The sequence below is a fragment of the Macaca nemestrina genome, chromosome 16 (assembly GCF_043159975.1).
Source record: "Macaca nemestrina isolate mMacNem1 chromosome 16, mMacNem.hap1, whole genome shotgun sequence".
Taxonomy (NCBI): Eukaryota; Metazoa; Chordata; class Mammalia; order Primates; family Cercopithecidae; genus Macaca; species Macaca nemestrina.
In genome coordinates this window covers 30914061-30986149 of record NC_092140.1, presented here as the reverse complement: position 1 = coordinate 30986149, position 72089 = coordinate 30914061, and the positions used below count along the sequence as shown (strand labels likewise).

Genomic DNA, 72089 nt, shown 5'->3' with positions numbered 1-72089 from the left:
TTTTTTTTTTAAAATATGACTGCTATAAAGAAAATAGTTTTCTCTTTTTTTACATTTTTAGGTATTTTTGTTGTAACATCTAAGACTCAATATCTACTCAGTAAGTATCTCTTGATGGATAAACAGATGAGGTAATAAATAAATACATAAGTGAAATTTAATGTCCTTTCAGGTACATATAAGATAAGCTTGCCTAATATTTTAAAAAGATTAGCTCTTTTTTATCAAATTAAAATGTAAGAATGTATAGCATTATGAACAACTCTAGCAAATTATTTTATAAGAATTCAAAACGTGGTCTCCCAACTTATCAGACTATTCTATTTCATCAAAATTCAAATAAATTGAAGGGACATCAACAAATTATTATATTTCACAAAGTTTAGTTTTATAAGATGTCATTGCTTAGAAGAGAGCCATAAGATTTTTCATTTCCTAAGTTTATCTGCAATTGGAAATCAACCTTAGAAAGTTGGACATACTTTCATGAACCTGGTAATTGATTGCTGATAAAACCTTTTCAATCTCAGAATAGCTGTATGCATGCACTCATGGACATATGTACACACCCAGCGCACATACATTAGACATATTTTATGTAGGAGTATATTTGTGACTGAATTAGAGTCTTCTATTAAAAGTTAAAGTACCCATCACATTTACATATGACTCTTTATGTCACCCTGTATCCTTGTTAATGTCAAGCAGTATTACTCATCTTTGTATAGGATACATCTTGTCACATTAAATAAAGCAGAATCTTTCAAAGAAAGTAGTAAAATTTCCTTCAAAGTAGGAAACTAACAAAATTGAAGTTGTGTGAAATGCTTAAGAGTTTTTTTAAAAAAAAACACTGATTTCAATTAATACATTTTGATAACAATTACCAAACAATACATTTTTGCTAAGTGACAATAATTATGTAAAACTGTGAATAATAATATTTTATAACTGTATGAGTATATATAATTATCTTGTATGTGACATATTATGATATAATAATTTTTACAATAGCCCTGTAAACTATATGGGCTGTTGTAACAAATTATTATAAAGACAGCAGCTTAAGCAACAGAAATTTGTTCCGTTCCAGTTCCAGAAGCCGGAAGTGTGAAGTCGAAGTGTTGGGAGGGCCACACTCCCCATGGAGGCTCTTGGGGAGAATAATTGCCTTGCATCTCCCAGCTTCTGGTAGATTCGGTCATTCCTTGGGGTTTGGGGTTGTGTTATTCCAGTCTCTGCCTCCATCTTCACATGACCTTCTCCACTTCTGTGCGTCTAATTTCTCCGCCTCCCTTATGAGGACATTTGTGATGGCATTTAGGTCCCACCTGAGTTATTGAAAATAATCTCCTCATTTCAAAATCCTTAACTTAATCATGTCTGCAAAATTGAATGACCCTTTTTCCAAGTACGGTAGCAATCACAAGTAGAAGGAATTTGAAATTGACAGCTTTGGTGAGGGGAATACATGTGTCAGCTTATTACTACATACACAACACACACACACACACATACACTATATGGAAAATTTGGAGAGAAAAAAAATAAATGTGTTTAGCCAAGATTGTGCAAAACCATATCTATCCAGAGCTACATTCTAAGCAAATATAAAGTTATTCCCACCACATTCTCTTTCTTCCCTCTTCTCTCGACCTCTTTCTCTTTTTCCTTCCCTTTTTCCCATTTTTTCTTCCTTTTTCTTATTCATTCTTTATCTGATTCCCTTCACTTTTTACCATGTTTCCCTCACAAATCCCCTTTGTTACTCTTTATATTGAAATATCAATCCCAATATCACGAAGTGGGGCAGAGCAAAGTAAGCATGTTTGTGAAAAGATGAATTAGCATGGAAAGGGGTCAGAGGCCAAATTAGGTGAAAAAGACACTCAAATGAAAGCAAGGCCGGCCCACCATAGAGTGTCAGAGCCTGGGCAGAATCAGGAGAGTGTACATACAGCGTAAGGCCTGGTATGGAGTTTCAGAACCCAAGCATGTTAAGGTGATTGCTGGCAGAGGTCATCTGCCTTGGGCCCTGAGCATGATGGCACATTCTTTCTGAGCACTCCAGACTGCAATCCTTATCCATTTCCTGATAATCAGTAGTTTCTGTAATGATTGAGATTGGACTACACAAGTCAGGGAAGTCAGAGCCTAACTACCTTCTAAATGCTCACTCCTCAGACGAGGTCTTGCTTATTTGCTGCTCTCTACAGGGTTTGATGCTTATGCAATTAGGGCTGTTCTCTCAACCCTTGTTCCTCTGCTATAAGGTCATCTATCACATGTGCATTTTTAAAATCCCTCCCGCCCCACCAAGTTACCTGTGAGAATTAGGGCTTAGAAAACTAGAGTGTATAATCCTGGCACTCTGGCTATTGGTCTAGCTATGTTTTTTTAAAGTTTTTTATCTCAGATCCAGTTTCCATACATGAGTTGCCCTGTCATAAGGTATCAAACTCCACACTTGGTGAGGAGGAATCTACACAGAAGTGGTGTCTGATAGGGCATGAGAGAATGATAAGGATGTCCATGAGGGCAAAGGTCGTAGTACAGAGTCTTGATGTACTCACTGTTCAGACTGTATCCAAGTGGCAGGGAGGCAGAAAACAGATAATTCATTGCATGCATTAGACCATTCTTGCATTGCCATAGAGAATTACCTGAAGCTGGATAATTTATAAAGAAAAGAGGTTTAATTGGCTCAGAGTCCTGCAGGCTCCACAGGAAGCACAGTGCTGGCATCTGCTCTAAGGAAGCCTCAGGAATCTTCTAATCATGGCAGAAAACAAAGGGGGAGCAGGCATGTCACATGGTGAAAATAGAAGTTAGAGAGAGAGAATGGGGTGGGAGGCGCCACACAATTTTAAATGACCAGATCTAATGAGAAATCACTATCAGGAAGACAGCACAAAGCCATCAGGGATCCGTCCCCATCATCCAAACACCTCTTGCCAGGCCCCGCCTTCAACATTGGGGATTACATTTTACATGAGATTTGGGAGGACAAATATCCAAACTATATCAATGGGGGTGTTGGTAGTGGCCCAAGTGTGTATCAGAGTCCTAGTAAAATCTAAAGTGTATTTGGTGGGGTGCCGTGGCTCACACCTGTAATCCCACACTTTGAGAGGACAAGGCAGGTAGATCACGAGGTCAGGAATTCAAGACCAGCCTGGCCAACATAGTGAAACCGCATCTCTACTAAAAATACAAAAATTACCTGGGCATGGTGGTGCGCGCCTTTAGTCCCAGCTACTCCAGAGGTTGAGGCAGAAGAATCCCTTGAATCTGGGAGGCAGAGGTTGTGGTGAGCCGAGATTATGCCGTCGCACTCCAGCCTGGGCAACAGAGCAAGACTCTATCTCAAATAAATAAATAAATATATATATATATATATATATATATATATATATATATATATATATATATAGTGTATTCACATGGGGAAGAGGGTAACAGCAGTAATGGGAGACTGGGTAACTTTGCAAAAATTTCTCAAATAATTCAATAAACTAAATATAAATGGAGCCAGGCTAGTCACAGTTAGAAAAGGTGAAAATGAGAATAAATAAACCTTGAAATTAAAGGTATTAAATTGGAATGGGAAATGTCATTGTTAAATTATGACGTATTAATATGTATAGATAAATAGAGAAATGAAAATAAATCTGTGTGTGTGTTAATATATGAATATATGTTTCTGCATGTTTACTCATACTTTTCTTATCTATGCAAGAGAGAGCTTAAGATAAGAGCTGTGATCCCCAAATTAATAAACATAAACAAACCTAAGACACAAACGCTGGGTTGTACATATAATTTTCCATTAACACAAACTATTACTTCTTAGAAAAGTGACTTATCTAAAGTTGGGATAGCAGCAATACGAAGTGAACCTGTCACTTGGTGCAGTTTCAGAAAAACAAAGAATTACTCAAGGCCGGGCGCGGTGGCTCAAGCCTGTAATCCCAGCACTCTGGGAGGCCGAGGCGGGCGGATCACGAGATCAGGAGATCGAGACCATCCTGGCTAACACGGTGAAACCCCGTCTCTACTAAAAAAAAATACAAAAAACTAGCCGGGCGAGGTGGCGGGCGCCTGTAGTCCCAGCTATTCGGGAGGCTGAGGCAGGAGAATGGCGTAAACCCGGGAGGCGGAGCTTGCAGTGAGCTGAGATCCCGCCACTGCACTCCAGCCCGGGCGACAGAGCGAGACTCCGTCTCAAAAAAAAAAAAAAAAAAAAAAAAGAATTACTCAAATGATGAGGTGACACAGCAGAAGCTTGAAGGACTCTCACTGTCCAAGTTTGTACATTTTGAGCAACAGAGTAAATGGTTACATTAGTTATAAACAGTTGAACCCATAGAAAATCATGGCACATACTGATGTAAATAAATAATAAATACCACAAAAGTGAGAACAGGATATTAATAAAGTAACAAATTACCTTGCACAAAGTAATTAATGTGGAGATAAAAAGTAACTTTTTATTGTGGAAGCATCACAGACATTACTTTAATCAAGCATTCAAAGTGTTTGACATTAATAATTGAATAAATTGAAATTGTGTCTTTTGTAGTAGTATGTAGGCATAGAAACACTGCACCATGCCTGTCATATTCCAAAGATGTATAATTTATATTAATAATGAACTGAACAGCCATCTGACAAGCATTATGTTTAGTTCAAGCTGCTAAATAATTGTTCTGTACAATACAAATGTGACAAGATTGAAACTTCAAGAAAGTCAGAAGAACTGGTCCAGACTAAAGTGAACTAAGAGGCATGACAACAAAATGCAACATACAATTTTGAACAATATTATTTTTCTATTAAGAACATCCTTAGGATGATCAGTGAAATCTTAAGGGTAACTTTGGATTAACAGGTAATAATGCATCAATGTTAATTTCCAAAATGTATTACAGTTTTACAGGACTGTATAATTTAGGAGGTTTTATAGGAGGATATTAGTCAGGGTAGCTTCCACATGCCAGAGATGGTATGGTGCACTGAGTTAGTGATGAAACAATCAACATACTTCCTCAAATAATTAAATAATATGTTTTTGAAATATTTTTGGAAAATGCTCATACTTTAAAGAGATATTTAAAATATATTTTTAAAAAACATAGGGAATCCAGGAGAAGATGTTGCATACTAAAGCACAATAAGCAAAAAACATTAGGTAGCAAGACTTTTTAAACAATAAAATTGTAAGATGGAAAAGAAAGAAATTGAAAAAATAAGATTCCTTCCATATTTATAAATATTTGTTATAAAATATTGTGTTATGCCGTATTATGTTTCAAGAGAAATGCTAATTCTGTCTGGGATATGACTGAACATATCCAGTGGGAGTCATTCTAGGTCTCTATTTTGAGCTTTGCCATCTTACTATGCACTGAGTCACAAATGACTCTCTGGCTTCTTGTTCTTATTGTTTCCTCCTACATTTTTCTCTTTATTTATCAGTTGAAACCTTTCTCTTACGTGTTATTTTGAATGATATCAACCTACTAGTAACTTAGCTCACATGCCTTACTGCTTAGCTAGAATAATCTGCATCACATGAAATTGTTTTAAATTGCCAGCTTTTGTTTTCTCTCTTTGATGAAGAAATTAATTTAATTATTATAGTTTATTATTTTACTCATATTAATTTGTACCTTCCTCTAAAGAATATGTTGGTGCGAAAATCCATCTAAAGCAATATATTCTAGTTGAGAAATTGTGTAAATTGAACCCATTCAAATTTATTTATACCTATGGAAAAAAGTGAAAATTGATTCTATAGTTGCTAACTAAAAATGTCTTATTACTTAACTAATTCATAACATCTGCTGAGGACAAAGAGAATATTAAGCAGTGTCTGTATAAAAGCAAGTTGGCATACAATGATGGAGGTCTCCTAAATGAAAAGCATTAAGTAAAATTCAACAAAATAATTAAAATTTATATGTTTTTCGATCTACCTTGTTCTACAAGTTTTAGCTTATCTAATATTTTAAGCTTTTAAAGATGTATTTTCTTGATTTAAGGGATTAAATAAGTATCAATATGATTTTCATAGTGAATACTCATATATAACCCCCAAGGTATAGTCAGTACAATACAATACCATGTTGATTTTAAATATAATTTTTTACCCTCTGGAAACCATCTCTCTAAATGAAGCAAAATATCACTCATATTAAAATTATCTGATCTCGACATCCAATCTTGAATATACTTTACAAAATCACACATCTATGACTCCACAGGTAGACTCTTTAATAAATATATTTTGATGCTTATTGCAATTAGTTAAAAGAATCTAAGATAGCAATGAGAAAACATTCTGCAGTGAAAGATTTGTTTATTTCTGTTTGTTCAGAAATCCAGAAGATATTCAAATAGCAGTGGGTGACATTGCTAAACATTTCATTGGAAATTGCAATAAATAAATTTCATAAATACATTACAGATTTGACATATGATGGTATAAATTTGTGTCTGTGTATCCATTTTCCCCAATTGCTAATTTTATGAAATTTTAATGGATTATATAAAATAAAAAGATAAAGTGTAAATTATTTTTATATATTAAAATTTTCAGAACTTGGCCTAGCCAAAACTTATTTTCCATGCACAATGTTGTAATGTAGAAAAACTTATAGGATTCCTATACATATATTCAATACTCACACTATACTATGTTTCAGACTAATGGAGATCTCCAATTCCTTGACTCTTTTATTTTATTTTATTTTATTTCACTTCATTTTATTTTATTTTATTTTTGAAACAGGTTCTCACTGTGTCACCCAGGCTGGAATAGAGTAGCACAATCTTGGCTCACTGCAGCCTGGACTTCCCCATCTTAAGCGATCCTCCCACCGCAGCTGGAGGATGACCTGAGTAGCTGGGACAGCAAGCACGTGCCACCATGCTTGGTCATTCTTAAAGCATTTAATCTGTCTCCTTTCTCTTTGTTTAGCCTTTCTTTACTGTAAATCTTAAGTTCTGTACTACATCATTTCAACCTTTTTACTTCCACTTTCTCCCAGGTTTTCCATCCCTCAAAAGCACATTACAGATTGAATGAAATGAAGTTACTTTAGGAAATTTTCATTTTCTCTTGATTCAATAAAGCAAAAATTCAATATGTTTTCTTTTAAGACTAGCTGCTAACACACACACTGTTCCCTGTCTTGAAGAATCTAAAGTAATCACAATATTTTTGTGTGCGTGTGTGTGTGTGTGTGTGTCTGTGTTGCAGGAGGGGATGGAGTGCAAATCTCATTAACTGTTAGTCAAAAATTAAGGAACATCACAGTACAATCTTTAAAATTGTTCATTTATGTTTTATAAATGTATATTGTACTCTTTTATTTACTTAAAATTTACTTCTATAAGGTTTGGAAACAAAACAGGAACAATATGTACCATATTGGTGAGAATTCACACATCTAAGGAATGTATATAGTGGAAGGAAGATGTGTCAATGGATATGAAAGCATTATTATTTTATATTTTTCTTGATATAAGCTGTATTTATCAAGTACTTTAAATCCAGTATATATTCATATAGCTAGTTGATAATTAATTTACATAATAGAGGAGTTTTTTTTTTCCAAGTCAGGTTTTTTTAGAACATCTTAATATTTAAGAAATATGGATGAGGTACAGTGGTACAGCTCACACCTGTAATCCCAGAACTTTGAGAGGTCAAGGCAGGCAGATCACTTGAGGCCAAGAATTCCAGACCAGACTGGCCAACACAGTGAAGCCCCATCTCTACTAAAAATACACAACATTAGCTGGGCGTGGTGGTGCACGCCTGTAATCCTAGCTACTTGGAAGGCTAAGGCATGAGAATCACTTGCACCCAGGAGACGAAGGTTGCAGTGAGCTGAGATTGCACCACTGTACTCCAGCCCGCGTGACAGAGTGAGACTCTGTCTCAAAAAAAAAAAAAAAAAAAAAAATCAGCTGGGCAAGGTGGCTCATACTTGTAATCCTAGCACTTTGGGAGGCCAAGGAAGATGGATCACTTGAGATTAGGAGTTTGAGACCAGCCTGGCCAACATGGCAAAATCCTGTCCCTACTAAAAATACAAACAATTAGCTGAGTGTCATGGTGCACGCCTATAATCCCAGACACTTGGGAAGCCGAGGCAGTGAGCCAAGATCGTACTGCTGCACTCCAGCCTGGGTGACAAAGTGAGACTCCATCTCAAAATAAATAAATAAATATACAAAATATAAAATAAATAACTAAAAAGAATTGTGATAGCTAGTATAATCAACATCAAAAAATAAGGCAATATCATATTTAAAATTAGAGAACATATATTTTTCAATTAGAGAGACATTAGGGAAATCTATTAAGATATACATGATTCATTGAAATATAAAACTATTAAATGCCCACACTAGTAGTAATGCTATAATAATGATAGAAGTTTAAAGCACAGGTAAGATTAATATAAATACTGCGTGAAGTGAAGGCTGAACTTCACAATAAAAACCTATATCAATAGATAAAAACCTTATATCAATTGATCTGTGTCAAATTATATTTGACACACAACCTGTACTTATAAGGTTACATCCACAATCAGAACAAAGGGCATAGAGACAGTGGACAATGCTGTTGGTATCTACTGAATCTTTTCCTGCTTCAACTTTTCATACCAACTCCAAATACAAAAGAAACAAAATCATCCGTAGATAAAATGTTGTTTTTCAAAATGTTAAGAGGAAATACCTTATTGAAGCTTGGGGTACTACAATTTAGTAGGTTTAAAAGTTAACAACTGTATTCATGCTTAAGAAAAGCATAGGATGGGAGGGTAGCAAAGGTTGAACATTTACCTATGGGTATAATGTTTACTATTCAAGCGATGAGTTTACTAGAAGCCCAAATCTCACTGTTTTGCAATATATTTATGTAACAAACCTGCATATGTACCTCCTGAGTCTATAAATATTAAAAAAAAGCATGTCAGTTCTTCTCTAGTCTAAAAAAATCCACAAGCATAATTTGTATTTGTTGAGTAAAATTTGATAATTCAGAAATTATGGGATTAGTCATTTAGAATAAATATAACTTTTAGATAGACTTCTATAGTAATATCCAAGTTTAGTTGTCTAATTTAAATTTTATTGATATTAGGAAGTAATTAGAAATTTGTAGTGGAAGGTAATTGGGCTATGGGTATATGGTGTAAGTTACCATTGGAGGATCTTGACTATAAGTCATCCAGGTTCTTAGCATTTTGAACAAATAATTGAACAAAATGCACAAACATAGCAATGAATGAATAAAGCAATGAAAACATACACTTATTGAAATGAAAGTACACTCCACAGAGTGGGGTGGGGCTTGAGCAAGTGGCTCAAGAGCACTTGGTTACAGAATTTTCTGGGGTTTAAATACTCTCTAGAGGTTTCCCATTGGTTACTTGGTTTACACCCTATGTAAACGAAGGAGTAGTCTGTGACCAGTCTGATTGGTGGCAGAAGGTAACCAATCAGGGGCCAAAGTGAAGTTACAAAGTTACACCTGTATGGTGATAAAGATTAGCCCCATAACCAGTCTGATTGGCTGCAGGAGGGGACTAATCAGCGGTACTTTCCATTTCTCATCTGAAATGCAGAAAGGAGGGCAGATGCAAAGGGAATAGCCTCTGTTCTTTTGTTATTTGGGAGTGGAAAGTTGGGGTTTTCTTTTTGATCTATTTGTAAGAAGTCAGTGTGAATCAGCCTTAGGTTCCCTGCCTCCAGGCCCTGTTCTCCTGCCTCATATATACTTAAGGTGCTTTACCTCTTTCAGGAAATGCATGTTTTTAAAAAGATAATTTTACATTTCTAAGATGCTTTTAATTTATGTATTTTCCTTTTTTTGTAATTGATTTGACTGACATCAGCTTATTTTTTTAAATTCACATATTTTATTAGTTACCTTTAAAAGTATATTTATCATGCAGCTATAATAAAAATGATACAAAAGAAATGAGATAACACTTGGGAAAAAGTGCAAGCAAGGAAAAGGATTAAATATTTGGAAAATGTATAGATTCATAGAATATTTTCACATTATACTTTTTTTGAGCATGTGAGCAAATTACTCTAACTTTTACTATTAATAATACACATAATTTTTCCTAATATAAACTGTCAAGAATACATTCCATACTGCTTTACCCACTAGTGAGTAAACTTCTGCTCCCCTTTTAATCAGTAAACTAGTGAAAACTAGCTAATTGAATGGGAAATTACAAAAAAAAAAATTCTGAACAGTTAATCTGCTGCAAAACTATCTTGTAGTGACTAGATTTAAAATCAAAATATATATCTCCTAGCTTACCACTTAAAATACACTCCCCAAATCTTTTCCCTCCAATGATACAGATATATGAGCTGACTATTCATGTAAGTAAATAGATGAATAAACTCTTTGTACTATTAAAATCATGATGACATAGTGAATGGGAGCTTTGATTTACATTCATCTTTTTTATATGGATGCTAAGAACCCTAATTATAAATTTTATGGAAATGTCTGTAATACAATTCATTAGTAATATTTTATTTTCAATGCAAAATTATATTTTAAAAGATAGCTCATCAAAAAATATAAAATGACTGAGTCATAGAAAATTTTGCTTTTTATGTTTAGTAAACTCACTGAAAATTTGAGATCCTTATAGAGAGGCCTCATATAAGAAAAAAATCTGATCAAATAAGAAAAATACATTTTACATTCAGATACATATTTAAGTTTATTTTTAGTTTAGATACAAGGATACTCAAGGACTCAAATACAACCTGCCTCATGTGAAAAAGGTATTGAGGATATTTTAAAAGGCAATGAGCTGCAAGAAAGATATGTAATAAATCCAAATGTATAATTTATTTTTAATATACTGCAAATTGTTTTTATTCTATGTGTCATTTCAGTTGGATGTGATGTAGAAGATATTCAGTGAATAACATTGAGTAGATATGTCAATTAATGAATAAATATAGTTATTATCTGACAAATTTATTTCTATGTGAGTTATTTTGATAGCTTAGAATCTGAGTAAATTATCTGAGGATCTAAAAATACTTCCTAAATTTTGTTACCAGAAGTTAAAACTATGAATTAAAAGTGTGTTAATAGGTGATTTTTGAAATTATGCCTAAGTGTTTATATTATGATTGTCTGTAAGAAATTTGCAAATTATTTTAGTAAGATTGTGAGACTAATCCCAGGTTTGTTTAAAGTATAAAAACATATGTGCTATATTAGAAAAGAATCTAAGATTAATCAACCTATGTGTGATATTGAAAAGACTCCAAATGAATTTAAAGAAAAGAGAAAGAAAATGTGAAATTGTTATTCTGTTAGATATTGCAATATTCACCTCACTTTAAATCCACTTCCCACATGAGTCATTTTCAACAATTAAAGAGATTATGACAGGAGGGAGATTGGTTTAACAACAATCTGTCTTCAATAACACAGTACTTTTTTTTACATTGAGAAAAAGATCATCGAGGGAGATGATAACTGCACTTAGGGCAGTTTGGGAAATACAAATGAGAGATTTGGGACATTGAGAAAGTAAAAAAGTTCCCCTAAAACAAATTGTCCCCCAGTGAAAAATTGAGTTACTTGTTACATTTGGTTTTGACTAGGAGAAACTGGCCTTGACATCTGCTATTTTACTGAGCTTATTATTACTCCAGATGGCAACTTCAAACTGTTCTCTAGTGCTTCACTTCTGAAGAATAACAATATTTTGCTTTTTGACTACAAGACCCTTACCTTCATGCCAATGTTTCCATTTTACTTTGTTTCTTCAAATATTTTATCAATCAAAGTTAATGACACACTTACAACAGAGACATTAATATGGCTTTTATTAAATAATATAAATAAACTTAGAAAGTAGCTATTGCTTAAAATGCTAAGAAAAAATGTTTTGCTAAAAATGGAATCACACATTTTGCCTCTTCTAATGAAATAAGTTATCACCCACCAAGCAAAACAAAATAAGACAGAATTTAGGAGGTGGCTAATAAGTGAAGTATAGTTATGAAGAATGGTTTGTAAATGCAGGAAAATTCTAATAAGGCATCAGGAAGGTGATCTCCTGTAACCAACTGCCCAGTGGGTTCACCTTGCATAGAAAGAGCTAGCTATTAATACAGGGAAATTGCAATAGACAAAGAGTAATTAGCACAGAGCCAGCTGTGCAGGAAATGTTTTATTATTACTGAAATCAGTCTCCTTGTGCATTCAGGGAGAAGAGTTTTTAAGGACAACATGATGGGTTGCGGGAAGCAGTGAGGCAGGAGTGCTGATTGGTCAGAAATGAAATCACAGGGAATGGAAACTGTCTTATTGCACTGAGTCACTTCCTGGGTAGTGGCCACAAGATCAGATGAGCCAGTTTATCAATCTGGATGGTGCCAGCAGATCAATCAAGTGCAAAATCTGCAAAATAGCTCAAGCACTGAACTTAGGAGCAGTTTAGGGAGATCAGAATCTTGTAGCCTCCAGCTGCATGACTCCCAAACCATAATTTTAATCTTCTAAGAGAAGATAAGTAAATTGGGTGAGTTCTATGAGATACCTAGATTTTTGCATAATGGTAGTTTCCAGACTGAAGCACAAGATTTGGGAACCCGAGGACAGTCCAGTGGTCTCGTTGAGCAGAGGAAAGAGGAATAAGAAATAAGAGAGGCCAAGATAATGGAAATCTGTGAATTCAAGTATCGGAGGTAAGCAGAAAAAAAAACACTGAAAGAGTTCCAAAAATGTACAAATGTAATTCACTGAAATATTTGACAGAATGCTAATCTGAACATAGATAGAGTAAACCTCTGTTAGGCCAGGCATTGAAAAAGTGCTTGGTAGTGACTTCTTTGATTATTTTAAAGAGTTCATGCAGACCTGGTGATGTAGTTTGGCTGTGTCCCCACCCAAATCTCATCTTGAATTTTTCCACAATTTCCATGTGTCATGAGAGGGACCAGGTAGGAGGTAAGTGAATCAGGGGGTGAGTCTTTCTTGTGATGGTAAATGCCTCACGAGATCTGATGGTTTTATAATGCGCGGTTCCCCTACACAAGCTCTCTTGCCTGCTGCCATGTAAAATATGACTTTACTCCTCATTCGCCTTCTGCTATGATTGTGAGGCCTCCCCACCCATGTGGAATTGTGAGTCAGTTAAGCCTCTTTCCTTTTAAATTACCCAGTCCCAGATATGTCTTTATTAACAGTGTGAGAACAGATGAATACACTTGGAAACCATTCAATTTTCTACCAGTATATGTGGAGAAATTTTATTGAATACTTGTGACATTGAGCAGAGATCCCAGAAATTATTATGCCTTAGGAGTAGGTCAAATATGAATATAAAGTCTATGTTTCATCAATAAAGCTTATAAGTAATACTTGAGTGGATCAAATTGATTCAGAAATGACTTAAGTGTCTGCCAAACAAATTTCAAAATCTCCTACAGAAAAATGATAAAATGTTAATATAGCAGCATAATATATGGTATCCTATCAAAAATTCCTTGACATGTAAAGCAGAAAAATTCCTTTGACATCTAACAAATAAGTAGGAAATAAATCATATCATAGAAACAAACCCATACATGTGAGGAATCTTAGAATTAGTCAACAAAGATTAATAAAGTTACAATAAATATTGTTAGAATAAAAATTAAAAAGAAAAATATAATTTGGCAAAAAATGAAAGATTAAAAAATGTAACTTTTTAATTTAAAAATATATCCTCAAACTTGTAGTTTTCCATTCGGTAGGAAAGAAGGTTAGAAGTTCCATTCTATGCTAAAAAAATAAAAAACTGGAAAAATGGGAAAGTGAAAAACAATCCTTAGATTGAACAGAAAAGTTAAGTCCCAGAGAAAATCAGTGCTCCTAAACTTTGAGAGAAAGACAAACAGATAATCACATTGGCTATTGCACAACATATACATATATCAAAATATTACAACATACACTTTAAATGCATATAATTTTATCTATTATATATACAAAGAAATGTTTACACAAACTAAATACATACACATTTATTAACAGATCCACTATGTAAAAATGTCTCAGCTAAAGAAAAAATCATAAAAATAAAATTTGAATTTACAGAGAGGAATAATGAGATCAAAAATGATAAATATGCAGGAAAATATTAAATGGTACTTTTTTCCCCTTAATTTCTTTGGGAGACAACTGTATGTAAATAAAAAGTGTTAAGATTGTATTGTGGCATTTATGTTTCCTGCAGAAGGGATGTATATGGCAGGAAGAGCGTAAAGTTGGAGGTGGTGAATAGAATTTATCTTTGATTACTAAAGTTCTATATGATTCCATTATTTTTGATAAAATTCTATTTACTTACTCTGCTGTTGGTTGTATGCTTGATTTTATCATCGTTTATGTGCACTCGAGAAGAGAATATTTTATCTACTTTTTGGAAGCTCACTGTGTCATTAATTGGAAGAGTAAGCTAAAATCTTCATCTCTCTCATGATTTACTTTTCAACTTCTTATACTTTTACCATCATTTTCTTACATATTTTGAGAGTAATATTTTTGGCGCGTAAAAAGTTAAGGCTTTTCAAGTATTTCTGTTGACTTGGCAGTTTTGTCATTACATAGTGGATCTTTTTCCTCCCCAAATAATCCACATTCTCTCAAAATCCCTTTTAGCTTATATATTTTTTTTATTTGGAAAATATTATTTAGCATTTGTCCTATAAAATAAAAATTGGATATCATAGAGAATGATGGGCTTTTTCTTGAAAGGGGTATTAAACAATATTATAAGGACAATGTGGTACATATTTGTATTTCTAGTCTATCATAATTTAGTTTTCAGATATTACTATTTTAGTTTAATTATCACTTCATACTCTCTTATTCCTAGATTCACTTGTATCCATGCATATACATTTACAAAAACTTTACATAAATATTACATTTGTTTTTGATTATAATGTTTTGTTTTATCCCTTTTTGAAAATCTGTATGTTTTTATTCATCTTTTTTATTGGATTAAAAATTTGTTCTTACTATGAGAAATGTAAATAAAACAAGTGATATATAATTATACTTTAAAATATTAATAATATCTTGTTAACAAATGTTAGATGAAGTTTTGAACTATGATGTTCTTTATGTCTTGTGTTCCATTCAAAAGTAGTTATTAAGAATAAGTTATATTTCTGTAGCTATATTATAGTTAAAATTTCCATGTTGCCTCTTTGATGTGAACAACATTTTGCTTTTCCCAATGTTGTCTGACATTACATGAGTTTAGGCACCTCTTTTTAGGGTGTCATCTATGTTCAGAGCATGATAATTAGAGTAAAATTACTTTAAAGCATGATTATGCACATATTTCAATTTGAGTAATACATATGAATATTATTTTATCACGTTTTGCTTTAAAAAAAAAAATGCCAAATTACCTGAAGTTTGAAGGTGAGGCTCTGAGAACCAAATGTGATATACAGACCATTTTTTGAGAAGTCCTGCTGTGTAGGTTTGCAAAAGACATTGGCAAGAAGATAATGGAATCCAGAAATTGGGCACCGTTTTGAAGTGTAGAGGAGCATATATATAAAGGAGTATAGAACACTAAAAGTTAAATTTCAGTTAAAGACTCTCTCAGTCCTCTTTCCTTGTGGTGGTAATTCTTAATTTGGTTCATTTTCCTCCTAAAATGCAACGAGATGCATATTTTTCTTTTAAATTTCTGATGTAAATATTTTGGTTTCAAACAGGAATTTAAATACCATCACTTTTGAAAATGATTTTGATTTTACCTGATTCCAGTGAAGACATTTGTGCATATTCACAGAATCTTCATCAAAATTTATGTTCTTGAATAAAATGATGAATGTAAAATAATATTTTAGATTATTAAAGACTGCCAGCAGTCAATGTTAAGGGAGTGTTATTTAACTGCTAGTTCATGATTCTTTATTATTAACAGAAACAAACCTTGTTAAGGCAACAGCACCTTGTGACTCCTGGCCATATTTCAGAAATTGTAAACAACAAGAGCAATACAAAACTAACATAAACAGGACTATATCAGAGATATTAATTGGCATGCAAGTAGGTGTCTATCAGGTATACCAAAACAATGCTCATTTGCTGGAATCTATGTGATGAGAATCAATACTGATGCTACCCATTGTATTTTAAGTATAAATTTGTAACAAATATGGGTAAGAGAGAATATAAAATAGGGTAAAATCACATTTTTATCCATTTTGAATGAGTCTCCGGAAGAGTTTACATAAGCTGATGTATTTGAAAATACTAAATAGCAGAGTAAGGCTTCACCTTTAAGGTTATTTTCCATGCAATTATTAACCTTTTCAATGCACAGCATCTGGTTTTACATGGAAGAGTCTATCCTGCCCTTCAGCTAGTTATTATTTTTATGTATTAGAAAACATTTAACAAATAAGTTAAACTGGCACAATACATAAACTGAAAAATCCTAGACTTACTCATTCTATGTTTTCTTTTTAAAAATAGTTATCTAAACTTTAGAAATTTTTTTAGCAGAAACCTATTTTAATCTTTATTTTTGTTCTATTCAGCTCAGCAGATGCTTGTTGAGACAGTAGCATGCAACATCTTAGATACCAGGATTCAAAGGTGAAAATGCTAATAAGATCTCAATCTGGTAGACAACATGCATGCAACTAAATGTATCACAAAACAAAATAAAACAGAATACTGAAAATAGGACTCGGGTAAGATGTTTTACGTGTTAGCTTAGAGAATAAGATATTAAAATGACATTAATGGGAAACAGTATTTCAGGTTGCACAGGCATGTTTTATTTCAGTCTTTCCTGAGTATATATATATTTATAGCAATATCTACATCTGATTAACTGTTTTACTGGCAAATTAGAACAAATCAACTAAAATATAAATAGAGTGAACAGTTGATGATGTACAGTCAGTTGTCTGTATCCACAGATTCCACGTCTGTGCATTCAACCAACCACGTATCCAAAATACTCAGGAAAAGATAAATAAAAATAATAGTACAATAATAATCATAATACAAATAAAAAGCAATACTGTATAACAACTATTTACATAGTATTCATGTATGTAAATTTAAATTAGATATCATAACTAATTTAGAGACAATTCAAAGTATACAAAAGGATATGATTTATATAAAAACATAAAACCATTGTATTTTATTTAACTTTTTTCAACTTTTATTAATATTTTAGAATCAGAGAGTACATGTGCAGCTTTGTTACAAAGGTATATTGCATGTTGCTGAGGTTTGAAGTATGAATGAATCTGTCACTGAGATAATGAGTGCAGTACCCAATAGGTAACTTTTCAACCCTTACTGCCGTCCCTTACTCCCTCTTCTTGTGTTCCCCAGTGTCTGTTGTTCCCTTTTTTATGACCATGTGCACCTGATATGTAGCTTCCACTTACAAGGGAATACATGCAGTATTTGGTTTTGAGATTTTGTTAGTTCACTTAGGATAACGGTTTTCAGTTGCATCCAGTTGCTGCAAAGGATGTGATGCTGTACAATGCCATTTTATGTAAGGGACTCAACTGAGCATCTGCAGATTTTTGGTACCTGTGGGCATACTGGAACCAATCCCCCATGAATACAGTGGGAAAGCAGTATATCATGTTCCTAAATCCCTACAGCAATAAATCCTGAAAATCTATCCCTGAATCACAACCCAAATGCAGTTTTGAATACTTCCATTAAAATGCTAATATTCTGAGAGAGAACAAAGATTATTTCACAATTAAGAAATGGTTAATGATGAGTTACCGGGTGTATATAGCATGAAGCTGCTCTATTTAGATATTAAGGAGAAACAGTAGTCTATATCTGTTAATACAGTCCTTGGAAAGATGTATATGGAGTAGAACCTTTGGGGGTAGTAAATACTATTTTGGTACCTGGACTTTGTAATGAGGGATGCGTAGATGGCCATTGTACTTCTACATTAAAACACTACTTAATTAACCAGGTTGCCTCTGGCGGATCATATCTTTAAACGTTATGTTTACAAATTAGAAAATATTTAACAAATAAAATGTAAAATCAAATATATTTAATGTAAATCAGAATACAACAAGATCATAAGTTAATATTTTTTCTTTCAATTTCTTGATTCCATATCTACGATGCCTAGATATAACCTTTTTAAAATGCTATAAGGCTGATACAATTATTGGTTCTCTCCACTGAATTCTTTCTTCCCAGTTTCTGGTAACTACAATTGCATCTCCCCGTTCAGGCTAAGAGAATGTGTTATTAGTAGCTCTAGTGTACTGTGATATATCTTCTAGAGAATTTTAATTTCAAAGTAGTCCTTTTATTAACCCCTTCTTAAGTTATACTAATTCTAGTTCACAGTGGGAACCAATCTGATACATTTATCATAGAAATTGATCTAATACACTGAGACTTACATGAGAGTTTTGAAAAAAGATGATTTTATCCACATCCTGGCTAAACTTTAGGGAAAAAAGGCACAATCAAATGTCAGTGACTTAACGTGATAGTGTCTCATTTGGGTTATATGTCCATTATAGGTTGGCAAGTGGACTTTATCAGTATATCTAAGGAACACTATAAGTTCCACAGAAATACAACTCTAGTATTTCAGAGTCAAGGAAAAAAAAAGATTTTAAAAAATAAGTGTCAGTGGTTTAAATTCTGACCAGAAGGTCATTTTTCTTATGTTTTTCTGGCTGATATGTCACATAGTTTAGCCTGACCTTATCATATGACATTTTTCAAGATGGGACCCATATATGGTTGAACACCAATGCATTCTGTCATTCTGGCCATCAAATATTTGGTTTCCTCCTCATCCATGTATGAAACATTTTTACCCAATCCCAAAAATCCCACCTAATCAGCATATCTATCATTAGGCTCGAGATCCCATTGTATTTTGTGATTTCTTCTATGTCAGTTGTACATGGCTTCCTTTGCTCTGGACACCTGAAAACTAAAAGAAAAAAAAAGTTATCGTCCCTCATCACACAAATGTGCAATATAAAATATAAAAATGAGAGAACTGAGCAGAAACATTACACATATATACATACACACACACACACACGATATTTAAGAGACAAAAAAGGAGGGAGGCTTATGCGTCTTTGTTATACGAGATTCTAAAACCTCACTGAATACATATTAAAAGGAATATAGTTCTTAGAGGAGCAAATCTTCTTTGTCAGACTCTTATTTCACTCTCTTTGTCACCGTTTATCATTGTTCTTCTTGATCTTTGGTTCTGTCTTCTGTAAGATCGTTTTTTATTTCTATTACACTTGGTTACATCAGATGGAAGTTACTTTGAATGTAGATTCCACTGACACTTATTCTAGAAATTCAAAAGATAACTTTTTTAATAGTAAAATTCTTTTAAATTTTTTGCTCAGCATGCTTCACTTAAAAATGAAATGGTGTTAAAAATGTGTGTGTGTGTGTATATATATATATACACACAGAGATATACACACACATTTTATATGTGCACATATATAAGAAAAGTAGTTAAGGAAAAGTCTATGTAAATGCATAATGCTTCCTTACTATTTTCATACCATAAAAGACATTTCAGTAGAGAAATAGAATAGTCACAAAGTATAGGACAGAACAGATTATAAGAATACAAAAGAGTCAAAATTAAATGTAGTATAAATTAGTTTATTAGTTTAAAATGAATCTCATCAATTAAACTATTATCTTAGTGATTAAGAGTTTTGCATACCATATAGCCAATAAAACTAGATATATGGTTCTGCTGGGAATTAAGCAATTGGGTATGTTTTTATGCCTCATTATTAATGACCTCATATGATATTTTAGGCCAGTGGATACTTACTAATTTGAATAATTCTGTTTTTATGATAGCCTCAGAACTATATACTTTATACATAAAGCCTCTGGAATTATTTCCCTCTGGAATAATTTAAATTTATAGACAATTATTAAAGATTTAAAATTATTAGCATGCCAATGAAAATGTTAAATAGGGGTAGTCTCACCAAAAGTAATAAGTACCTTTAGACAGTCAACAATTTAAACTTAAAATTAAAAGTGTAATCACTGTTTTTCAAACCTACTTTCCATTTTATTATCTAAACAAAAGACATCCAGAGATTGAAGATAATGTATTTTAAGAATTTCATAGAAGAAATTAAAATTTAATGTCACATGTGATAAGATTTGGTGTCATAAATACTAAATATAGATAATTATGTTTAAGGAATACAACTACGAAATAAACAAATTAAATATGTAATCAGAAGAATGATTATTTGTATCAAATTTTATTTTATTTTTATTTATTTATTTATTTTTTTGAGACAGGCTGTCACTCTGCTGCCCAGGCTGGAGTGCAGAGGCACAATCTCAGCTCACCACAGCCTTGACTTTCTGGGCTCAAGCAATTCTCCTGCCTCAGCCCCCACAACTCCAAGTAGCTGGGATTACAGGCACAAGTCACCATGCCCAGAAAATGTTTTTTGTATTTTTTGTAGAGACAGAGTGTCACTATGTTGCCCTGGCTGGGCTCAAAACTCCTGAGATCTAGCAATACACCTGCCTCAGCCTCCCAAAATGCAAGAATTACAGGCGTGAGCCACCTCACTCGACCATTATCAAATTTTAGAAACAATCATGACATTTGTCCAACCTAGACACTTATTACAAATGTGCTAATATGGTATGGTGACGTTGCCTATGACTGTTTCTTCTTATTTAACATTAACTTAAATATCTTAACAAGCTGAATAACAAATTCCAATTTTATGTTCAAGTTTATTAATGTGAGAACTACTCAAACAATGAAGTTTTGAAAATTCCTTGTCTAAATATTTTAAAGTTCAAAACTTCTCTGAGAATAAATAAGATTTTCCTGTTCAGGATCTCTACTCGGGGCTGGTTTCTTGGCCATGCAGCCTGTGCAGTCTCACAGGGTCCTAGGTTTAGAAGGTCCTCATACTTGGCTTTTCCATGGCTGTTGTGAAATTATTTTTGAACAAGGAACCCCACATTTCCATCTTGTCCTAGAACACACAAATTGTGAAAACTGTCCTGCTATTATCTATTTTTTCATATAGAAATAATTATTTGGCAATATGCCTTCTATTTTCTGTTTAAAAAAATTAATTTGAAAAAATGAAGAAAAATATGTGGAAGTAATCCAAAACTCATAAGAGATATAGAGGATACCCATGACCCTTACTACTAAAATTTGTGTTAAAGATCCCGCCTTTTCCTATCACAAAGATAGTTTTGAGTTGCTTCATGGAAAAAGACATTAAATAAATGGCCAGGAGACAAGCAAAGATGAGGCCAGATAATAAAGGATGAAAACCTCAAGTATAAAGGTTTGTCTGGAAAAAATATTTCCCTATAGTTACTCAGCAGGAAAATTTATTTGAAGTAATTAATCCATAAGGCTGTTAAGATAAGAATTCGTTGGGTTATCTTGCCAAAGAAACTCCTTACAACATGTAATGATTTCAATCCCATAAACTCTAAACTGAAAAAAATCAGAGGAAGAACTATAAAAATTCAATCCTCTAGGAAGACTATCTTCCTGATATCCAACACAGAAGGGCCAAGAGGACTAATGGGCAAGACTTCCCAGAGGACAGAGCCAAGGGACACGGTGGGTGATAGCAAGGGCAGTCCTGTCAGATTGTAGAAACAGTGCTGACTGTTTAACTTAATTTGTTACCCAAGGGCAAGAAAGTTATACATATTGCAGATTTTTTTTTTCAGTTGAATTATATATATATATTTTCCTATATGAAAATAACACCAAAAAATAGCAAATCAAACACACAAATTAGTAAGTTAATAAAAGAATTGCAAAACAAACACACAGAAAATAGAAGAAAAAAATGTAAGTTAAGAGCAGCAATTAATGAAATACAAATTAATGTATTTATCTGTATTAATAAAATAATGAGATAAAAAAGATGGAGAATAAAGAAGTCAATGTCAATTAATTGATAGGATGAAATTTTATAACCTAATTGTTACATAGTAATAACTGATAAGCCAATTATAAATTCTGGTATTTCAGAATTATCAATTTAGAATTCAAACCATTTTTGTTTAGGGAATTCAACACCTGTCACTGTAGTTCTTATTACTCTCTCTCAACTATCTATCTCTGTATCCATCCATCCATTCATGTCTATATAATCTATATAGATAATTATCAATTTATAATCTATATATGCATATATTGTAGGTTAATTTTAAATATAACCTATTAATTTATAATACATAGACATCATTATACATGTGTTTAGGTAATACATAATTATATATTTTATATCAATTACATATACATTTTGTTTTATATTTTATATATTGTTTTTAAATCTACATGAAGAGAGATTGTGTCTGTGAGAGAAAGAGATTGATTAATTGAAAAAGATAAAGTGATCTTTATAAATACATCTTCATAAAATTATATTCAAGGATTTTGTTTCTATTCTACACATAATAGTGACATATGATTAATGAAGTTCAATGCAAAACTTTCTATTTTAAAACTAATTTTATCATAGGGAAACATTATTAATTGCCAAAAGGTTTTCTACAATATAGTTTTCTACAAGATAGTTTTCTAATATCATCTAAGAGATCATCCACTGTATTCTTAAGTGTAGTGAAGGCAATACCAACTACAAACACCAAGGTTTTAATGGAAATCTACACCAGCAACATGAAGCAAAAAGTTGTTATACTGGAATTAAATTATGAAGTGTATTTCTATGGTTTGAAAAAAATCTCAACTGCACCATCTCACAAGTAAACAATATAAATCTATAAAAAAATGTAAATATCATAAACTCTGACTGGTATATCAAGCAAATAGGACATAATCTTCCTTTGTTTCCCAACCCACAGGACTGGTTTAAGCAAATAATGATGCTTATGGTGTTAATTCTGTGGTCGAGTAATGTTATTAAAAAAAATTAACACTGTAGTTTGTTTCCTGGAGATTGTTGGAATGAACTCTCTTGATATCTGTGTCCTTGAAAATCCCTGCCGCTTGAATTGAGGCATATCTGCTATTCTTGCATATTGATTTTAACTATTTTAAGTAAAATGTGTTTAAAACGTTTCTTCATACTCATCCTTAACAGATTTTTTTTCCTTTAACTCCCATGGGCGATATGTGCAAATTTTTTGGTTATTTTAAGACTATTAAATTTCATCTAGATTAAATATAGACCAAACGATGATATTATGTGATTTCCGCAGAACATAAGACAAACGGCACATAAGATTTTCATGCAACTTTCCCTGAATTTCTAAGCTCTTTTATTCTATAAGTGTCTGCATTTTAATTTAAACATATATTTGCAAACACTTGGTTCTGTTTAAGATGCATGATTTCAAATGCATAAGTGTATATTTATTTATACTTAAATATGTTAGTTTCAAAGATGACCATCAATGATCTGTGCCTCCTTGAACTCATATTAATAAGGAACAATTTCTAGGGCAGAAAGAATATTATTCAAGTAACACCAGGTCATAAAAGACACTGCTGCTTCACTCTTGCTTTTCTGGATCACGGAACCTGATGTTATGATTATATTTTGATGGGCTTGTAATGAGGCTCACTTAGGAAAGAACTGAGATCTCTGTTAATAACAAGTACACAACGCTGTCCACGTGTGAGACTCCTTAAAAGAAGTTTCAGCTTACTAAAGCCACAGGTGACATGGAAGTACAGCCTCATGAAAAAACTGTCAGCTAATGTCTCTTTATAACTATGACCCACAGAGACTGTGCCAACCCAAACGTTGGTCCCCAAGCTTTTTGGCATCAGGAACTGGTTTTGTGGAAGACAACTTTTCCACGGACGGCAGGGGATGGTTTTAGGATGAAATTGTTCCACCTCAGATCATCAGGCATTACATTCTCACAAGGAGTGCACCGCCTAGGCCACTTGCCTGTGCACTTCACAATAGGGTTCGTGCTCCTATGGGAATCTAATGCTGTGGCTAATCTGACAGGAGGCAGAGCTCAGGCGGTAATGCTTTCTCACTGACTGCTCACCTCCTGCTCTGCAGCCCAGTTCCTAACAGGCCACGGACTGGTACCCGTCCACGGCCCGGGAGTTGGAGACCCCTACTGTAAGCGATAATAAACATTTATTCTTGCTGTAAATCATGAATTTTCAGGGGCAATTTGTTATGCAGTAAGAGAAAACTAATTCTATCATATGTCTAGCTATCTAAGATGGAAACAAATTCATTTAAAGCAAATAGATTTGTTTTATTCAAAGAGATCTCATGGATATATAAGTGTGTCTAATTTGTGACAATTCAGCAAACTGTGTTCTTCTAATGACTGCCCTTTTCTGTAAGTAGTCAATACTTCAATAAATATTAAAGTAGAAAAGATAATTTACAATTTTGATTATTTTGCCAGATCTTCAAATTGTTCATCGTTCATACTAACATTATCCTCTTTGTGATTTATTTTATAATGGTTTCTAAATGTGTCATTTGTAATTAATTTTCTTTTCCTCTGTAGAAGTTGGGGAGACAAGTAATGATTCCCTAGGCAAAATATATAAGGATACTTCACCAGGGAAACCAATAACACTACAATTTAAGACATTTGTTTCTTCCTGAGAAAAGTTAAAAAAGAAAATTTGTTAATGTTCTCACTATCACTTTCAAACATATTTCCTGATTTTGTATTATTTTTCCATTTCAGCAGAAGATGTCAGGAATCACTATGGTTAAACATTTGTGATTTTACCTTTTCTCACCAAATTTTGCTACATTGATTTAGGTTGCAATTATCTCACTATGATTTGTAGATATGAAATATTGCTGTGTCTAAAGTCTATTTGACTGATTCTTTTTCTTTTTATTAAACTGTAGTCTAGTGCAAAAAAAAAAAAGTCAAGAATAAGGGTGGGATACAACCATGCAATTTTTCTCTTCAGTTCAAATCATACTCAATCAATTGAATATAGCCTGACTCTTTGAAACAGAACAGATAAGCAGAACCGCTTGTGTTGTATAATGATGTTATCTGATATCAGCTTTCCTGTTTCCAGCACTTCATGTGCCATGAGACTTTCCTTCTCTCTTGAAATGAAACCAGTGAAGCCCACTCAGCCCTTTCAAAGCTTTGAAATACATGCCGGAATTATTCTTCTGACAACCCCCATTACCTAAAGCAAGGCATTCAAACAAATGTGGCATAAATGCAGTTACACTTCTCACTACCATTATCTGCCATACTCAAAAATATAAATGTTATCTGGAATATTAGCATCCTAAAGGAGTCATTAATATTACATTTTCAGGACTTTGCCATCTGGGTCAAGAGTGTACTTTCTAAATAATTTTTAAGATGACATCGTAAAGAACTGATATAATTGAACTTCTGTATTAATACTTTGATACTGACATGAAATCACTATTTGGATATGTATTTCACCCAAGAAAATGCCTCATGTAGTTATTCTGTAGCATTGTATAAGAGAAGACTTTAAAACATGAATTGTACTGCAAAATGTCATGTTCAGTATGTAGGCATCCTGCTAAGATGATCAGCTGAATTCAGAGGAGGTCTCCAGGATATCTTCAGATAGAAACCATTTACCACATTTGAGATCTTGGTGAAAATTCAGAGACATATAACACAATTTATCAAAAATACTACTGGTAGAAATCAAGCCATAAAAATTTGATAAAATTAAACAGAATAATTGCCTTGGTAATTAACATCAATAGACATGAGACCATCTAGATTATTCATAATAAAGTGAATACTGAAATCTTGTGCTCCACTCAGATTGATATGGAGAAGTGATTTAGAATACTAATATTCTCAATAGTAGTCAGAGAAAGTAAGTGTTATTTTTATTTCAGCTGTCTAAAGCCTTTTAATTTTTTGGAAACTTTTTTTCTACCAAGATGTTGCAGTGATGTATCCTTTATCTTACTTTTATTCTGACACATTGGCTACTGTGACTCACTAAAATGTAGTCTTTCCTTTTTCCCATTTAGTGTTATTTTAAAAACAAGGAGGATGAGTGTTATGGGCTGAATTGTGCACTGCCTTCCAAATTAATATGTTGAAGTGTTAAAACCTCAGTACCTCAAAACGTAATCATATTTGGAGATACGATCTTTAAAAGGGAAAATAAGTAAACATTAGTTCTGTAGGATGGGACTAACCCAATGTGACTGATGTGCTTTTAAGAAGACTAAGTTCGTACACACAGTGACACCAGACATGTACATGCACAGAGAGATGACCATGGAAAGACACAGTGAGGCCTCAGAACAAACTGAGCCCGCCAACAACTTGACCTGGACTTCTAGCTTTCAGAAATGTGAGAAATCAATTTCTGTTGTTGTTGTTGTTGTTTGTTTTTTTGTTTTTGTTTTTCAGGTGGAGTCTTGCTCTTTCACCCAGGTTGGAGTGCAGTGGTGCGATCTCAGCTCACTGCAACTTCTGTCTCCCAGGTTCAAGCAATTCTTCTGCCTCAGCCTCCCAAGTAGCTGAGACTACAGGTGCGTGCCACCACACCTGACTAATTTTTTGTATTTGTAGTAGAGACGGAGTTTCACTGTGGTAGTTAAGATGGTCTCGATCTCCTGACCTCATGATCCACCCTCCTTGACCTCCCAAAGAGCTGGGATTACAGGTGTGAGCCACTGCACCTGACCAATTTCTGTTTTTTAAGCCACCCTATCAGTGGTATTTTGTTATGGCAGCCCTAGAAAACTAATACAGTAAGGATGTTTATTTGGAACACATAGTATGTGCCAGGCATTTTTGGGGGGAAGAGTAGAATAATTTGGCAAATTCCAGGTAATATTGCTGTGCTTTCTATCTGATTTCCCTTTGACATCATAATTCAATTCATTTTTGTAACACAATTTTAAGCTATCGCTTCACAATACCATGCATTTTCTTATTTCTACTCCCCCATTGTAGAGGTGTCTGTTATGGAATATGCACCTGGAATAATCTCCCCATTTTTTGGAGATTTCAACTCTTAAAATAACTAAAACAAATTCCACTATTTTATAAATCCACATCATTTTTACTGTCATATAGCTATAATTTATGAGGTGCAAACATTGATATCATAGTAGTGACACATATGAAATAGACTTTTAACTAATTCCTTTTTCTCATTAGTGTCAGGTTGACTGTTTATTTATTAGTTGTTCAATGGTGGTACATGTTTTAAGAATAACAGTCCTATATGTTTCATATAAACAAATTAATGTGTGCAACAGGTGCAATAATTTTAAAAAGCAAAAATATAACACTAGTGGGATATAACACATTTATATATTAATATAATATATGTATATATGTTACCTAGTAATAAGCAGCACTTACCATGTACTACAGCCTATGCTAATAACACTAATAGGTTATAACAATTTTAGAAATATTATTTATATATTATCTAATACTTAAAGCAGTTGCCATGTTTCATGGTCTATATGAATAATACACATGCAATATTTTAAAATTTTATTATTACAGCGAATGTTTTCAGAATAGTAGAGATGATCTTAAAGAGTTTAAGTAACTTGCCATGGTCACATATCTTAGTTTCACTGTTGGGATTTAAATACATCACTTTTGACTGAAGAGTGGAGATGTCCAAACATTAGTCTATACTGCTATTCTAAATTAAGTCAATAGATACTAGGTAAAAGACCACGCATAGAATTATTACCATTACACCAAAAAAGTTAAAGCAACATTTGTTTCTGTGTCTTTGTGAAACAATACTAGAATCATGGATGCTCTATTTGGCCTGTGTTAAATACTGCCGATGACAAGAAATATCTTAGCTACTTGTTTCAGGGGGAAAAGTGGTGATCAGAGTTGAAACTGTGAACTCCCTCAAATAGCTTTCTTCATGATGTGAACAGCTTATCAAGACTTGCATGAAGACTTTTGCTTCAATGTGCCATCTAAAAAAATAAAAATAAAACAAAAACAAAAACAGAAAGAAAGAAAACTGCATAAAAGTCTGCACAACATCACTTAGTCCTTTGGTATGCAAGAGCCATCCTAAAATGTCTTACTTTAGGCCCTAAGGTTTTATCATTATCCTCCTTCTGCATCGCCCATTTGAGATACCACGAACACTGTCCCTGTGGTTTTCTGATGTAAAGAATATTTGACTAATACAAATAACTATTTAATCAACAGTTTTATTTCTGATGTCTTTTAGGAAGTTTTCAGTTAATAGACATATAACATATGTAAATTTTATGTGTCACTTGGGTAGAAAATGATTTCGATAGACTTATTCATTAGTACTATATTTATAATCGCTGTTCTAGTTCACAAACAATAACGTAAAGCATCAGAGCAAAATATCAAGAGTATATGCAAGAAATGTAAATTATTTATTAAAAAGACTATGAATGTTTAGGAGACAGAAAGTGTATCTCATTTGTTAGGAGCACTGAATTTGAAATATGTGGATTAAAATGAGGCTGGGAGGAAATTAAAAGATGTCAATTTATGCAACAGTTTAAATACTTTACCCAATATTTATGAAAGCGAAATTGCCCTAGGGGCATCTGGCCACATAAAGAACTAAATGTACTTTTATTCTGAGTAATAAATTCTTCCTTATTGATCTATGTTTAATAATTTCACTAGATATATTGGAAATATGAATTTATTCTTCCAGAAGAAATTTTTGTGTGTATGTGAACAGGAGGGAGAAAGACAAAGTAAGAGAAAGATTTTTAATGAATAAAACTTTGTATTAATAAAGCCTGAAAAATTTGAAGTTACAAGTATCCATGTGTTTGCCTAAAGCATCTTGCCTGATATCACACTTCATAAGATATGTTGGTTTCATTTTTAAATAAGATTATTATTTTATTTATCATATTTTCTTGTATATCTTGGCCAGTACTATCTTTATTTTAATAGTGTAAGTCTGAGAGCCCAGGAAACCTCACATTCCTTACAAAACAAAGCCTCATATTCACTCTATAATATTCAGCATACAAAGAAGAAATCTAAAAGGAATATATGTGTTTTTTCTGTTATATCAATGGAAATGATGAAATTGTAGAGAGCTTATTTTTAGTGTTTATTTATTTAAATAAGTTGCATTTTTATACTGTCTTAAATCATTTATTAGCGTCCAAGACATGCGGCAAAAAGTCATGTACAAATTTATGAGTTCTCCTCGACATTGATGTGAATCAAATGAAAATAGCAGAAATGTATATATGTTCACATTTAAGTTTTATTATTTTATAAATGCAAAATATTGTGCTTTCAAAAGGATATAAGAGGACCAATATAACAAACTATACATTTTCTTATGTTTTCAGAGCATTTATAGGAGTCGACAAACATCTTTAATGTATTATACTGACAACTTCTCTAAAATTATTTTTAATTGACAATAATAGTACTAGTTTACTACTAATAATAATAGTAATAGTTTATGAGGTACAAGATGATATTTCAAAACCTATATGCAATGTGTATCAATCAAATCAGAGTAATTAGCAATCCATCTCTTCAAACATTTATTATTTCTTTGTGTTGAGAATATTCAAATCTGCTCTTCTAACTGTTTGAAAATATGCCATTGGTTGTTGTTTATTACAGTCACTAAATAGTGCTATGGAACATGAGAACTTATTTCTGCTATCTAGCTGTACGTTTACGTTCACTAACCAATCTCCAGCTATGCCCAACATACTCTTCTCTTCCCAGCCTCTAGTAACCACTATTATATTCTCTACTACTGTGAGATCAGCTCTTGGAGCTTCCACATAGGAGAGAGGATATGTGATACTTATCTTTGTGTGCCTGTCTTATTTCACTTAACAGCCCACAAGCTAATCCATATTACAGCTGACAAAATTTTGTTCTTCTTTATCACTAAGTAGTGTTTTAAACAAGGGCAACATTTCTCTTATGACACTTTTATGGCAAATAAATAATATAAGTATATTTGTTAAAAATTGAAATGATTATCTTCCTAGGCATAGTTTCTCAAATTTGCATAATAATAAAATCAATTGAGCATTTCTGAAAGTACTTCTTCCCGGAGCCCACCCCAGGCAAAGTGGCTCAAAATCAATTAAATATATTATTATTTGTAAATTAACTCCTCTTAGCTTAAAAATAAACACTTTCAAAATGTGTTTTCTCAAATATGAATAATTAACACACAATGCAGGCCCCTTTTCCAATCATAAATCAAGCTTTTGAAAGAATGATGCTGAAAATTAGGCAAAGCACTAATAATCAGAATAGTCTCAGGTTTAAGTTAAAATAAATTATTTTGCTATCAAAATGAGGGGCCACATGCAAGAGCCTAATGAGAGATAAAATTCAGTCAGTACAGTACTATGTATATATGTGAAATTAAGGCTTCTTAAAGAGAAGAACACATAATATCTATTGATACTTATTTAGTGTGCTGAGTTATAGAAATTTCTTTGGTTTCTGGGAGTTACAGTATTAAAACTGAGACAGCATCAGCCAATAAGGAGTAGCAATTGCTATATTAATTGAATTACTGATGTAAGCAATACTATGTAGAAAATAAAGATTGCTTTTTGCAACTTATACAGTACAGATAAATTAAGACCTATTAGATGACAGTTTTGTAACTAACACATTAAGTTAGTTAAATTTTTCTTCATTTCCTATGTGAAAAATACAGATTCAGAAAATAAATAATTCATTAGAAATCTCATTAAAAATTCATTCATAAAATAACTCATTAATAAGTGTCAGACTTCAGTTTGGGAGATTCAAAAGCAAGTGTTGGGATATTCCAAAACACTTGCTCTGAGTAGGTGTCAGAGATTATTAAATAAATATTGTAGCAGAATTTTACCACTCCAAGTCACTCTTGTCAGATGAAGCTTTTGACAGTAATTATTTTGTAAATGCATCATAGTGAAGAACTCAGGAAATGAGAAGAAACTTTATATTCAAATGCTCTACAAGGATAAATAAATACTTTAACATTTGAGAAAATGTATTGACTGTGCCAGATTTGTATTAGTTTATACCTTTGTGGAAAAACAGGATGAAATATGTAACAAATATTGTATGCAGTAATATTCATGATATTTCAATTTATCTGTTTCATGACTGGCCATATTTATTCAAATAGATGGTTGGTGACAAATAAGAATTACTTATTTTGACATATTCAGTAGGCTTTACTGTATTGCCTAATGTGGTTAGGTGTTTCTATATACAAGAAAATAATTAATTATCTTCCATCATCATAACAATAACATTGTGAAAAACATAATTTATTTACGGTTATGAAACTGAGTACAGTATAACAAAACTTTTAGAGTTTTCTCATTTTATGCAACTATTATGTCACAAAATGAGATCTTTATACACAACTTGCTTTTATATAATGACTGCATGTGTCCCCCAAGTGAATTATTTTAAACAACCATAATATCGTTCAGGCAAAAGTCATAAATCAGAAGAATCATATCTGCAGTATTATTTTAGTTGGAAGTTATTAGGCAATACTTCTGTAATAACAACAAAATTCAGTCACTTGCCACAAAGGCTTATTTTCTGCTCTGGCTGTGTTTTCATTGTTGGTCAGCTGACTCTTTTCTCTGTCATCATTACTCTGTAACAAAAAAACGATAGAACAGCCTTCATCTGTATTATGCCCAATTGTCCTGGCAGATAAAAAGAAAACAAAAGAAAAAAGAAAAGAAAAGAAAAGAAAAGATGACTATGGTGGGTCTCATATTGTTACAGGATTCCTTTGGTGCCACTTTGCCAGCTGGAAATCTCTGTGGCCGCCACTGCCTCTGCCCTGGCCTTTCTAGGGCCACCTGGACTTGCTCTGTCTGCTCAGCCCAGCAGCCTGCAGTCAGTTCACTCCCTGGGCCGGATCCCTTGACTGCCTTGGCTCTATGCTCAGCTTGAGGCTGAATCAGGCATGCTTTGAGTGGCTTCTGCACAGGGCACCATAGTCTAAAATAGGGGAAGGTGTTGGTGCCCAAAACCTCAGAGATGCCAGCAATCAGCAATCGCCGAGCCCCAAGGGGTGTTACAGCTCTTGCTTGGGGAGTCCCAAGGTTTGAACCCCCAAGAAAAGTTGCAGCTCTTCACTCTCGTAGCTCAGCCAGAGCATGTTATAGCTCTCTCTTGTAGTCTGGCGAGCAGTAGTGTGTTACAGCTCTTTCAATCCAGCCGCCCACAGCTCAATAAGTTCCAAGTTCTTGTCCTGTGACCAAGAAGAATAAGGTATGTGGACACTGGAGAGTAGGAAAGGCAGAGAAGAATTTTATTGAGCAACAGAAGGAAAGTTCTCAACTATGAGAAGGCACCCTGAAAGCGGATTGAGGCTGAGTCTGGGTTTGTTTGGGTTTACAATGGGAGAATGTGTGCTGATTGGTCCATAGTTGGTCTTTGAAAAAATCACCATCCAATTGGTTAAAAAGCATCATCCAGAAGGAACCAATCAAGAGAGAGAAGGTAAGCTGTGGATAGAAGTTCTAACTCTGATGTGAACTCTATCTGGAACTAGCAGCTCAGTGTTCAGGCTTTAAACTGCCTTTGGCTTGAAGGTCGGGTTTTACCAGGGACTCAACCCTGTCTGCCTAGGAATGTGTCTGTCTCGTGTCACTGTCAACATTGGCATTAATTATTTAAAGATGCTGGCCTCAAAAAGAGCTATTCCATCAGCACATTCAGTTCCTTGCTCAGCATTTGCCACAAAATCCCATAAACCTACAAGGTAGATTGGAAGTGCAATCTTACCAGGTGCTTCAAATAAATCAAAACAGAATATTTATCAAATAGCACATAAACTGGTATAAGTTTATTATTATGAGATTATGGCCCATATACCATATCTCACCTCTTGTCTGATTATTAAGAGATGCCTCTCTCCCAACCAGCCAAATGAAAAAAAAAAAAAAAAAAAAAAAAAAAAAAAAAAAAAAAAAATGTCCCTCTTCAGTTAAATGATTTTTTTTTTTTTTTTTTTTCTGCTGAGGGCTTCAAGAGATTATTTTGAATGAAAAAACAAAAATAGTCGAAGGTTATTTACTAGTTTTCTGCTATAACTGACCTTTTTGCATTGTGGGCGCCTAGGTTATGAGAAGCATATATAAGGAAGTATGGAAAATAAATAGCTAAAATTAACATTTTAAGATATTTTCTGACTCCATAAATAAAGCCAAGGTTCCAAAGGAGTGTATAACAAACTTATAGTATTGGTCTCTTCTGGGAAGTAGCAATGAATGTGTTAGAAGAGAATGTTACGCTTTGCTGCATTATATTATACATATAATTTACAATAACTTCAGTTATATTTAAATTCAAGAAAATAAGTGAATGCAGGAAGGAACAAAAATAATAAAGAATAAGTAAATGAAACACAGAAATATGACTAAATAAAATTATATGAGCCAAAGAATGAAAAACATGGCATTTAATACTTAAGCATTTGGTTTTTATTCCGTAGTCTAACCAAAAGCTGAGATTCATCCTAATCAATTTGAAGGTTAACTTTGCCAAGGTTAAAGACCATGGCTCATGACACAGCCTCAGGAGCTCTGAGGCTAACAATATGTGCCCAAGCTAGTTGGGTTACAGCTTTGTTTTATACATTTTAGAGAGATAGAAGATACAGGCAAAGACACAAATCCATACATGTAAGATAAACATTTATTTGGCCCAGAAAGACCAGACATCTGGAAGCTGGGGCTTCCAGATCATAGGAGGATCCATAGGTGGATTTCATGATTTGTTTTAATGTTAATGCTGGTCAGTTGTGTTTAAACTCTGTAAAGCAAAAAGTACCTCAGACAAGTCTCAATCAATTTAGAGGTTTATCTTGCCAAGCTTAAGGATGTGCCTGTGACAGAGTCTCAGGAGGTCCTGACAATATGTGCCTGAGGTGGTCAGGTTACACATTGGTTTTATACATTTTAGGGAGACATTAGACACCAGTCAATATATGTAAAATATACATTGGTTTGGTCTGAAAGGCAGGACAATTCAAAGTGGGGAAGGGGCTTCCAGCTCATAGGTAGATAAGAGGCAAATTGCTGCATTATTTTGAGTTTCTGATTAACTTTTCACTGATACACAATTTACAGAGATAGTCATTTGTGCTTTTGTCTGGCTTAGTGAAACAGTAGAGCAAAGGAAGCAATTGCATATGCATTTGTCTCATGTGAGCATAGGGATGACTTTGTGTTCCGCTTATCCTTTGTCTACAAGGAATTTCCTCGTGGGCAAATTGTAAGGGAGATATGTAGCTTTTATGTAGCTATCTTATACAGGAATAGAATGAGAGGCAGGTTTGCCTGAAGCGGTACCCAGCCTGACATTTTCCTTTGGGTTAGTGATGTTAGGGTACTGAGATTGATTTTCCTTCCACAACTCCAAAGGCAGAAGGGCATAATGAGGCATGTCCAACCCTCCATTTCCATCATGGCCTGAACTAGTTTTTCAGGTATCTTTGCGGTCTCCTTGGCCAAGAAGGGGGTCCATTCAATTGGTTGAGGGGCCCCAAATTTTATTTTTGGTTTAAACTAGGCAGTAAAATATCTTTTTAGGTTTCAAAGAAGGTTGTTAACATGATTAGATTTATATGTTACAAGATATATATAATATTATGCCATTATGCCGTATATTCAAATAAATAATAATGAAATAGCAGTTAGTTGTCATTCAACCACTCTATGAAAAATGAATGACACATCTCCTTATGAATCTCTGTACTAATATGTCTAATTTTAAAAATATATTGAAATTGAGCAAAAAGTGAGTTATCACAACCTAATATCTACAATATCCCAAATGCTTACCATGTTCCAACTACTAACTTATGTACATAGTAGCAAAGAAATATTCATCATGTTAAGTAGCATTTATCCACATTAAATCTATCAGGCATACCAAGCAAGTTCAACACATTTAATCCTCACAATACTTCACCATAGTTGTAAGATGTAGGTATTACTAGCCCAATCTAATAGATGAGAAAAATTCAAAGAGGTTTAATTACTAGCCCAAGGTCACTACCTCAAGATTGGTCCACATATGAGTCAAGCCCAAGTCTGTCTGTCCTTAAAAGACATAAGTTTCCCACTAAGTTTTACTATTTCTCTATTTTGATTTTTATAGTAAGAGCAAGTTGTTTTTTTCAGCACATACATTTTTACAATGGGAAAAAATAATCAGAAAAAATTGCTCATAGTGAATAAAATGTACATAGAAGACACTGAAGCTATTAGAATGTGTGTACTTTCTTTATATTCATTTTGATTGCAGTACCTGAATAAGCTGATAACTTCAGTTCCATTTTGAATATGTAGTCACAGAAAAATGTTATTTTCTGATGCCAATTTTTTTCTTCCTTTTGGAGAAAGAGTTTTATTTTCCTTTTTTCTTAGACAAAAAAGTCTTTTACATTTGTCAAATATACATTACCCCTATGTTTGAAAGGAGGCGATGCAAGCAGCGGCAAACAGTCTGAAAAAATCAGCAATAAGTACAGTTTAGCTATTAGGCAAGGGAAAAACATTGACATATGTATTATGTTTCATACAACCTAATGCTTTTTTCCCCAGAAACTAACTTTAGACTAAACAAGAAAACAATGTTCATTAGCTGTTACTTACAAGAAAATTTGCCTTTAGTGGGGGAAAAATAAAAAACTTTAGAAAGAAACCCAATAGGAAAAAAATGCACATGCTACAAAGACCTTTCTTGAAATACCTTTTACTTTTTATTTTACATTTCCATCCAAATCTCTAATTCTGATTCCAACTAGCAATCTTTTTAATTTATTATTGATATGGATAGGAGACAGGGAAATACTGGGTAAAAGAGGGCGGGGTCTCTGGCAAAGATTCCACCCTCAAACCTAAACCCGTGGCCCTAAATGAGAACTTCACATCCTTCACATCCCCATTTTCTTGCCTGAGTGTTGCTGCCTTTTGGCTCACTATACGCCTCACCCTGTACCCATAAAAAACCCAAGCTTCACTGCCAGAGGAGCAGAGTGGCATAGCAGAGAAGGAGAGAAGAGAAGAAGCAACTGAACCTCTAGAGGAGAAGAAACAACTGAGCCTTGGAGACTACAGATAGAGGCAGCTTCACTCAGAGATCACCTTCTTCCCACACCATCTCCTTTCCAGCTCCCTTTCTGCTGAGAGGCACTTCCACCGTTCAATAAAATCCTCTGCATTCATCACCTTTCAAACCATTCACGTGACCTGGTGCTTCCTGGATGCCTAACAAGAACCCAGGTATCAAGAGGGTAGGGTGTAAAAGGCTGTCAACTTGACTCTCCAGTGAGCTGCTTAACACTTAGCCATCTACAGACAGCAACTGCTAAAGGAGCATTAATTATAACAAACCCCTAGATGCTACTGTGGGGCTGGAGCCCAAAAGTGCTCGCCCTGGCCCAGATACCTGCTCACCTGAGTTCTCCCCCTCCCATGATGGATTTGAGCACAGTGACTAGCCAAGTAAGCAAGCCACGCTGGTTACAAATCCTACAAGGGGTCAAGGAAACTCTCCCATCTCATTATTTCACAGAACATGTGCCATTGTATTGGTGTATCACAGTCGATAATATTTTTCATCATAATAATCATCTATTAAACCTTCTATTTGCCTATCTTCCAAGTAAGCATTATTTCTTATTTAAATCAAAATTAAAAGAATTGGTAGTGCATATTCCTGCACATTTATTTTGCATGATTTTTGTATTTTAAACTTTAAATTATGCCCTTGTTTCTAAGCTGTCCCTGTTTCTACAATATATTGTTTACCTTTGTTTTATGTTTTATTTTATTCCCATAGATTACCATCATTTCATTCTTGTTCATTAGCCACATTGGATTTTATAGGTATTACATACACTAGCTGGAAACTTATTATGTTTGTGAAGAATGCTTACTTGATGTACCATGAAATACTAATCATAAATGGCAAGCTCTCAAGTGCTCACATTTACTGAGATTCTGAAGGCAGGAATGTAAGTTTTTGTCTTATTTAATGATATTTTAAATGATGCTTTATTGTGTAAACATATCAATAAAATCAAACCTTAAAACTATGTTCCAAAGTCTTTTAAACCTAACAAATACCAGACAAATTAATGCAAAATGATATACATTAACAATATGGGAAAAAAAACACAAATGATTTTTTTTTTAATAGTGGCACTTGCATAAGAAATCTGAAGATACATGTAACTGTTCTTCCAAATATCAAGCCACATGCAGTTTCAATGAAGATCATTTGTTTTTCTATTTTTGTTTTTTAATGCAGAAAGTCATATTGGATCTAATAATTGTATCAGTTGGAAATCACATATCTCTTTTCTTTAAATATACATGTCACTATCCAAAATTTTTTCATGTGTTCATTAGAATAAATAACCAACACACAATTTAAAATAAGGTTATTTAATCAATGTTAAAAAGAAACTGAAATAAAAATCAAGCCTATATGTTAAGTGTAAAGAAAAATGTCTAACAAATTCTAATTTTCACCGAATATAGTAAATGTTATGCATGTGTCTAATTGAAGAGAGCACCTGGACAGGCTAAGTGTGAGCAATAAGGCTGTCTATTCACTCAGGTGCGAGCAGGCTGAGTCCGAAAAGGGAGTCAGAGGAGGGTGGTGGGATTGGAGCTAGGTTTATAGGTCAGTGGTAAGCAGTGGAAAGTTACAGTTAGGGGCCGTTTATTGCAGGCAGGGGAAGAATGTCGCAAGGTACATTATCACAAGGTGGGAGGGGTCACAGGGCACATGTCAGGAGGTTGATTGATCAGTTAGGGTAGAGTATGTCACAATGGTAGAAGGTCGCAAGGTTGGCTAATCAACTAAGACAGGAACTAGTTGTTTTTCTTCTTTTGGGGTCTTCCTGTTGTCCCAGACTTTCTGGCTCCAGGAGACCTTCTGGATGTGTACATGTGGGTCACAGAGGTCGCAATGGCTTGGCCATAGCACAGCCTGCTCCGAGGGGCTTACAGGAAAAACAACTAACATGTTCAGTGTTCACCATATTCGGATACCAGGATAAATATTTTCACATATATTATTTTACATCATTTCTGTGGCATAGATATTATCATTGGGTCAATTTTATAAATGAGGAAACTGAAGCTCAAGAGTGGTAACTTGCCAAAAGTCACACAACAAAGGAATGTCAGGATCAGCCTTTGGACATTTGTTTGACTCAAGTCTGAATAATTACAACTGTATTAAGTGGATTAGGGCTAGGTCATCAGGCAAGAGGATAAGGATGCAGGGAATGGGAACATTAGCCTGTTAGTAGAGCTGAAAACCATTATATCATATGTTCATTTGTTCACTTAAAATTCACTTTCTTCTTACATGTGCCACCTCTTCTACAATGATGATTGAGAGATATGAATTTGATGCAGTAAACTAGATGTTCCATAATCTTGCAATTTTTTTTAATTAAACCTGTTAATTTATGACTATTTCATTAGCTAAGTGAATAAGCCTTTTCTAAGTGAAAGTCCAGTTCACCTGCCAAATATAGATAGGGAAGTATAAATGAAATGAGCTATGAGGTGGCTAGCTGAGGAAAGATATACAATATGAAAAGCATTAAAAGGGAATGAGACAGAAACACAAAAGGTTTAATGTAGGCCAGGATCAGAATTTGAGCTATTGAAGGAAGGCAACTTTGAAGAAAATTTAAGGGATAAAATTGATCACAATTTCTTGAACAATGGATACTTTTCATAGAACTGAAAACCAAAGAACTCCAATCTTCCACTAAGAGGACTATACAAATCTGGGGGCATATGCTAGGAAAATAAATAAATGGGCTAGAGAACAATTAGGAAGGCACTAGCAATGGAATGTCTGGGACAGTAAAGAGGTTCATATTAAAAAGTAAGTTGAAGGCCAAGTGCGGTAGCTCATGCCTGTAATCCCAGCACTTTGGGAAGCCAAGGTGGGTGGATCACGAGGTCAGGAGATGGAGACCAACCTGGCTAACATGGTGAAACCTCGTCTCTACTAAAAAACACAAAAAAATCAGCCGGGCCTGATGGCAGGCGCCTGTAGTCCCTGCTACTCGGGAGGCTGAGGCAGAAGAATCACTTGAACCAGGGAGGCAGAGGTTGCAGTGAGCTAAGAGTGCACCACTCCACTCCAGCATGGGCAACACAGCTAGATTCTGTCTCAAAAAAAAAAAAAAAAAAAAAAAAAGTAAGTAGAAAATATTTGGAATGCAGGAAATCCAAGTTCATGGCCTTTCCTTAATATTTCCTGCATTAACTGTAGAGCATTCTCCTCACAAAACAGAAGAAAATGGAAGAGAGGAGTTGTCTCGTGCAAAATCCACACTTATTTCAAAAACGTTTATATACTGGAAATGGAAGGATCAATGGAAAAGTAAAAATTGAAGTAGCTAAATACATTAGTAAAGGCCAAGAAAAATCAAGAACTGAAATATTGTTGCATATTTCCACATGGTATGAAAAGACATACGTTTCAGTTATTCCTGTCAATGAGAAAGGGGAATGTATGAATTTGGATTCTCAGTACAAGTTGGATCATGTCATTTGTATTCTTCCCATTGTTAAAGGGAGCAATGCCACAGTTAAATTTGAGGAAAGGAGAATTCTCCAAACAAAGTATATCTTTCAGTTGTAGACTCAGAATAACCTGTTTGAATGGATTGTATGTATTCATTGAAAATGAAATTTTGAATAATTTCTCTTAACTTTTTAATATCTTCATTTATTGGTCTCTGAAATCAAGTCTGGCAGTGGCACTGTGGAAATAACAGTTTTGCTCAAACACAATTAAAAGGGATGTTGACAGGTCTTGTTTAATCTTATTGATTTCTTGGACTTTTGAAAAAGGGATACATAAAAGACTCGGATTATTCAGATCAGTGTATATGGAGAAGTGCTGAAAGAGCTATAACTGTTTAATTGGCAAACATTTAGGCTATAGTCCCTAAAGTAGGAAGTCTGATTATAACTAGGGAAAATAATTATGTCCATTGACAATAAATTAATATTATGGTTTTAATTTCCTGTACTGCATATTTCCATGCTCTACAGCAATAACACTAATGATATTGTATAGCTGGAACAATGCACAGCTGTTCCCCAGTCAAACCACATAGGAAAGTCACCTAGGCATTTTTATATAATATTGTGTCTGTCCTTATCTACTAAATGAGATTGGGTAAAGGGAATAAAGATAAAATACATATTTGTAGAAGTACCTTAGGTGATTCTTATGTAGTCACGCCAACATTTTTTTTCAGATGAGCTCTTGAAGAAACATATTTGTTCATAATTTTAATTTATTTGTGGCTAAAAAAAGAAATTTCACAACTGAGGATTAATTATACTAACATGAATTTGATAACAGAATTGAGTTTATAGTTCTGCAATCTACAACATTCTAGAACACAGACAGGTAATTATTTAAATAATACTACCACATCATTTTCAAGAAATTATCCTTATGGCTGACTTTGATTGGAAGAATTAGCCAAGCTCAATTCAATAGGGAGATAGATTAGGGGATAAAGATTTCACCTAGTTTATAATATATCTTTAGTTTTGTGCTTATCTCGACCTATTTCATAAACAACTTTTTGCACATGAGAAAACAATTATTAATTTGGCTGATCTACACACATTTCTGATATGAGGAATATATATTTAACTTTGGAGAGAAATATATAATCGTAGCACTGGGATTCTTCAATAATATCTTCATTTTTTATTCTGAGTGTGTTTTCACCACATACACAGTGGACCACAACCTATGTTATCAGCTGGACATTTTCATTAACAGAAACAACAAAAAGCAAGTGAATATAGATCTCGTACTCCCACTGTTGTGAGGATGGAGATTCTCATCTGTATTTCATAATACTTATTGGGAGATGTTTATCAGAGAATGGTTTCACTGAGCACTATCAAGCAAGGTACAATAAAGACAAGCCCAAATTTCTGTGAATATGTGTAGTGGAAGGTATGCAAGTGTTTTATACAAGAAACTATGAAATATTACTGAGGAGAAAATTAATTATATCTAACTAAATGGAAGGTAATTATTTCATGTTTATGTATTGAAAATCCAGTAACATAGAGATGTCAATTTTCCCCAAATTATTCTGTACCTTGAATGAAATACTAGCCATATATCAGCTGAGTATTTGCAGAAATTGGTAAATTAATTCTAAATTAATTAATTAATTAATTCTAAAATTCACATAGCAATTAAATAGCCAGGATTGGTAGGACAACAGGAAAAAGAAGTAGAGAACTGATAACAGCAGATATCCAGATATGTGCTTGTGTTGGATAACCAACATCTTCCAATTTTCTAACCTACAGCAGTGACTATAGTTAATAACATTGTTTACTGGATATTTGCTAAAACAGATCTTAAGTGACCTCACCACGAACACACACACACACACGCATGCATACACACACACAAACACACAGTAACTGGGTATGGTGAAGACTGTGTTAATTAATTTGATTGTGGTAATAATTGCACAATATAAATGTGTACTGAATGATGTACACCTTGAATATATACAATTTTTATTTGACAATTATTCCTCAATAAACCTAGAAAATAATCTATAATGAATCTGTAGTAATTAAGAGAGAGTGGTAATAATAACACAAAAATTGTAAATACTCACCAAGGGAGGAGATTACAGAGTCCAGCAATACACACAATGGAATTCCTTGAATGAACTTCTGCTTCAAACTCTCCACTAATTGGTTGGTCCAAAATATTCAGAGACCTGTATTGTAACCCAGGGCACTGATTCCCATTTCTTTCTTTTTTCTCTTATTTCAACAGCTATCAGGGTTGAATTGTGTTCTGAAGGTTCTTTGTGTCTTCTGCTGCCTGCTTCACCTTCACAGGTGTTTCCTCAAGATTCTTTTGATTATCTAATGTTAGCCTGGCTTTTGCATCTCAGGGGACCCAAACTGACACTATAACCTAAGAAAACGTGTGTGTTCACATGAAAAATAACCATTGCAGCACACTATCTGGAACATGTATTCTACACCTGTATATTAAAATGCATGGTATTACTCCAAATCAAGCCTTTTTAAAAAAAATCATAGTCATTGAGACTAAATTTCACTATAAATCATTAATATTCATAATATTCACCAACTGGTCTTGAATATCAGAATAACGATTATTATATTTGACATACTTGCAATTAATAAAATATTCAATTGATTTTGAAAAGTACTATAAAAGTCTTTTATAGAAATACATTAATTTTGAAGTATATTTGTCTTCTCTTTAAATTTTGAATATTGCCACCATAATTTGTCAGTGTCTTTATCAGAATTACTTGTTATTATTTATTAAGAAAATTACCCTGCCCCATGCTATGGTATGTGGGATAGAAAATAAAGTAGATATGTTGTTAATGGTGTTCTACTATGTCCCATTAATTAGATTAGACTATTTGAGTTATTCCACAATAGTAATTGATTAGCACTTGCTTGTTATTACTCTCAAATAGTTCATGTTAATAAGGATAACATACAAATTGGAAAACTGCAGGAAGTACTGTATTTAGAAATACTACATTTGGTCATAGAATAGACCAGGCTAATCTATGTACAAAGAATTTAAATAAAACAGAGGATCCAATGGATTATATGTTCTAATTATAATGCCTAAAATTTAGAAAACATGTTAATGTTTGCAAGATATTTTCACATAGTATATTGGTTTCCATTGCTGCTGTAATAATTTACCACAAATTTCATGGCTTAAAACAATACCACTTTTTTCTCATAGTTCTGTAAGTGATAAATCCAGTATGCCTTATTAGGTTGTCTGCTCCAGGTCCCATAAGACCAATATAAAGCAAAAATCAAGGTGTCACTCACTGGGTGTCACTGCTATCTGCAGGCTTTGGGGAAGTATCTATTTCCAAGGTTATTCAGGTTGTTGAGAAAATCCAGTTTCTTACAGGAGTGTCATTGATGGCTGTCATCTTGATGTCTGCTACTACACCCCAAGGCTATATGTCATTCCTTCTTCAGTGACCTCCTCCATCTTCAAAGCAACAAGAGCACATTGAATCCTTTTCCTGTTTTGAATCTCTTTGACTTCTTCAGCCATCAGCTGGAAACAAATTCTCTGCTTTTAAAATCTCAAATGGTTAGGCCAGGCCTCTGGGATAATCTCCTACCTTAAAGTCAGCTGTGCCACATAATATATAATCATGGGAGAGATGTCTCTCATAGTCACATGTTCCAGGGATCAGAATTTGTCATCTTGCTGGTGGGGAGGGTTAGGATTCTGCCTGTGATACACAGGTTATCTATGAAGCAGGTACTGTAATTATGACATTATCATTATCACAATTAAACTTTCAGAGACTCAGAGATTGATAACAACTTATATAAATTCTGGTAGTTTGTAATAAAGTTAGCTAGCTCTTGAATAAAAAATCTTTGAATAAATTTATTTCCCAAACAGTATTCTTATAAGAACTGAGCTACATAGATACGAAAAAGGAAGACATAAATGCCTCCAATGGTCAATACAGTGATATGGGGCTTCATTTTTGATTTGGTTTTTTATTTTGGTAAAAGATAATCTGTGGAAATAAAGATAAATAAAGATACTATCACATAATCAGAGTGGCAAAGGCTCAATATATATTTAGTTATACAGATTATATGACATAGCAGTCACTAAATATACAGTAAATTTTTTTTTTTTTGAAATAGAGTCTTGCTCTGTCGCCCAGGCTGGAGTGCAGTGGCACAATCTCTGCTCACTGTAAACTCTGCCTCCCAGATTGAAGCGATTCTCCTGCCTCAGCCTCCTGAGTAGCTGGGATTACAGGCCCGCGCCACCACGCCCAGCGAATTTTTGTATTTTTTTTTTTGGTAGAGATGGGGTTTCACTATGTTGATCAGGCTTGTCTCGAACTCCTGACCTCGTGATCTGCCAGCCTTGGCCTCCCAAAGTGCTGGGATTGCAGGCGAGAGCCACAGCTCCCGGCCAGTATATCATAAATATTTGAGCTTATAAATGATTGCATTCAACAAAACATCCAAAAGATTATTCTCAATTATCATTGTAATGGTCTATTTCTCTTGACCTGGCACTACCTAATATATAAGCCATTCCTACATATGATTATTGAGCACTTAAAATACTCTATCAGATATAAAAAGCATAATCAATATTGAAGGCTTGATATGTAAAAACAAAAATACAAGATATTGCATTAATACTCACATAATGATTACATTTGGAGTAATATTTTGAAAATACTAGATAAAATAAATTAGTAAAACTAACTTTATCTGCTTTTTAAAATTATTCTTAATGGGGTTTCTTGAAAAATTCTTAATTACATCTGTGTCACATTATGTATCTATTGAACAATGCTGCTTTAAAACAATATAGCAAGAAACATTCTTCAGGATACATTTCTTATATATCATTGTATATATAAGAGGAAATGATTTATTTTTCTATTATCTACAGATCACCAAATAAATTATTTATAAATAAATATGTTATTCTTTGCATATGCTCAATTAATTTAAGTTCCTAAAAAATAAAAAGGAATAATCAAAATTTAAAGCTGTAAAAGCTATTTGATTATTAGAATCAAAACAGAATATAAAGCAATGTATCTAGTATAATCTCATTTTGCTCTTGTCTTTGTATTCCAGATCATTCCTCGGCTTGTTGAGCTCATTTCTTCTCTCCTTCTAGGTCTGATAAATTGACCCCAGTGTTCATCTTCTATTAATTCAAAAGAAGCTTTGTGCTTGCATCAGCGCTGCCTGACACAGGGGAAAATGAGAAATGCGGCCATTGATATGCAAAGAAGGGCAATGTGGCTAAACTGAAGAGAGTAGGCTTTTGTCCAGCTACTTCCAAAATGGCTCATTTCAGATTCCCACTTGTTCAACTAAAACAAAATATTAATGAATCTGCTAAATAAAGCTTATAAATGCTGAATAATTAATAAGGGTGAAATCTGAAGGGCATAAGTATATTTTCTCAATAAATTCTCTTTGACCACTCATGCTCAGGTGTGTGATATGTTACCTCTTGTTTTTATGAATCCTTCCATTGTTGTAAATGGGCTCTGTATAACCTTTTCAGTTAGGAAAGATCAAAGAGACTTTGATAAAATATATTGGAAAGTTACCTATGCTTTAAAATTTAATCAAATGACCAAATGACTAAGCAAGCACTGTTTGGTTAGAAAATAGATTAATGTCAAGAATTATACTGAATGTAGGTAGCTATATCTAAAAAGAGTGATAATATGTATAGTTATGTTGCAAAGAGGAGAAAATAGTTAGATTTCTTAGTTTAAAAGTAATTACCGGTGCTGGATGCCATGACTCACGCCTGTAATCCCAGGACTTTGGGAGGCCGAGGTGGATGGATCACAAAGTCAGGAGTTCAAGACCAGCATGGCCAACGTAGTGAAACCCCACTTCTACTAAAAATACAAAAATTAGCTGGGCATACTGGTGCGTGCCTGTAGTCCCAGCTATTTGGGAGGCTGAGGCAGGAGAATTGCTTAAATCTCCTGGGAAGTGGAGGTTTCAGTGAGCCGAGATGGCACCACTGCACTCCAGCTTGGGCGACAGTTTGAGACTTCGTCTCAAAAGTAATAATAATAATAATAATAATAATAATAATAATTACTGGAATGAAAATTTAGTTTCTTAACACATATAGGCACCCACTTAATTGAATAGAATTTTATTTGCTATATTTACCTTTCAAGTGAATTTTTTTTACATAAAAATTTTGTGGGAAATGTTTTCATGCATTAAAAAAGCAATAAAGGTGTAAATTGAAGTGTATATACTTTACGGTAGCTACAGAACAGCTCCATGTAAGTAGTACGAAGAAAGTAAACCTGCACTTATGTTAACTATGCATAGTTTCTTTGAAGACAAGATAATTTACTACACATTTGTCTCTTGGTATTTGCAGGAAATTGGTTGCAGGACCTCTACACATATCAAAATCTGCAAATCCTTCAGTCCCTTATATAAAATGGTATTATATTTGCATATAATATACACAAACTCTGTTACAAATTTAAATCATTTCTAGATTACTTATAATACCTAATGCAACATAAATGCTATGTAAATAGTTGTTATACTATACTGATTTTTTATTAGTATTGGTTTTTACTGTTATGTTGTTATTTTTATACTTTTTCTTTTATTTTTGATCAAAAGTTGGTTAAATCTGCAAACGCAGAACCTGTCAATTTGGAAAGTCGACTGTACAATATTCAAGCTTCAAAAATGTTAAACAGTGATACTTTTGGAAGATTAGCGATGTGCTGGATTTGTGAAGAATGGAAGAGCATGGTTTTAAACACTTGGATAAATATATTGGTGATATTTAAAATGGAAAATAAAGCATTCAACTAAAATTTTTGGAAAATAACAGACTAATAATCACTAAAGATAAACATAAAAGTAGTGTTTTTTTAAATAAAAGGGAAAAGCGGTTAATTTAATGCAAATCCAGATTTGGTTCTTGAAAGACTCAGAAGCTTGTTATAGCCCTTCTTACTCAAATTGTGAAAATGAATACAAAACTACTACAATCAAATCTAGACAACAAAATAAGTAAATATACAATTAAATATACATAAATATACAATTAAAATTATAAGAGATTACTTGCTATATGTTAATTGTAGGATATTGCTTGCTCCATGGTAATAAATGTGAGCATTTGATTGCCATGTTGAATTTTCTAGGAAAATGAAAAAAATTCAAAGTGAGTTAAACAGAGGTTGAAAATATAAATAAACTGAGAAAAGAAATTTGGTAACTTTTCAAAAAACAAACCTTCGGAAAATAGCTCACTTCATGAAAAAATATTTTTACATCTTAAGGATATATGATTATTGTGCAAGTTTTCATAACATAAAGGAAACAGTATTTGTCTTCAATTATTTTAAAAGTAAATGCACAATTGATGCAAAAACTTAAAGAAATAAAATTAAAGATTTATGGAATTCACATTTATGCCTATAGAATCCAAAATTACATTATTACTAAATATAATTCAATGTGGTATTTGAAACATAATTTACCACATTATATTCCAACTTCTTTTATGTCTGTAGCCAAATAACTATGTATTCATTAAAGAAGTGTTGTTATGTTGTATGAAAATTATAGGATTCTTTTTTTATTTTTATTTTTTTAAATAACAAGTAAGCTTTACCCTTTTCTCTTTCTTCTTTCCTGCTGTCTGGTAAGCACATGAGATGGCTAATGCTCCTGTAACCATTTTGTACTAAAAGGTAATTTTGATTATAAAATTACATGGTTTGAGGCTGATAGAACAAACCTGGTTCAATGTTCTCTTCACAGTGCTGATAAATTAGGCTGCTCTTTATATCTCAGTACCTATTTATTTAAGAAAATTAATTTATGTTTCTTTGTGCCATTATTGCTCTATCCTAAATGCAATTCTACAGGTAAATTATCCTGACAGCTTAAATTTAGGTTATCCTTGGAGCATGTCTTGAAGATACTGTAATGATAATGTGCAGGGAACAGTTAAGAAATTAAACTAGTGCTCAAGGTAAAATGTGTAACATGTGAGGAGAATTTGAATAAGTGATATAAGACCAAATTATAAAAATATTATAATTTATTTTCAACAAATATAAAAATATTTGAAAGAATTAGCCAAAATATAATAAAAATGTAGTGGAGGAGATTATGAAGTCCTGAACTAAATCAATGAGTACTTAAAAAACCTTAGAAAAAATTTGTCAGTAGATGTAAAATTACTAACATTTTGTAATAAGTCAGCTGTATTATATTCTAAATGTACAAAACAGACAAAAATATTAAATATAATCTGTTATACTATAATTTATATTGTTTCTGTAGTTTATGTTGTACAATATCCAATTCCACAGTGTTGCTAGTATTATGTAGATGTAGCATTACTTTATAGGTAATTTTCATAATACATGAAAGTTATGAATCATTAAGGGACATTTTCCTAAGAAAGCCTAAGCAATATATAAAAATCTTTAGAAAGAAATGTTGAAATTTCTGCAGAAGCTGAATTCTTTATATAGTCTTTATATAAGTAATGGCTTCAAGAACTACTCTATTTTTGCCAAAACTTTAAGTAAATTTTGGTGCTGACAGTGCAGAAAGTGAAGATGTAAAGCCATTTCTAGTTACAATATCGATTGGTAATGAATGCTTTGCCACATATCAAATTCTAAATTTTGATGGAACTGGTCTCTATTGGAAGAATATGCCACCAAACAACCTATAACTCTAAGGAAGAAGCTTAAGTTTTCAAGTTAAACATGCAGAATATTTAATGATAGTGGTCCCAGACATTATTGCCAATGGAGATCCAACGGCGCTGTTTAAAATAAGATTATTTATGGTTTTGGTTGTGCTCTCATTAAAATTCACATAAGTTTATGTGGTTTGCGAATGATCGATTTTTAGTCGTGTTAAAAGAAAAACTTTAAACAAATTAAATTTTACAGAGTTTAATTGAGCAAAAAACAATTGACTCTCCATGAGTCCATTCTTAACATTGGTTTTGTATGCTCCTAAATACTAATTTCGTTACCTTAATTCAGGTTCCTAACACTGCTTAATAAATGGGTTATCATTGGTAATTTGACTTGTGCCATGGAGTTCATCCAAACTGCATATTTTAACAATTTTAATGCTGGCTGATTTCACATGAAATCTTGCAGGGTATTTCCTTGTATGTAACTGAATTTTGTACCACTCGGGTTAGCAGATTTATGAACCAATCAGTCTCCTGGAGTTTTTGAAATTCTTACTCAAACCAAATGATATGATCTCATAGTTACGGAAAATCTGTACTCAAGAGTGCTTGTCAGTGCCTTTTCCATATTTTCCATGAATCTTTTTGAAGAAATAATACCATAAAATTCTACCTGCTTGTGAAGAACTTCCAGAAACTACATCAGAGTTAAGCAACTAACTGTAGAAACAACTTAAAATGGTCATAGTTAAAAACACAGTTGACAAGAAAATGTGGTTATTTCCGTGGCCTACAATAATTTAACATAATTACAATAATTATGACTAACAAAATATACCAAGATATGTCAAAATTTTATGAATCTCATACAGCATTAGGACATATATTAATAACATATTCATTGAAACATAACTCAAAAAGGTTAAACATTTTTTCTTACAAAGGCTTAAAATAATCAAAATAGAATCACAGGTCACATGACAAAATAGAATCACGTGACTAAATAATAGCCTTTCATTTAGCCAAAGTGGTAAAAAAATGTTTTAAAAAGCAAAAACTTTTATTCTTTGATAGGAGACTCAATTTTCCAATTGAAAGAGCTGAGGAAAATAGCGAGACAGACTCTGTTTTTCTATCCCTTGTCTCTCTTTTGCTCTCTTTCTCTTTTTTTTTTTTTTTGCAGTTTACTCAAAATGTGAATAAAAATCTTCTACTGTCACAACTGTGCCACATGAAAATTCTTGTTTAAAAGAGAAAACCAAACTTTCACCTTTGTTTTAATGTATTATCAATTCCAAAACTAATTTAATAAACTCTAATAAGCCAATCTCAGTCATTATTTTGACCACACAAGATTTCTAAAAACCTTTTGTTATCTCTTACAAAATTTTATTCTACTTTCTTTCTCTTTCCAACTCTTTATTTTTTATCTATATCTTTTCATTTCTTTAATTTGAAGCAATATTTAAGTAAATTTGAAACTAGAGAAAATTATTTTTTTCAAAATCACACATTGTCATGCTTTTACAACTTTTGTCACCAAAAGGGTAACTTGCTTTGTAATGCACGTTTTGTATATAGAATATTTTATATCTGGTGGTTTTAATTATACATATTAACTACAATTTTAACTCTTAGGAAGCCTAATTTTTAGTGAAAACATAGGAAGTAATTATGTACTGTTTTATATCAGTATTTATAGATGAAAGCCATTTCATAATATTTTAGAAAGACATGTTTCCTTAATGTTTTGCTTATTAACAGATCTAGATATATTTAGTTTTTCTAGATCATAGAAGAATTAGGTGACAAAGTATGTCAGTTGAAACTTATATTTAATAATTAATGTTTCACTAATTACAAATGACTTAGAAATTTTATAATTATCTATTATTTAATTTAATAGAACATGACTTCAAGATTTTAAATTACTGAAAAGTGAAAAATATTTGGAAACTATAACACAGGTACTCTCCCTTATGTCTTCCCCAGTCATTATAGGTCTCAAGTAGCCATATAACACCTAGGATATTTATGGAGGGCAAGGCACATGTGGGTGCTGAATTTACTCACCAGTTATAGCACTTAAGACAGAAGATAAAGCTGTAAAGACTATGTGTGGAGGGTTCAAGCCCTCCCAGCTTGCCCAGGAGGCAAAGTTGGACCATAGAGGAAGGAGTGACAGTGGGTTTGACTTTCCCTTGCAGCTGGTAGTGAATTCACTGAGGACATGTTCCCAGGCCTCACATTGGCCACCTGTCCTGACCCTAGAATCAAGAAGCTCAATACTGAAAACATAGACTAACAATTATATCAAGCAAGTATCAAAAAGTTTATAGAAGCAGCAGTTTTACGACCTTAAAACACAACGTAGAGGCAACATAAACCTGCCTAACTGTAAAACACATAGCAGAGACAACATAACCTGTCTAACCAGTAGACACATGCAAAAATGTCTGAATTATATTAAACTGATAACTCCGAAGCCATTTCTATTTTAGTTTACCAAGAATTTCAAAACTATTTCTATCAAGTATTATTATACACAGGTAACATCTATAGAAATATAGACAAACAGAGGCAGATCTTAGCTGTTACAAAGAATTCTCATTTGCCAGTTTTCAAATAGTATTTCTTTTCCCCATTCAGCCTATCAACTCTCAAATGACCTTTTTCCTTGGCCTCAGCAATTGTTAGCTAAACAATACTAAATTTACATTTCTAAAGGGATGATTCAGGTGTTACAAGGTAGAAAATTTGTATCTCAAAAGCACATAGCTGATACTTTAGCTTTAAATATTGCTCAAATATTTGAAAAATCATTTATTCAAATCATGGAAAAAGGTAGTGCATAAAGGCCCAGTTAAAATGAGATGGCTGAGAGAAGCATCTTGAACAAAGGTAGGACTTTTATGTCAATTTCAAACAATGGTAAGAATTTCAACCCAGTCTTCCCTCTTTGGCACCCTTACAAAGTAAAATTTTCTTTACAGTTGCAAATTTCTTTTAAAGAAGGATTTCAAGACAGGTAAATGTCAGAAAGGTATTTTGGAGAACTGTTTATTTCAATAGGTGGTTTTCTTTAACTTAGCTACTGTTTCCTTAACAAAAAAAAAAAAAAAAAGCTCCGGATAGAGTCTACTAAAACATAGGGCAAATAAAGCATTCTTTATGCCTGGACTCAGCATGGACGGTTCTGAAAAAGAAGCAACTCTGCTTTACCTGAAGACATATATTTTTTAAACAGTTTATCCACCATAGCTTTCTCTGCAACTTCATGCAGGATAGTAACTAATTCAAAAGTTAAGCAGATCAGATTTTTATTATTAGTCACTTAAGCTTTTTATTTTCATTTTATAAAGAATCTTTTAAAAAGGAAATAAAAATTTCATATTCTTTTTAAAAGTTTATGCATATCAGTAGGCATGCCTGGAGAAGACTAATTTGGAAGTTTTCATTTTTAAGTGCATTTCTTAAAGGGCGGTGTGTTTCATTTGGAATACTCCACTGTGATTTCTAAATTACCTTTAGTAAGATTTCACCATTTCTAAAAGTGTTTGCTGCTTCTGGGCCTTAATACTTGCACATGTAAATGTGGGCATAACCAGAAGGTGAAGTAACTAGTTCTTTAGAAATTAAGAATTCCATTTTTATATTTAATTTTAATTTTGGCTGTCAGATATCCTTGATCAACTAAGACTATGATGTTTTTTTTCTACCGAAGAATTCAAGAAAAATAAACACAGCAGATAGATTATAAAAAAAAAAAAATTCCTGTGAATTTCTGAGAGATAGAATCCACACCTCTGCAATATTGCCATTTACTGCCACTTTCTGTCTGACCCAGTCAGACAACTGAGGCCTGTAATGGGATCCAATCCAGCTATTCATCAAATCCATCTAATCCTGGATCTAGCCTAATTTTTGTTGAAACTTCCAAACCCATTTCAGATTTTTAAAAAATTATTCAAACAAGCCTAAGATACTCAAAACATAAATTGTTGAGCTTGGAGACAACTACTTACCCATAATCCTTAGTTGCTGGGAGAGAGTAATGGACACAATGGGTCCAGAGAACACCTTGCTTGGTCTTAAGGCTCCTGTGAGTCTCTAGAAATTCTAGTCCAGATCCAACTTCTGACACCATCTGTTAAAAGAGAAACTTTAGACAAATTAAATTCAACAGAGTTTAAAACTCTTTTATGCCTAGTGTTCTATTACTGGAATGCTAAGCGTATGGGAATTATTTATATCTTACTGCTCAAAGTCATCATCAAGGTCTGATTGCAAAACTTCAAAAAATTGCAACCTCATGCATAAATGGGTTAACTGAACAAAGAATGATTTGTGAATCAGGCAGCCTTCTGAAACAGAATAGATTCAGAGAGACTTTAGCTCTGCCAGTTGGTTGAAGAGTTACAGAAAAAAAAAGGAAAGTGATGTGCAGAAAATGAAACTGAGGTACAAAAAATGAAAGTGAGGTACCAAAATAATTGGATTGTGTATAGTTTGACTTTTTCTTATTTGAACATTGTTTGAACAGTTGATCACCTGTGACTGACTGAAATTCAGTGATCAGTGAAAGGGTAAGCTATTGTCTGTTTACACATTCAGTTAGGTTACAGTTCCCTATTTACAGAGAAACTTTTAGGCTGTACTAACAAGGAGGCAGCTTTAGGCCAAACTTAATGGTTGCATATATTTTGAGTCATATGATCTTGACCCTGTTATTTCCATAAGTACTTGTTATACTTTGTCTGTGATATTTTAGAAAAGAAGGTGCTTTTTGTTTATTTGGTTTTTTTAAAGAAAGTAGTTAAAGCATTAACACTTATAATGTTTATAGTTCTCATGATCAAACATAAATGTTTAAGGGCACCACAATCTTTAAACAGATATAAAAGAAATCAAATTGTGAGAAAAATATGTTCATTTTGGGAAGGCGAATGTAGAAAAATTTTACCTAAAGATAATTAACTGAAAGTCAAGAAAGATATGTACTTATTTTCTTCAAATAAGCCTTGTCACATGAAAGGTGTGATCTTTGTTATTCACAAAATGTCAAACTAAGACCTATGTTTAACCCTAATGCAGGAACGTCTGAAGCTTAGCATGCATGAGAAAGGAATTTTATGACACATAAGTCTGAAGGAATAATGACTTTTCTTCATGAAGTAAGGCTTTGTTTATATTTTTCAGTGATATTAAGAAAGTTTGTGAGAATATTTTAAAAGGCAGCCAAACAAGCAACAGCACTTGATTCTTGAAAATTACATAAAACTCTTCCCTTCTCGTAATTGGATTCTATTTTAAAATAAACTATATATAAAACATATCATAATTTATTGACTCATTTTTTAGGAGAAAAACCATAAAGAATTGTGTTTACTTAAAAAATCATGGTACCCATCAACCTGTATCAAGCAAATGTCTTTATAAAAATTGTGTTGCATTTTGAAGAAAAATAGTTGTGTGCATGCATGTGTGTGTGTGTATACAAAGATACTGATTGATGATTCAAATAACTAGCAGGAATTTTATCTCTATGTCAAGGATATTACTAAAAACACTTCTGATGTCTAAAAAGTGAGACAATAGCTATTTAAATTAGCATTAGTCATTCCAACAGGTAATGCTTGAAAAGTAACCACTGATTAATATGCTGCTTTCTTACGTGTCTAATAATTTGATCAATGAACTTTTTCTTCTGAGTATGAAATGCATTTTTATTAAAAAATTAAAGGGTAACTAACTACTAATTTTGTTTAGAAACACAAAACTGATTTGTTACTCATCTGAAAGACTTTAGAGATTAAATTTGAATAAAAACAAAATCATAAGGTTCTTCTTTAAAAAGTACAGGGAGTTGAAGTTATACATGAGACTCAAAAATATTTTGATATTTAATTTCTCAAGGGATGGTAGTGACTCATGTATAATTTCCTTTTTACAAATCATTATTATTCTTGGTAATCAAATCAACATATGGTACATTATTGAAATAGTTTTTATAAAGCTATTTGTCTTACACTAACAAAACATTTAGATATGATTTATTTGTGTAATATCTTTCCTAGCTAATTCTTACAGTATTTAGTATCATCAATGTTTTGTCTATTTCACTAATCAAAACATGACAAATAGCATGCAGTATTTAGCAAAGCTTAATATTGTAGCAAACATACTCTATAGGGAATATGTCCATTTTATAAGTTGTCATACATAACATTGCAACTAAAATGATAGATTTTATGTACTATTTGTTTTCCCATAAAAACCCAAGAAATTCTTGATGTCAGAAGCTTTTATTTTTGAAAGTAGTAAAAGGTGATAAGCCATTTCGATTTGAAATTTGTTTCCCAAAAATTGTAATCCTCACATCAAGTAAAGAAATATTTGAAAAAATTGAAAATTAAAACAGTGGGCATCTGTATTAGTCTGTCCACATAGTGCTCATAAAGACATACCTGAGATTGGGTAATTTATAAAGAAAAGAGGTTTAATTGACTCACAGTTTCACAGAGCTGGGGTGACCTCACAATCATGGCAGAAGGTGAATAAGGAGCAAAGCCATGTCTCACATGGAAGCAGGCAAGGGAGCTTGTGTAGTGGAACTCCGCTTTATAAAACCATCAAATCTTGTGAGACTTATTCACTATCACAAGAACAGCACTGGAAATACCTGCCCCCATGATTCAGGTATTTCCCAGTGGGTCTCTTCCACCACATGTGGGGATTATTATAATTCAAGGGGAGATTTGGGTAGGGACACACAGCCAAACCATACCATTCTACCCCGAGCCCCTCCCTAATCTCATGTCGTCACATTTCAAAACCAGTCATGCCTTCCCAATAATCCCCCAAAGTCTTAACTCATTTCAGCATTAACTCAGAAGTCCAAGTCTAAACTCTCATCTGAGACAAGGCAAGTCCCTTCTGCCTATGAGACTGTAAAGTCAAAAGCAAGTTGGTCACTTCCTAGACACAATGAGGGTACAGATATTGAGTAAATACATCCTCTTCATATGGGAGATATTGGTCAAAATGAAGAGGCTACAGACCCATGCAAGTTCAACATCCAGCAGGGAAGCCAAATCTTAAAGCTCAGAAATGATCTCCTTTGACTCCATGTCTCACTACCAGATCATGCTGATGCAAAAGGTGGGCTCCCATGGCCTCAGGCAACTCCACTCCTATAGCTTTGCAGGGTACAGCTCCCCTTCTGGCTGCTTTCACGGATTGGTGTTGAGTGTCTATTACTTTTCCAGGTGCACAGTACAAGCTGTTGGTGGATCTACCATTCTCGGGTCTGGAGGACAGTGGCCCTCTTCTCAGAGCTCCACTAGGCAGTGCCACAGTGAGGACTCTGTGTGGTGGCTCCCACCCCACATTTCTTTTCCACACTGTCCTAGCAGAGCTTCTCAATGATGTCATTTCTATACATCCTCTGAAATCTAGACAAAGGTTTCCCAAACCTCAATTCTTGACTTCTGTGCACCCATAGGCTCAACACCTCATGGAAGTTACCAAGACTTGGAATTTGCATCCTCTGAAGTCATGGCCTGAGCTATACCTTGGCACCTTTTAGCCATGGCTGGAGCAGCTGGGAGGCAGAGCACTAAGACCCTAGGCTGCACACAGCAGGGGGTCCCCTGACCTAGCCCAGGAAACCAATTTTCCTCCTAGGCCTCTAGGCCTGTGATGGGGGAGGCTGCTGCAGAGGTCTCTGCTATGCCCTGGAGACATTTTCTCCATAGTCCTGGTGATCAACATTTGACTTCTCATTACTTGTGCAAATTTCTGCAGCTGGCTAGAATTTCTTCTCAGAAAATGGGTTTGTCTTTTCTACTCCATCATCAGGCTGCAATTTTTTGAAACTTTTATGCTCTGCTTCTCTTTTTAACATAAGTTCCAATTCCAAACCACATCTTTGTGAATACATAAAGCTAAATGCTTTTAACAGCACCCAAATCACCTCTGTAGGATACCCTAAATCATCTCTTTCAATGTCAAAGTTTCACAGACCTCTATGGCAGGGGCAAAACGCAGCCAGTCTCTTTGCTAAAACATAGCAAGGGTCACCTTTATTCCAGTTTCCAGCATGTTTCTCATCTCCATCTGAGATGAGCAGCATTTGGTCAAAAAGCCATTTAGCAAGTATCTAGGAAGTTCCAGTCTTTCTCACATAATCCCGTCTTCTTCTGAGCCCTCCAAACTATTCCAATCTCTGCCTGTTACCCAGTTCCAAAGTCATTTCCAAATTTTTGGGTATCTTTACAACAGCACCCCTCTCTACTGGAACCAATTTGCTGTTAGTCGGTTCTGACGCTGCCAATAAAGACACACTGAAGACTGGGGAATTTATAAATAAATGAGGATTAATTGACTCACAGTTCCACATGACTGAGGAGGTCTCACAATTGTAATAGAAGGCAAAGGAGGAACAAAGTCACATTTTACATGGTAACAGGGAAGAGAGAGAATGCACAGGGGAACTCGCCTTTATGAAACCATCAGATCTGGTGAGACTTACTCACTATCATGAGGACATTACAGGAAAAACCCACCCCCATGATTTAATTACCTTCCATCTTGTCCCTTACATGACATGTGGGGATTATTACAATTCGAGGTGAGATTTGGGTGGAGGCACAGAGCCAAACTATGTTAGTATCTGTGTCAGGACTACATAAATATCTCAAAATTCACTAGGGAATGGATTATAGTCATATACTAGTGGAATAGAAAATAGTAATATGTTTACATTTCAATTTAATAAACATTACTCTTCAGAAAAGTTTTCATATATAGGAAAAAAAGATACTATAAAGTTTCCCATACCACATGTCATTTTCTCTATCAATGTCCTACAGTAGTATCAAACATTCATTACAATTAATAAATCAATATTGATGTGTTATTATTAACTAAGTTCACAAGTTATTCAGTTACTCAGCTTTTCATTGTGTCTCTTTTCTGGAACCAGGGTTGCGTTTAGATTTCCACATTACCTTTAGACATATGGTCTCTTAGACTCCTCTTGGCTATTATAGCTTCTTTGATTTTTCTCATTTTTGATAATTTTGACAGCTTTTAGGTGTACTAACCAGGTATTTGTAAAATGTCCCTCAATTAATGTTTCTTTAATGTTTCTAATACGATTAAACTAGAGTTCTAAGTTGTAGGAATCACAGAGGTTAAGTGTTATTTTTATCTAATTCTGTCAAAGCTGCATGACATCAGTGTGATGTGATGGTTGACTTTGACCACTTAGCTGATAAAGTGTTTGTCTTATTTTTTAGTGTAATGTCCCTCTTCCCCTTACTGTACTCTTTGGAAGGAAGTCATCATGTGCAATCTACATTTAAGGAGTGGAAACTTGTGCTCCTCCTTGAGGGCAAACTCTCTACATAAATTATTAGAAGTTTGTCTCTTTTTTCCATGTATTTATTTATTGAGTGCTCGGTTTTGATTATGTATTTATGTAAACATGGCTTCATGGGTATTTATGTTACAATTTGGGTTAAAATTCAACATTACTTAATTTTCTTGCTTAGTTTTTTTCCTAGTTCTGTTCTTTGGGAGCTCATTTGGCAGACTCTGGTCTCCTTGATACTTTTCATTGTGTGGTTGTTTGGTTTGGTTTGTTTGGTTTTCAGCACTTCCATTTTTACCCTAAGCTCAACTTCTACATTTTCTGCTCCAGCCCGAGAATCAGACATTTCTCCAAGGAGTCTTTTGGCAGCCTTTTTGAATGAGGCTATCTCTCCTGGATTCTTGAATTAAAGAATTATATTAGAGACCAATATTTGAGTTTATTGCTACTAGGGTGTTGCTAGTTCTTTCAGAAAACCATTCAGAAAATATATTTGTGTATATGCTATGTGTATGTGCATTTTGCAAATATTTCTGCATATAACCATCTGTCTCCACATTAAGCTACCTGAGTTTAAACAGAGATATCCAACTTTAATGTATCACCTCATGGATATTACCATATAGCCTCTATGTAACTTTTAACTCAAACAATGAGAAACTTGCTTCCCACCATTAGCCATCTATTTACACTGATGTTATGACAAAATAAAAGCAATAGAAGTAAATGTATGTTGTGAAAATCCAGGAGAACAAGAAAAAGAATCTGTAGAGTTTCTTCTCCAACATCCTCAGAAAACTAAAATCATCCACTAAAAGATTATTTTTTGCACTGAAAGAGAAGATACTCTTTAAATATGAATCCATTTCAAATTGGTAAAATAAACAGACATGAAATTAGAAGAGTCATGAGTATAGAATGTTTTTCCATTTATGTTGTCTATTTCTTTCAGCAGTGCTCTGTAGAGATGTTTTATCTCCTTTTTACAGTTAGACGGATTTCTGAGTATTTTAATTTTTGTGGCTATTGTAAATGGGATTGCATTGTTGATTTGGTTCTTGGCTTGAAAATTGTTGGTGTATAAAAATGCTAATCATTTTTGTGCATTGATTTTGTTTATCAGTTCCAGGAACCTTTTGGAGAAGTCCTTCGGGTTTTTTAGCTATAGATCATGTCATCAGCAAAGAGAGATAATTTGGCTTCTTTTTCTGCTTGGATGCCTTTTATTTCTTACCTTTGCCTAATTGCTCTGGTTAGAATTTCTAGTACTATGTTGAATAGCAGTAGTGAGAATGGGCATCGTTGTCTTGTTCTGGGTCTTAAGTGGCATGCTTCCATCTTTTGCCCAGTGTGATATTATCTATGAGTGTGTTAAAGATTGTTTTTATTAGTTTGAGGTATTTCCTTGGATATCTAGGGTATTGATGGTTTTTATCATGAAGTTATTTTGAATTTTATCAATAGCTCTTTCTGCATCTATTGAGATGATAATATGGTTTTTGTTTGTAATTCTATTTATGTGGTGAATTTCATTTATTGATTTTCATATGTAGAACCAACCTAGGATCTCAGGAAAAAAACCTACTTGATCACAGTGAATTAACTTTTTGATGTGCTATTGAGTTCACTTTGCTAGTATTTTGTTGAGGACTTTTGCATCCATTTTCATCAGAGATATTGGCCTATGGTTTTCCTTTTTCACTGTGTCTTTCCCTGTTTTGGCATCAGGGTGATGTTGGCTTTTTAGCATAAGTTAAAGAGAAGTTTCTCCTCCTCACTTTTTTGGAATAGTTTCAGTAGAATTGGTACCAGGTCTTCTTCGTACATCTGGAATAATTCATCTGTGAATCTATCTGATGCAGGGATTTGTTGTTGTTGTTAGATTTTTTTTTTTTTGAATTAGTGATTCAATTTTGGAACTCAATGTTGGTATGTTAAATATTTCAAATTCATCCAGATTCAATCTTGGGAGTTTGCGTGTTTCCAGGAATAAATGTTTAATTTTAAATCTAAAATATGACCATAAGTCAGAATGAAGGTAGAATAATAACCATTTACATATTTTATTTACTGCCAATATAGAAATAATGAAACCAAAATATTGGAAAATAAGAGACAAAACAGGAAAAAAATACATTTATTGATTATGATATAAACAATAATATGAGGCAAAGTATATCAATAAAAATGTATAAGCTAAAAAAAGATTAATAGAAACAGTTGACTACACATATTAAAATGGTTTAAGAGTAAAGCTAACAAGTATACTTAAAATACAAACATTTATACTTTTAGATAAAATTTAAACATTGGAATAATTATATTCTCTAATGAGTAAATGTAAAAGTCAAATCACCAATTTAAAACATTTAAAATGTCTTAAAGGGAGGAACCCAAATAAATGTTATTTCTATGAGAGTCAACTAAAACAGCGTGTTTAAATGGAAATAATGACAAGACAAATAAAACCAAGAAGAAAATCAGCATTTGAGTACCAGGCAAAAGAGAATCAGGCAAAAATTTCAACTGAGCACAAATTTTCTTGAGCAAAGTCCAGGGGACAAGCAGAAAATGCTACAGATATGAGCGAGTACAGGAACACAGGGGCTGCCACCGATGGAGTGGGCAGGTGTGAAGGGGCTGGGTGCAAAAGCCATGTTTGCTTTCTCAGTGAGGCTTCTCACAGCCTGAGGCAAGGTTTGAGAAAAGTGCCGCTGGAATGAGACGGACCTTGCCAGCTGCATGGGAGCTGGGTGAGACGTCTCACTACTGGCTATTTCTCACTTCCCTGGTGAACTATATAATACAGAAGAGGTGGCCAAGGTCGCCTAAGAAACATAAACTCCATTGGCCTGAGAACAAACCCCCACTCCCCATAGTGGCCAAGGTAAGCCCTAACCAAGAAGAGTTTGAGCCTAGATCTGCCTAACCCTGCCCCTATCTGACGGAATTTCCATTCCAGACTTTGTAGCTGTGCACAAAACATAGATACTCTTGGGAGCTTAATGGCACTGCCCATTGACAGAGAATTCAAAATATTTACCCTGGCCATCTTAAGTCAAGCTTAGGGTCCCCTACTACTATCATAGTTGGTGCTCTGTTGAAAGTACCTCTTCTTGGCTGGAGGCCAGTCAACTGAAGACATTACTGCACTCATGATAGAATAACCAAGATCATAGAAAAGACAACACCTAATTCCATTGCCTGCAACATCCTGGCTAACCAGAGTTCCTGAGTGTGTCCACATGACAACTTCACTGCTAGTATAACCAGCATTCAAGAAAGACAGCACACAAAATACTCTCACAGAGTCTACTTCACTTCCCTGCCACCTCTACCAGAATAAGTGCTGGCATCCATGGATGGGAGGCCTAAAGACAGATCACATCACAAGACTCTTTGCAGATATCCCCCAGCACCATCCAAAGCCTGGTAGCCTCACTGGGTGGCTAGACCCCAAAGAGTAATAACAATTACTGCAGTACAGCTCTCAGGAAGCCTCATCACTAGGGGAAGGAGGAGAGCATCACATCAAGGGATCAACCCATGGGACGAGAATCTGAACATCAGGGCTTGAGTTTCTGAACTCTCCACTGAAATAGTCTATCCAAAAGTGAAGGAATCAGAAAAGTGATTCTGGTAATATGACAAAACAGGGTTCTTTAATACCCTGAAAAGATTACATCAGCTCCCACCAACGGATCCAGAGCAAGAAGAAATCTCTGAATTGTCATATAAAGAATTCAAATGGTTGCTAATTAAACTACTCAAGGAGCTACCAGAGAAATGTGAAAAACAACTTAAATTTATATATATATATAAAAAAAAACAGGATATGGTTGAAAAATTCTCCAGAGAGACAGATATCATAAAGAATAAAAAAATCACAACTTCTGAAAATAAAAGACACACTTAGAGAAAAACAAAATGCAGTGGAAAGTTTTAACAGTAGGCTAGATGTGAAAAAAAGAACTTCAGAGCTCAAAGAGAAGGCTTTTAAATTAACCCAATCAGACAGAGACAAATAAAAAAATTTAAAAATGAACAAAGCCTCCAAGAAACTTGGGATTATGTGAAATGGCCAAAGCTAAAAATAATTGTTGTTCCTGAGAAAGATGAGGAAAATGGTGTTCCTGAGAAAGGTTAGATATCTAAAAGTTTGAAAAATGTATTTGAGGAATTAATTGAGGAAAACTTGCCTGGTCTTGCTAGAGATCCAGACTTCCAAATGCAGGAAGTTCAAAGAACCACTGGGAAATTTATTATAAAAAGATAATCACTTAGGCATAAAGGCATCAGGTTATCTAGAGGCACGACAATGGAAAGAACATTAAAAGCTGTGAGACAAAAACATCAGAAAACATACAGAGTAAAACATATCAGATTAACCGTAGACTTCTCATCAGGGATCTTATAAGCCAGAGGTATCAGGGTACCGTCTTTAGCCTACTAAAACAAAATAATTGTCAGCGAAGAATTTTGTACCCAGCAAAACTAAGCTTCATAAATGAAGGAGAGATAAAGTGTGTTTCAGAGAAACAAATGCTGAGAGAACTTGTTGCTACTAAACCAGCACTGCAAGAAATTCTAAAAGAAGTTTTAAATCTTGAAACAAAACCTCAAAATATACGAAAATAGAACCTCCTTAAAGCATAAATCTCACAGGGCCTATAAAACAAAAGCAAAATGACAAAACAAGGTATTAAGGTAACAACTAACATGATGAATGGAACATTACATCACTTCTCAATACTAGCATTGAACATAAACGGCCTAAATTTGCCACTTGAAAAATATATAATAGATGAAAATCCATCAACCAAGTATCTACTGTCCTCAAGAGACTCACCCAACACATAAGAACTCACTAAACCTGTGGTAAATATAAAGATATTCCACACAAATTGAAACCAAAAGTGAACGGATATCATTTCCTATATCAGGCAAAGCAGACTTTAAAGCACCAACAGAAAAAAAAAAGAGGGACATTACATGATGACAAATGGATTAGTCCAATAGGAGAAGATCACAGTCCTACATATATATGCACCTAAAACTGGAGCTCCTAAATTTATAAAACAATTAGTAACTAGATCTAAGAAATGAGATAGATGGCAACACAATACTGGGGGGGGGGGGGCGGTATTTTAATACACTACCAACAGCACCAGAGAGGTCATGAAGACAGAAAGTCAAGAAAGAAGCAATGGACTTAAACTATACCCTAGAACACATAGATTTAACAAATATTTATGGAAAATTCTACCCAAAAACTTCAGAATATACATTCTTTTCTTCAGCACATAGAACATTCTCCAAGATAGACCATATGATATTTAACAAAACAATCTCAACAAATTTAGAAAATTAAAATTTTATCAAGTATTTTTCCAGACCAAAGTGCAATAAAGCTGGAAATTAACTCCAAACAGAACCCTCAAAACTATACAAATACATAGAAATTAAATAATCTGCTCTTGAATGATCTTTGGGTCAGCAATAAAATCAAGATGGAAATTTAAAAACTTCTTTAAGCTGAATGATAGTGACAAAACGTATCAAAACCTTTGAGATACAGCAAAAGTAGTGCTAAGAGGAAAGTTTATAGCATTAAATACCTATATCAAAAAGTCTGAAAAAGCACAAGCAATCTCGACAAATTCAATGTAATTCCATCTAAGTACTATCACCATTCCTTACAGAACTAGAAAAAAACCCACAGAACTAGAAAAAACCCACAGAACTAGAAATCATATCTGGAGTCATCACATTACCAGACCTCAAACTTTACCACAAAGCTGTAGTTACAAAAACAGCATGGCACTTGTATAAAAAATAGGCATGTAGACCAATGGAACAGAATAGAGAATTCAGAAATAAAGTCAAATAGTTACAGCTAATTGATCATCGACAAAGCAAACAGAAACATAAAATGTAGAAAGGACACCCTATTCATTACATGATGCTGAGATAATTGGCAAGCCACATGTAGAAGAATAAAACTGGATCTTCATGTCTCATCTTATTCAAAAATCAACTCCAGATGGACAATAAACTTGTATCAAAGACTTGAAACCATAACAATTCTAGAAGATACCATTGGAGAAACTCATTAGCTTAAGCAAAGAGTTCATGACCAAGAACCCAAAAGCAAATGCAACAAAAACAAAAATAAATGGGTAAGACTTAATTAAACTAAAAGTCTTCTGCACAGCAAAATAAATAATCAGCATAGTAAGCAGACAACCCACATAATGGGAGAAAATATTGAAACGTATACATCTGACAAATGACTAATATCCAGAATCTACAAGAGACTCAAACAAATCAGGAAGAAAAAAAATAAATAATCCCATCAAAAAGTAGGCCAAGGACATGAATATACAATTCTCAAAAGAAGATATACAAATGGCTAACAAACATATGAAAACATTCTCAACATCACTAATTATCAGGGAAATGCAAATCAAACCCACTGTGAGATATCACCTTACTCCTGCAAAAATGGCCATAATTAAAAAAAAAAAAAAAGATGTTGGTATGGACATGGTGAAAAGGGAACACTTTTACACTTCTGGTGGGAATGTAAACTGGTACAACCACTATGAAAAATGGTATGGAGATTCCTTAAGGAACTAAAAGTAGAACTACTGTTCAAAACAGCTGTCTCACTACTGGATATCTACCCAGAGAAAAAGAAGTCATTCTATGAAAAAGACACTTGCACATGCACGTTTATAGCAGCACAATTTACAATCACAAAGATGCGGAACCAGACTAAATGTCCATTGAGCAATCAATTGATAAAGAAAATGTAGTATACATACAACATGGGATACTACTCAGCCATCAAATGAAACAAAATAATGCCATTTGCAGCAACCGGGATGGAATTGGAGACCATTATTCTAAGTGAAGTAACTCAGAAATGGAAAACCAACATCATATGTTTTCACTCATAAGTGGGAGCCAAGCTATGAGAATGCAAAGGCATAGCAATGATATAATGGACTTTGGGGACACCAAAGGAAGGGTAGGAGGGAAGCTAGAAATAAAAGAGCACACATTGGGTACAGTGTATACTGCTTGGTGACAGGTGCATGAAAATCTCAGAAATGGTCACTGAAGAACTTATCCATATAACCAAAAACCACCTGTTTCATGAAAACTATTGAAATAAAAAATTATAAAAAAATTAAATGACCTAAATTCCATATTGCAGGGCAACAAATAGAAAAAACTTTATATTCAAATAAGTGAGTGCTATACAGTATTTAACTTTCATTTTTTAATTGACAAATAAACATTACGTATATTTATGGTGTAAAAAAGTTACAAAACTTATGAAAAAATAATAAATACTTTAAATTTTATATTTTAGTATATAGTGATAATTGTAGGATAATTCATGGCCTTAAATATAAATAAAATTGTATGAAAAAATTAAAATAAAACAATAAAAGTAATTTGAAAAATAAAAACCAAACAAAAAACACACTTAAACCCCAAAGTTTTACAATCTTACGAAGCAAACATTTAATAAATATGTAATCCCCCAAATACATTAATTTTTCCACAACATCAGAAATAAGGGTTTTTTTTTTTTCCTGTATAACCAGTATGACATTGATATGGTTTGGCTCTATCAACGGTGTTCCCACCCAAATCTCACCTTGAATTGTAATAATCCCCATGTGTCAATGGTGGGATCAAGTGGAAGTAATTGGATTATGGGGGCTATTTTCCCCATGCTTTTCTCATGATAATGAGTAAGTATCATGAGATCTGATGGTTTCATAAGCATCTGACATTTCCCCTGCTTGCACTCACCCCTTAGGGCTGCCCTGTGTGAAAGGCGTCGGCTTCTCCTTTGCCTTCCATCATGATTGTGAGTTTCCTGAGGCCTCCCAAGCTATAGGTAACTGAGTCAATTAAACGTCTTTCCTTTATAAATTACCCAGTTTTTGGTATTTCTTCATAGCAGCATGAAAACAGACATTGATATCTAAACCACTAATGATAGCACATGAATACGAAAATTACAAACCAATATCACAAATGCAGATCAATTTAAAGTTCTTAAATAAAATATAAAGTAATAGAGTGAAATGTATGAATTAAATGATACAATATGACAATATGGGAAAAAGGTTTATTACTAGGGACCAAGTTTATTTCAATGTTAGGAAAATCATTAATTTATCATATCAATAAACCAAAGGTGAAAATTTTATGGTTATCTGTATAATGATGATAACACATTAAATACCCAATATCAATTTCTGATTAAAATCCATTAAGGAAAAAGGGGTTGATGAATATTTATTTTTCACAATTACATCTTATATTTTAGTAATAAAACACCATTTCCCAAATGTGCCATGAATCTAAATATTAAAAATTGAACACCCGCAGACATGTGTGTGTACAAGAAGAAAATATAAGTGAATTCATCATGCTAATCTGAATATACAGAACTGTTTTTAATAAGGATACCAATATCAAAGGACATAAAATAAATGACTTATAACTTGAAATTAGTTTTTACAATTTTTAACATGGGCAAAATGCAATTAAAAAGTCAAAGGACAAATGCCAAACAAACACCTGCAACATTAATCACAAATAACATACCATATCAACAATCCTCAGCATCCTACAAATGTTGAGGGGAAGAAATAGAAACGTTGCAGAAAAATTGGAACACATAATAATAATTCACAAAGTATGAAAATTGCTTGTTAATATAGGAAAAATTTCCAACTTTATAAATAATAAGAGGAATAAAAATTAAACATATCCTGAGCAACTCTTTTTCATAGTTGATCAAAAATAAAAGTGCAACAGTATGTTTATTTGGGAACTAAGCACTCGTATATTGCTTTAGAAATGCAAAATGTTTTAACCTTATGCATTTAAATTTGATAGCATCTAATAAATCTGTAAATATTTTATCATTAAATCCAATCATCTTCAATAGGAAACACATCTGCATGATGATACTCATTGAAATTTTATTTGTAAAATAGTACAAAAAAAGAGCATATAAAATGTTTGACATTTTATGTTAAAGAAAGGAGAAATAATAAAACATTCATTTATCTGCATATTTTTATAAAAAGAAATGCAGGAAGGATAAACCAGAAACTAATTAAATTGGTTACCAACATGGATAGGTAGGAGCAGAGTTGAAAGGATTGAGGGAGAAATACATAAATGAAAACACTTTTCTTATACATAATTTTATTTTGGGGATCATATAAATTTCTTACTACTCAATAAAGTAACAAAATATAAAATACGGTTATAAAAAGGACAGATGCTATATTTAAAATTATTTTTGCTCTGGTATGTAATCTCCAAGTGAAATTTATCATTCCAAAATGCTCAGCTTTAGTCCAAGATTTGGTATTTTTATTGTATAATTCTTCATTTTAAAAACTGTCTAAAAACTGAAGTACAGACTATATTTATAATACGCAAAGTCTATGGTGGCTCAATTTAAGGCATCTGGAAGTGTTTTACTTCCCAGTCTCATTATTAAAGACTACTCCTATCATGTTGACTAAAAGTAACATTGGTCATTTTTCATTGAAACTCTCCTTTCAAGCACACAAACACACCAGAGTATAACAAAATATGTTTCATAGCTCAATTAAAAGCATTCTGTAAAATCAGTTGCTTATCAATTTTGGGGCATTGACTTTTTACAAATTAATGTTTAACTTTTGATTCTAAAAATATGCACAAAAATTTAATATATTATTTTCCCCTTGCCTAGCTGCATAAATGTGCATGGTTCTTATTTTTTCCTTTGAATGGATAGAAGAAGCATAGATTCTATCATATTTACAAACCTCAAGACAGTATTAAACATGATAAACAATATTGCTGCATTTAAAAATGGCCTTGTTGAGGCTGAAAAGGAACTAGATATAATTAAGACCTTCTTTCTTGGTCACCGCTTAATATAAAGCTTTATTTTTCCATCTCTGTGTTTAATATGGGAATAGAAATAAAGTGAGATAAACAAATATTAATGAAGCCCTTAAGTAAATAGTGGAGGTGAAAAGTTCGACAAGCAATAAAAAACCTGATATTGAGGAAAAAGGATATGTGAAAATGAATGTTTATCTACATGTCATCTTGGATAGATAGAGTCTATCATTCATAATACTGAGAGCTCTAGTTCAGGTTTCACATGAATTTTACTTTCTATGATAGCAAAAAGCTCTGTTCCATAATCTTGGACATTTTCAAGTATGTACATACACATACACATACACACATTTTAAAGTTAGATAGGCAAACAATTCTGTAACAATCAATTAACATTTATTTTAGTAACTCTTAAGCTCACCATTCTGCTCTCATAGCTGAACGCAGTGGGGTATCAGTGATATGAAATATCATTTCTTTTCAATCCCAACAAAGTAGAAGATAGCACGAGTAAAACATCAAGCCACCAGAGCTAAGGAGAATGTTTTGGCAGTGTAACCTAGGAAATGCTCAGCAGAAGTCTATTTTCAGCTCAGCTGAAATGATCTGGAAATGATTCTTCCTGCCAAGAGGATTACACGAAACGTATATACCAAACTTATCCTTATTCCTTGCTTACCAGCTTTAGTTTGTGTAAATTGTCTCTGAAAAACCTTCCACTCAGTGAAAGAAATTGTTAGGTAAATGAATACCAATATAACAAGTTTAATTTTTGTTAGTATACTTTCATAATTACAAAGAAGTTGTAAAGCAGTATAGAGAACTCCTGTATACCCTTTACTTACATTAACATGTTGTTCATTTGTCTATATATCTCTTTCCAAGCACAGACCCATTTATTTTTGAATAATGTAATAGGAATCTGTAGATATTATCTCCCTTAATCAATATCAACTTCAGTGTATTTTATGCTAATGTCTAATGCAATCACAGGCCTAGTCTTCTATAATCCTCAATTTGAGAAGGGATCCAAGTATATATATCTGGAAGCACATTTCATGTTAAAAATAATAGTCAATTACATTAATAAACAATACTTTTAACCTAAAGACTGTTCTGTTTGAAAAGTAACAGTTACACACAGTAGCTTTTCTTTCTCTTCAGGATTTGTTTCATGTGCCCCAAAACTTAATGGTTCTGTAAGTTAAAATAGCTTTGAGAGCTTTACAAGATTATGGATAAATCTCAATTCTGGCTTCATGATAACAATGAAAGTGAAACCTGTTGTTGCATTCATATCTGTGGTGCACTCAATTTGTTTTTGTTGTTTTTTGACTCAATATTACATTTGCAGGTCTGATGAGGCAATGAACTACTCAGGCACTCAGAGAGTCATTTTTTCTCATCTAAATTAGGGATTTTTTCACACTATAATAAATTTCTATTTTAATTGGTTTATAAAATTATGACCATTAGTATTTTGATGCTCAAAATGTCCAGTATTTGGCCCATGGGAATTCTTTAAGCTGCCTTTTTGTGACTTTGATCATGGCCTGATCATTTTTTGAGCTCTTCCTTATTTTCTGGCACAAAACATATTCAGTCTCATCTTGTATTTGCTCTCTCTCAGCACTGTAACCTGTATTTTTTTCAAAGTGTCCTATTTTATGGACAGTTATGGAGAATGATTTTTGGAAACAGAGATATTGGCCTCAGTATGTTTATTGCTCTTTTAATGTTGCTGCACTCATGCTCTTACAGGGAAAAGAGCAAACTTCACACACACACATGTACATTACTATCTATCTGTCTCTTTATCTATCTATCTATCTATCATCTATCTATCTATCTATCTATCTATCTATCTATCATCTATCTATCATCTATCTCCATCTATCTGTCTATCTATCATCTACCTATATCTCCATCATCTATCAAAATCAATGATCACATTGATTTCTCGAATTCTGTATTTGTAATTCCCTTTTCAGGAAAAGAGAAGGCATTCTCCCATTATTCTCAACATGTTTACCCATTTAAACTTTTCCCCAGTATGTAACCTAGTGCTAGCACAGTTTGGAAATGTGTACATGTATTTCCTTGCTCAAATTAACAACCCTCTTCTAAACTTGTACCCCCATCCTATCATATGGACTCACCTAGCCCCCATGCCAGTTTGCATTCCTATATTAATTTACTGCTCACCTCCTTAACACTTTACAACTCATCACTGCCAGCCATACAGGCATGAAGGTACTCCTATCCCCATTTAACTCTGTCATTCTGACTGATTAAATAATTATTAAACCATGAGGCCTGGCATAGCGGCTCTCACCTATTGAGAAACCAAGGTGGGAGCATTGCTTGAGACCAGGAGTTTGCGACCAGCCTGAGCAACATAGCGAGATCCTATTTTCTGCAAAAAATACAAAATAGCTAGTATACTTGGCGCACACCTGTAGTCCTAGCTACTCAGGAGACTGAAGCAGGAGAATCGCTTGATTCTAGAAGTTCCAGGCTGCAGTGAGCTGATCATACCTCTATACTCTAGTTTGGGCAATTTGGTGAGACCCTGTCTCAAAAATTAAATTAAATTAAATTAAATCGTGCTTTAATTTCAGAAATTACATTCTCTCCTACAATCTAAAATGAATCAGAGACTTAGTTATTTACTCTTCATAATTAAGATACTCTTATTTTTTTTTGTTTTCTTAGTTTTTGTGGGTACATAGTAGGTGTATATATTTATGAAGTACATGAGATATTTTGATACAGGCATGAAATTGAAGTAAGCATATCATGGAAATGCAGTATCATCCTCTCAAGCATTTATCTTTTGAGGTACAAAAAAATCCAATTACACTCTTCAAGTTATTTTAAAATGTACAGTTAACTTATTGACTCTAGTCACCCAATTGTGCTATCAAATATTTGGTCTTAAGCATTCTCTTTTTTTAATGTATGATTAACCATCTTCATTTACCTAATTTTTATTTTCTTAAACACTTTTAAAATTTAAAAGCTTAAAAACAATAAAGCATCTATTTAAAAAACTCCTTAACGTGGGTGTGGTGGCTCACATCTGTAATCCCAGCACTTTGGGGGGCTGAGGAAGGAGGATCACTTGAGCCCAGGGTTCAAGAGCAGCCTGGACAACATGGCAAAACTCCGTCTCTACTAAAAATACAAAAATTATCTGGGCATGATGACACACACCTCTAGATCCAGCTACTCAAGAGGCTGAGGTGGGAGGATTGCTTGAGTCCTGGCAGTTGAAGCTGCAGTGAGCCATGTTGTGCCACTGTACTCCAGCCTGAGTGACAGAGCTAGACCCTGTATCAAAAAACAAAATCAAAAATAAAAAACACTAAAACAAAAAACCCAGCACACACAAAAAGCCTCATTAATATTCTGAGAACTGCAGTAGTCACAAATGGTTTAATACAAATGAGTATACTTTTATTATTATTATTATTAGTAGTAGTAGTAGTAGTAGTTTATGGACCTCAGTTGCTTAGAATTGAAATTATTACAATCTTTTGCTTATGCCATAATCTCATTCAAATCTGTGTATGGTCATTTTGTACTTACGTATTCACGTTGTTTATCTAGTTTTCAGTAATTAGTGAGTGCCAGTAAACTCGCTGAGGAATTGAACTGATATGTTCCTGTGCACCATTATCACTTGGCATCTCACTTGAGAAACTGCTGAACCCTGCAATCATGGTTATATAGTTGTCATGTTTTCTTTTTTTAATTGACAGATAAAATTGTATGTATTTACTGCATAAAACATGATGTTTTGAAGTATGCATACATTGTGAAATGACTAAATCTAGATAGTTAACATATGTATTGCTTCACATAGTTTATTATTTTGTTGTGGCAAGACACTTCTACTCTTAGCATTTTTCAAGAATGCAATGTACTAACTGTAGTCATCATGTTGTCCAACAGATCTCTTAAATTCTGTATCCTTTGACCAATTCTCCTCATCCCCCACCACTCTATTCCTTGGTAATCACCGTTCTAGTCTCTATTTCTATGAGATATCTCCATGTACGAGTGAGATCTTTCTCTGCTTAGCTTACTTCACTTAAATAATGTCCTCCATGTTCATCCATGTTGTTGCAAATGACTTGATTTCCTTCCTTTTTACAGCTGAATAGTATTCCATTTTGTATGTGTACCATATTTTCTTTATTCATTAATTTTTGATGGACACACATTTCTTCATGTGTTAGTTATTGTGAATAGTGCTGTAATAAACATGGGAGTGCATATCTCTTTGAAGTATAGATTTTTTTTTGAATGCATTGTCAGTAGTTGGATTGATGA

The 72089-nt window shown here is 33.5% G+C and overlaps 1 long non-coding RNA gene across 4 annotated transcripts; it reads right to left on the bottom strand.

The window, feature by feature from the left end:
- Positions 1–27557: 27557 nt before the first annotated feature.
- LOC105481681 (uncharacterized) lies at positions 27558–68288 on the bottom strand. 4 transcript variants are annotated; one of them, XR_011614706.1, is made up of 6 exons: positions 68173–68288; positions 52462–52583; positions 41808–46909; positions 40362–40452; positions 35405–35602; positions 27558–32339 (listed from the first exon to the last, which is right to left on the bottom strand). It is a non-coding gene; the product is annotated as an uncharacterized lncRNA (long non-coding RNA). The 4 variants fall into 4 exon arrangements; XR_011614707.1 differs by having other exon boundaries at positions 27558–31785; XR_011614708.1 differs by having other exon boundaries at positions 27558–31733.
- Between the last annotated feature and the right edge of the window lie 3801 nt (positions 68289–72089).